This window comes from Mytilus trossulus, chromosome 6, assembly GCF_036588685.1.
Source record: "Mytilus trossulus isolate FHL-02 chromosome 6, PNRI_Mtr1.1.1.hap1, whole genome shotgun sequence".
In the NCBI taxonomy this organism is placed as follows: Eukaryota; Metazoa; Mollusca; class Bivalvia; order Mytilida; family Mytilidae; genus Mytilus; species Mytilus trossulus.
The window spans coordinates 13,125,521-13,192,766 of NC_086378.1; the positions used below are offsets into that span (position 1 = coordinate 13,125,521).

At 32.4% G+C, this 67,246-nt stretch overlaps 1 protein-coding gene across 1 annotated transcript; it reads left to right on the top strand.

Moving 5' to 3' along the window:
* Positions 1-31,748: 31,748 nt before the first annotated feature.
* On the top strand, positions 31,749-54,582 carry LOC134722327 (scavenger receptor cysteine-rich domain superfamily protein-like). The gene is made up of 8 exons (XM_063585936.1): positions 31,749-31,800; positions 32,600-32,738; positions 34,202-34,371; positions 34,711-34,734; positions 37,567-37,705; positions 40,387-40,553; positions 49,875-49,901; positions 54,440-54,582. Exons 1-8 carry the CDS (start codon positions 31,749-31,751, stop codon positions 54,580-54,582), a joined length of 861 nt encoding a protein of 286 aa, XP_063442006.1.
* Positions 54,583-67,246: the final 12,664 nt, after the last annotated feature.

The window sequence follows — 67,246 nt, forward strand, 5'->3', positions numbered from 1 at the left end:
ATGCTCTCCAACCTTTTACTTGTTTTGGCTTTTTGACTATTTTGATATGAGCGTCACTGATGAGTCTAATGTTTACGATACGCGCGTCTGGCGTATCAAATTATAAGAGTGGAATTACTTAGAAAAGAAGGACGAAAGGTACCAGAGGAACAGTCAAGTCATAAATCGAAAATAAAAATGACAAAGCCTGGCTAAAAATGAAGGAAAAGAAACAGACAAACAATTGAACACATAACACAACATAGAATACTAAAGAATAAGCAACAAAACCCCCACCAAAACTGGGGGTGATCTCAGGTGCTCTGAAAGGGTAAGCAGATCCTGATCCACATCGTCGGGTTGCTTATGTTATAGCAAAACCGGTTAATAGTCTAACTCGGTAGGTCACAATCATGAAAAGAAAGGAGATTGTAGTTACGACGTTAGGAACATATCCAATATCATTGTGAAACGGTTATTCAATAACGGTCAACCAACTACTGATGGCGTCTGTAAAATTTACGAAGGGATAATTTCAACTGCATCATTTTAAACTCTTGATTTAATAGCTTCCTTGTGAGCAGCAATCATCATAATCATGAAAGGAAATGCAAGCACGGTAATATCGTATCAATTGGGAGATATATACCCCTTATGCAGGTGCTGCTGGAATGTTGCTATATAGAAATGGAAAGTTCAGAATCAGAAGGCTGAAATTATCTCTTTTGTCGAAAAGATTTGTTTTGAACCGACCCTCAATTTCTAAATGTAAGTAAAGATATAAGGCCAACTGAACTGTATTTGTTGTATCCTTTATCTCCATTTCGACGGGGTAGATGCGTTCAACATAGTCACCAAATTTTGAATTATTTAGTGATAGAACGTCATCTATATAGCGGAAGGTAGAGAAAAGGATATTGCTAACTTCCTTTCTTTATTCTTTATTTTTAATTTTGAGAACGCTCAATTCTCCCTTAACTTGGGACGGTGGAGTAACAGCATTACATAAGAAAAAAATTATAAAATTCAATTGAAGAAGAGGTATTTATTCAGAGCGTCTGCGTAGATAATAAAAGATTCGACAAATTTTTTAGTCAAATTATATTTCTAATGTCGGCAAAGTGCAATTAGCGAACGATAAACACACTAAACGGTGATAACTTACATGTACGTCTTAAAAAGTACATAAATCATATATGGTGTTATAAACTTACATGTAGTTTTAACAGATTTGTAGATTCTGAAATAACAATAAAAAAGAAGAATTTATGTTGGACAAATTCGTTCATTACATTATTGTTGTTAACATCACCTTACCCAATTTATAGCTTGCAGTTCGTAAAAACAGTTGTTTTGTACACCACTCCTCTTTGGTCTATTTGATGTTGCTCTCTGTCTATTTTAAATTCTGCATTAACCATGTTAACTGCCAGACATTGGTAAATATTGTTATTTAGAGGCAATAAACTTATACAGAGTCAATTGAAATTTAGAACATTTGATTTTGAAGATATTATTGCAAAACATGTTTGCTCATTAAAGTTTGTATCTTTCTATTATAGTTTCGATATAATAACAAAATGTGCAAAAAGCATCTTTCAATGAAAATACTCATGAAGCGGTTTATAAACCATACGTGTTCTTTTTTTTATTTTAAAAGTATTATCGTTATTGATTTCCTTCAATTAAGACGTACAGGACTTTAAGACAGCTAGTTATTATCAGGTTGAAATTTATACATTTCTCGTTTGAATTGTTTTACAATGTCTTATCGGGGCCTTTTACAGCTGACTATATGCGGTAATGGCTTTGCTCATTGCTGAAAGCCGTACGGTGACCTATACTTGTTAATGTTTGTGTCATTTTGGTCTTTTGTGGATAGTTGTCTCATTGGCAATCATACCACATCTTCTTTTTTATATTGGTAAATTTTAACGATTTTCGATCGGTTTAAGTTCCTATAGATATATATTGCTATACATACACAAATCAACACAAAACAGTGACCAATCAGAGCCCAGTCGTCATATTCACTTAAACGTTTCTATTCGCAATACTAAATTGAACTTCTAAAACAGATATAATTACGAAAAAAAAGTATACAACAAATCCGTCTCTCAAAAAAATAGGTTCATCGTTGTAACGATATGAAAGGGAAGACGTCACTGAAAATTGAAGGGCATCTAAATACTGCTGCACGATTTTTTTTTTAATTTTCAATTTTATTTATTAATAAATGAAAGCCCCATCACTTTTTTTGGTTTGTGTGTTCCTTATTACAAATAAAAATACTACGAGTTACAGAAGGAAATTATACTTTTGTAACATTGACAAGCAGAAAGCAATATTTTATGTTTCAAATATTATATACCATCACTGTCAAAAATAAATGCAAACCTGGTTTGAAAACTCCAAGAATGGATCCAACAGAAGTACTAGAAGGTGTTCTAACCAATTCAGCTTTTACGGTAACATCACTGTTTGCATGCAAGATGTGTATGTTAATGTCAAGATTAATCCCAGGATGCAATGTCTTTGGTGTAAAAATTAGATATGAGCTGTTGATAAAAATATGTTTCACTGAATATTGTAGGATATGGTATTTAGTAAATATATTGAATGACCAACGCAAAGTGATACCCACAATTAATTAAGTAGATATAAAAAAAAAGAAATGGTGTGTAAGCCAATGAGACAACTCTCAATCCCAGTCAAAATTCGTAAAATAAAAACAGTTTTAGGTCTACAGCACGGAGCCTTGACTAGCAAGCTTTAAAAGGCCCCAGAAATGACAAGTGTTAAAAACATTTAAACGGAAAAAACCAACGGTCTAATTTATATGATAAACAAACCCCAAAACGACAAACACTTCTTCAAGATTTATTTAGAACTGCAATGTTTACATGAAATGGGAACAACAACAAACTATCATACAGAATGGCAATCATACCTTTTCTTCTTATTTTCATAAAGTGAAAAGATTATTTTTTTGACAGTGTTTTCGAGAATTTTTTTTATATTATATGTTATTCAGGTCTCAGACAGGGTATAAACCCTAAATAAACCCTAAGCCGGGAATGTCACAGTATATACCCTTTCTAAGACCTGAATTACACATATATTACGGATTACCCCTGACTTAATGTTATTTTCAAGTGCAGATATTTGTTGACAACACATATATAAGTTGAAAACCCTAACCTGATTTGTTCGGCATACGTGAATTTGCTCTGAACATAATTTTATCGTGTATGTAATAATTTATAATTACACTTTTAACATTGTATTAAAAGTGTTAATTGCGTGATTTTGTATCAAAAATGTATTTTTGACTAAAGCACGTCATTATTTCCCTCTGAGCATTTGACAGTCTGATAGCTTGTGACTACGTCACATAGTAACTGGTGTTATGATGACGTCTTTAAGGTTCCAATCGGTGATAAAAACGTCGTATATACCCCGGCAGTTTCCTGAATATATACTGACATATCCGTGTTGTTATCCAATCACAAACCTCGACACATTTGTAATCCGTAATATATCTTAATATTTTGTTATCAGTTCATCCTATCATACGCTGCTGTTAACAAAGGACAATAAGACTATTTACAGAAATAAAAATGTTTGAATGTTCATATTTTGTTGGATTTTCTTTTTTTACCTAATACCATATAAAAAAAAACCCAGACATAAACACCTTTTATAATGCCATAATTAAAAATCAAATGAGCATTATTTCCTTTAAACGAATGCAACTGATGGTATTAAGAATAGAATAATTATATAAAATGTATGTACATGTATAGATGTTTATCTCACCAAACGGCACCAAATGATGCACAAATGAAAGTAGATTCTTTATATTGAAGACTTGATCACTTTGATAGGTCACACATTAGTATAAATGCCACATGTTTAGATGGTCAGTATAATCAATTCGTTACACATTGGAATATTGACCTTATATGCTATATATGGGGTCAGTAAACTTTGAATGAGGCTTGCTCGAACCCGATATGAAATTTACTGACCGAATATACATCGCGTTATAGATCACTAGCTTACAATGTAACCAAAAAGTATTTCTCAACGTCAGACATATCATAAACCAAAGCTGTGTTCCGATAGACATTAGATAAATGTATTCAAGAGAGATATTTCATTCGTTTGATGTGTTCGAGTTTTTAATTTTGCAATTTGATAAAGGACTTTATGTTATAAAATTTCCTCGTAGATTAGTATTTTTGTGATTTTACTTTTTTTTTCTCTAGTAGGTCATCGAACGGCAGTAAATATACCCATTTAAATGTAAAAAGACAATTATGATACATTTTTTCAGGTGTTAAGTCTTAATAAATGATTAGTTACAGTCATTTGTGATCACAATTCCTACCTATTATATAGTATTCCATTTTTTGACAGAATGGATTTTTCCTTCATTATAAAATATCAAATCTGGTTAATATTTTGTTATAAGTATCCTTTCTTAACGGTGTTTTATGTCTTGTTGTTACTTTTAGAAGACTTAGATGATAATACAGCTACTCACTTGCTTGCAGCGCAATTTGACACCAGTGTGACAAAACATATACAGAACAGCATACCAGCAAAATCTTCTTGTTCTATAATGTGAAGATACAATACCAACATATACTTTAAAAAAAATGATATTTAGAATGACCCAAGAAAATTATTAACCTGAATGTTGTTGGGGGATTGTGATATTAACCTAGAATATGAACTTTTGTTATTAAAGAATATAACATCTGTATCTGTATCTGTATGTATACGTTGAAGATACCAATTCTGGCTTTTACTCAACGGGAGAGAGAGACACCTATTGGCGGTGTTGGAGAGCAGCCTTGAAGCTCTCAACTGTATCTGCGCATACAATACGATCCTCTAGTTGGTTCCAATGTAGTACACTCTTGACGAAGAAAGAGTTCTTATATGGATCGGTGTTGCTTGGAATAGTATCTAGTGCCTTAGAATTGTTCTTCACTGAATTTGTCACTATATTGGCACATACAAAATTGTCAAATGTTTTAGGTTTGATTTTCCTCTTAGGTTTACTTTTAACAAGAAAATCGTCGGGATTAATAGCTGGGACCAACCCCTCAACCACTTTGTACAGAAATACTAGCCGTTGACTTGTTCTTCTTGTTTGTAGGTTGTCTAGTTCTAACTCGGCTAGCATTTTGGTGACCGACCCCTCTTCTCTAGACCTATAGTCGCCTGTGATGAATCTAGCTGCTCTGCGTTGTATTCTTTCCAATTGATTTATATCATGTTGTGTATATGGGTCCCATATTATGGCACCATATTCCATAGTTGATCGTACTAATGATATATATGCGTTTTTTTTGCAATCTTTTGGGCAGAAGCGTAGATTTCTTCTTAGAAAGCCGAGTGTCGAATTGGCTTTCTTGGCAACATTTGAGATGTGCGTGGTCCATTTTAGGTCTTCTGATATTTGTAAGCCTAGATATGGGTTGTGTTGGACTTGTTGTAGTACATGTCCGTCTAGGCTGTACATCTTCTGGCTTTTATTCTTAATGCTAAGTATATAGCACTTCTTTGCATTGAAGCGCATGCCCCAGTTTGTGGCCCATACTTCTAGGTTTTGGAGGTCTCGTTGTAGGAGTGTGTGGTCATGTTGACTATTTATGTTCCTGTACAGGAGGCAGTCATCTGCGAAAAGTCTGACAGATGATTGAACTGAATCTGGAAGGTCGTTAATGTGGCAGAGGAAGAGAAGGGGTCCTAGTACTGTACCTTGTGGTACACCGGAGTCAACTGAAGCTTCTTCTTATTCCTCCCCATCTACGACAGCTTTCATTTTCCTTTGGGTTAGGAACATCTCCAACCATTTGTTTAGTGGTCCTCTTATACCGTATTCGTTCATTTTGTGCAGTAGTTTGTTGTGCGGCACAGTGTCAAATGCTTTGGAGAAGTCCAGTATAGCTACATCAATTTGTTTTCCTGCGTCAAAGGCTTTCATGAAGTCGTGTAGTGTGACTAGCAGTTGGGTTTCACAGGAATAGCCTGACCTGAAGCCATGGTTTAGTGATGTAAGTACTCTGTGCTTCTCTAGATGTTTAAGTATATGCCTACAGATTATATGTTCCAGTAGCTTGCATGGTACAGATGTTAAGGATACTGGTCTGTAGTTTTCTGGTGCGTGTTTGTCTCCCTTTTTGAAGACACTTGATATGTTTGCATTTAGCCAGTCTCTTGGTAATGTACCAGTGTTGATGGATTTTTGGAATATCATTGTAAGTCCAGGTGCTAGTTGTTTTGAGCATTCTTTCAATATACGGTTTGGTATGCCGTCTGGTCCTGATGCCTTGGATGTATTCAGTTTTTTCAGCAGCTTTTCGACTCCATCTGTATTTATGTATAAAGGAGGTATTGTGCTTTTTATGTGCTTTGATGTTGTTGGCAGAGTTTTGTCTTTATTTCTTGTAAATACTGAGCTGAATTGTTTGATCAGTAATTCTGCTTTCCCTTTGCTGTCATTGATTAGGTGGCCGTTGCTTTTAAGGGGTGCTATTCCTATGTTGTCCTGTTTCCTTGATTTTACATATTTCCAAAATGGTTTTGAGTTGTTGTTTTCTAGCCCTTCTAGGATTGTGGTATTAATGTAGTTATACTCAGCTTTCCTGATTTGCCGCTTACATTCTTTTTGGAAGTGCCTGTAGTTGGTCCAGTTGTTGGTTTTCTTTGCCTGTTGGTATAGCCTTGTTTTCTTTTTAAACATTTTCCTGATTTTATGATTGATCCAGGGTAGACTGGTTTTAGATCGGATGAGTTTTGATGGTATATGGTTGTCAAGGTTAGAATAAAGGTCTGTCTTGAACTTGTCCCATAATTCCTGTACTGTGGCACCTGAATGATACATTTCAATGATGTTGGTTGAAAGGATAGTCAGGTCTTTGTGTAGATCTTCCCATTTTGCTTTGGAGTATATGTAGCATTTGCGTGGCTTCTTACTCTGATAATGTGGTTTTGTGTCGCAGTCTGTTACAATCATATCGTGGTCAGATATTCCTGGAGCATTAGAGGATGTTTTGATGAGTGACGGGTTTGAAGTCAGCACTATGTCCAGTAAGTTATTGCCTCTTGTTGGTGTTTCATGTATCTGTGTTAGTGAGTGTGATATGATAACTTCCATTAGAGCTATTTGGATTTCCTTGTCTTGTGCATTTTGGTTTACTGACATGGTGTTCCAGTTTATGTCTGGGCAGTTGAAATCTCCAGTTAGCATGATGGTTTGATTTTTGTTTGAAATATGGTCTAATGATTTGTCTAATTCCTTTATGTGTTCCATGTTTCTGTGTGGCATATAGAATGAGCCTATTGTGAGATCTTTTTTGTCTTTCATTTGTATCTTTACCCATTCTATCTCACATTTTGTTACAAACTCTGGTTTTTCAATTGCAATAATGTCGTTTTGTACAAGGATGAAAACACCTCCTCCCAGTGTACCTCGATCATTTCTGTAGGCTGTGTAGTTTTCTGGAAAAACTTCGCTAGATTTAATTGCATCTTTAGTTGGGTTTTTTCCAGGATGTTCACCTTTCAGCCAAGACTCTGTGCCGCAGATGATGTCAGGTTTGATGTAGTTGACTGCAGCTGAAAATTCAGATGTCTTGTCCTTGATGCTTCTACAGTTCAGTGTAAGGATTCTTAGGTTTTGTTTCTTTGGTATGTTGAATACGTTGCTGCTGTTTGTTCTGTTTTTGCTCTTATTTCTCTTTGATGTGTTGTTATTGATTGAATTATTTCCTTTTGGACTGCTGGTTTTAAGTGGACTGAATGCATTTGACGTAATTGATTCGAATGTGCTGTTGTGGGTTAAAGGATCATAATAGTTTGAAGTGTTCAATTCGTAACTGTGGAAAGTGAAAGTAGAAACGTTGATGCTTTCACATTTACAGCATAGCCATTGTACATTAGATCTTTGCAGTAGGTCGTAGTCTGCAGAACATAGTTCTATACATGTTTTGTGATGCCAGATGTTACAGTCATCACAGCATACTCCTTCGCAGTTCCATGTGACTGGGTGTTCACAAAGTCCACATGGGTAGATACTTTGTTGTTTTGTTCTTGGTCCCGGGTTTTGCTCTATGTCCCCTGCAAGGAGGAGAATTAGTATTGCCATTGAATAGTTCTTATTTGGCTTAACAGGTAATGTCATTGGTTTACGGCCTGCTGATGACCATTTGTTGTTTAATAGATTTGTAAGTAAGTGACGATGGTCCCATGATTTTTCATTGAAGATGGATTGCCCAATGTTATATATCAGGGTCACTGCTATTATCAAAGTAAATATTTTCATCTTGTAGATTTTTCTATGAGTATCAAGCTTTTGTAAATGTTGGGTTACTGTTGAGGTCTTCAGTTTAGCTCGGAAGAGCCCGTGCTGACTGAAACAACAACAGCAATTACCAACAGTTAATTTGTGCTTGCTCAGCGATCTTCTTTAACCAGGTTTTCGCTAAAAGGTTGTCTGGGTGGATTCCGTCAGCGTATAGGTTATAGTTGTATTGTGTCCTGGTTGTTGATGTTCTGTGGTCTCCTTTTTTAAATTTAGATTTTGTCTGTAAATCGTTTGAAAATTTTGGAGAGTGGCTATTTATGTTGGTATTTAGTTCTTTGATTTTGAAGTTTAATCTGATGACTTGATCTGTAAGTATATTGTCCTGTTCTTTAAATTCTTCAGGTGTTTTGTGTTTACGATGGCAGTTCCAGCGGTAGATTGAGTATACTGGTGTTTCAAGTATTGTTATTTTGCAGCTATCGTATTGTTGGACTAATTCAATAATTTTATTGTAGTGATCTATCAGATGATCTATAGTTTCATCAGTGTAGGTGTTGATTGAAATATATTTCTTGTTATAAGATGTTAGGTCGCAAGTGCCTAGCCAGACATATATCCATATAGCTCCTAATTCTCTAGTTTTAATATTTAGGGTTGTTTGTAGCCATTTAAGTCTGTCAGCTATTTTGGCGCCACTCTTACACCACCAGATAATTTCTTTTTCTACTGAGTGTGATCTATTTACGTGGTTTTTGAGCCAATTTCCTTTACTGTCCGAAAATACTACAGGTGTATATTTCTTTTGGGTAGTTGGCTGTTCCTTGGTGTTGTTCAGGAATTTTACCTGTTTAGAGTTTGACATTTGCTAGTTGACAGTTGTTTCTTTTGTTAGTTTCTGTACAAAGCGATATATTGGGGAAGGTTTACCAGCTAATTAATTTAATGCACCATTATCACTTTTTTATGGTTCCGTGATAAATAAAAAATTTGTTTGTAAACAAAGATGGCGGATGAAAAGTTCGCTCACAGTTCAAGTTCAGGTAATATGACAATTAAATTAAATGTACACTTTTAAATTTGTATCGATGGTGAGTATCAATGTTTTGAAGTGTTTTGGTATGAAAAATGTTCAAATGCAATGTATATTCCTGATAATATCTCTATTTTTCTTCTTTCTTCGTCGCGGTTTGAAAAAATCCTGCTACTACTTTGCGCATGCGCTCTCTCTCATGTATAATGTGACAATTCAATTTGACTCATCTATGGATTGCATCCACATCCCTTTGTCATGCTAGTAATTGTTCTTTATGTCATTTATATTTTAAAAGTCGGAGAGAATAAATGTTTCATCTGGCAATTGTTAACCTTATAGAAAATTCAATGTATGCTGTGTTTCTATCGTTCAAAATTTGTTTACCCTCTGTCCTGTAAAAACAAGTTTCAATCAACATGTAGTATTTTTTACAATTGATCAGGCTTTTATGTTAGAGAATTTATCTTTGCCAAATGTTTGTTTATATGATGATCTTGTTATTTGGCAAGAGCCAGTACAAATGTATCAATCCGAAGGCATAATGAGCAGACATAACAACATTTTCGAATAGATGAAACACATAATAGTGTAACGTTTTACGCTGTGAATCGTGTAATGTCTTAATCACCAGCAATCATTTCTAGTATTTACGTGGTCGTACTGCTCAATATTTATATTTTTGTATTGTAATACAATTCTGTGTGTATATATACATTGTAAGTAACGCAATAAGTCATATATTGAATTTCCGCTTTTAAAATGGTTGCATTTCTTTTTTTGTCATATATATGACGCCCGTCAAGCAAAAACCACCCTTATCGCATTTGACGTCGTTATCGGTAGTCAACGCTAGAATGTAACGTAAAACAAACCGATAAATTGCACGTTGAAATTGAGATATTTTTTCTAAACATAGCGTTATCCATTTGAACTGAATAGTATATTCTTATATTAATGCATTTAAACACTTCTGTGAAATAATGCCGTATTTACGATTTAAAATTTAATTTTGTAATAAATTTCTATTAAAACTTTTCAAATGCTTGTTTTGACGCGCTGTATAATCTTACTGTCTTGAGATAAATGATTTATAAACAATATAATAAAATCCCACACATCAGCAAGTCTCATTATGACATACATCCAAGATATGTGATGATTTACGTATTAACCATCTACAATATATAAATAATACCAATGTTGTGTGAAAAATATTCAATATTACAATGTGAGATGCATTTGCGTACAAGTTACCTTATCTTTATATTTGTTAAATCGATGCATCAATTGAAAGAAATAATTTTACACAATTTCCAAAACGTTTGAAAGTTCTCTTAACTTCAAGATAAGAATGACCTTCGGAAATGTTATTAAAAGATAACAGGTAAAACTAAATGCCAAACCAAACATAAATCAAATCAAATAAACAATACAGTTATAATTATGCAAGGCACACTCTAGTACCGCATATAACTACTGTAATACAATATGAATTGTGTTTACCGATTCTATACAGAACAAACAATTTTTTTTGTGTACTGCAGACTTCTTTAATCTTCAGTTCCAACAGATTTGTAATAAAACTGAAATTTCAATCATTTACAGTAGATCAGTGATACATAAGGTACATGCAAAACAAATATCCGGACTAGTGGGGGCGGAAGATACCAGATGGAAATTTGAACTCTAATTACACCTTATTTAAGAATCCTGAATTTTGATTGGTTGATATTAAGTGTATTTTTCACCAATCTACTGTTTTCAAATGGATATCGTTCATTCTTGAACACCGCCGTGGTATTTGCCAAAAGGCTATGCCTTTTTTACCCTCTCTGCCGTGGTATGTGCCAAAAAATACTCCGACTGAACGCTTGTAACGTCCCGATCATCAATGCGTTTTCGAACATAAACATTCGGTGTAATTAAACAGATATAGCATGTTACTGAGAATGAATTTCCCTTGCCTTACGGCTCGTGACATTTAACATTCTCTCGACTGGTATTTCTCACAAATACCCCTCCTTAACATGATATATCTGTTTAATAAATATCAAATAAACTGACAAGACCATGTCTAAAAACGAAAAACGACAAACAGGCGAACAAAAGTACACAAAAACCAACATTAAAAATAAATAAAGACTAAGCCAGGCGAACCACATCAAAACCTGGGGTGATATCATATGCCCCTGATAAGGTTAACGTTGTGCAAGACAAAACGTGTTACATTACCTGCCATAAAGCTGGTCTTATCATATTATGTTTGCACGAAATTTTTCTCTTAAATACTGATAAAAGTTCAAGGAAATGACCTCGGATAAGAATCAACCACTTTGTACTAGCCTAGTTATATGAATTACACTAATAATATATGACCATAGTGATCAGATGATTATGTAGTAGCTACGGAAGCCCTGGAGTGCCATGAAAAAATAACAGTACAACTTGTGCGCACGAGTTACTTACTTATGTCTAAAGGTTCCATATCGTGTGCACTCAAGTTTACTACATGTTTCTTCTGCGCTAATGCCAAAAACAATAACCGCTTGATCGTACGAGTTACTTACTTATGTGCAAAGTTTATAGATCGTGTGCAATCAAGTCAATGTATGTATCTTCTGCGCTTAACATACACAAGTTGAGTTTTTATTTTTGCATATCACTTCAGGGCTTCCCTTTTATAAAACAGATACAAATTAATATATCATTTCTGTTAAAATTGTATATTGAGCTGGATTCAATGAGATAGATCGAATTGAGAAATCTGGATTAACTGCTTACAAATCTGAAATAATTCAAAAGAGAAAGCAAACGGCCATATTAAAAAAAATATAAATATACTATGCAATATTGGTAGATATGTACTGCCATTCAAAAGTACTTACACTATGTTGGTTATACAAAAAATACAAGACAAATGGTATTTTGATAATCACATAAGCAACACGACGGGTGCCACATGTGGAGCAGGATCTGCTTACCCTTCCGGAGCACCTGAGATCATCCCTAGTTTTTGGTGGGGTTCGTGTTGTTTATTCTTTAGTTTTCTATAATGTGTCATTGTGTACTATTGTTTTCTGTTTGTCTTTTTCATTTTTAGCCATGGCTTGTCAGTTTGTTTTAGATTTATGAGTTTGACTGTCCCTTTGGTATCTTTCGTCCCTCTTTTATAAAATAAGAAATAGAAATATCTATTTTATTTCTTTTAAAATGTCAAAATAAATTGTTACGCTATTGTATTTATTCTACATGCTTTTCCCAAAAAACGGACAAAAACAACATTATCAATCATCATTATCAATCCATAATATAATGGATAAAGAGTATACTGCATGAACGCAAAACCGAATTCCTGTATATTTAAAGGTAAAAATTAATATGTACTTTTAAAATATGCTATTTTGCTCACATTGTTGTTACTTTTTACATATTTTATTCGATTTTGAATTATGTTAACAATCAGTTTTGCCACCCTCATTGTTGCAATTGTAGTCTGTGCTTATAGACATGATTGTAGAGAATAGAATCAAACACCATCATACCTCACGGACAGCGAACAAGTAATCACTTTTTTTTGTTTCTGAAATAAAAATGATTCACTTACTAAGGTTGCAGTTATGGTGATCATTTTAAGTTATCTACCATGTGGCATAACACATTTTTTGTGATTTTGAATTGCTAAGTTTCTAAATCCCTCTGTTGTATTTTTTTGTAATGCTTTCGTCGTTTTTTCCATGGCTTTGTTGGTTTTGACTCGTGTTTTAATATCTTTTTGATAATTGTTGTGCTGCTCGTTTGAAGTTCGTTTACCATTTAAAATCAATTAAACAGGTATATATTCAGGTACATACAAAACTATATGCAAAAACGGTTTGGTAAGATTCGAACCTTCTGCATATTTTACTTTAAAAGCTTTCGTATAACATGACTCATATTGATGCACATGTTTATGTGACTGATGAACACTTATATGTAAACATCAGTGAAAAATACCTTTTGTATGAAAATATATAAATATCTTGAAAATTTAAGATAAGAAAATAAACCTCGTGTTAAGTTATACTTTAAGAAAAAGAACGTTACAGTTCAAAATTTGAAAATGTAAGAGAGAATTACCAAAACAATCATGACAACACCAAGACGAAACCACGATAACAGTAAAACAAACAAAAAACAGAAACAGAGCCGATAGCGAGTCAGATTCGGATAAGGATGTTTAGCAGGATATACCGCAGATTGTTATATTTGAAGAAACTTCTGTGGGAACTGCAATTTTCAAACCAGTGATTGATAATAATCTGCGGTAGGGAACTTTTAGACCGCAGATATTTTTAAATGCATTTCTTATGGGGAAATCACAAATGAAATCGGGGGAATCAATGTGGTCAACTAAAACCATATGATAAGAAATTTTCTGTTACTTTTTTAGACATTTAGATAATTAGTTTGGATTGTATTCTCCAAGAATAACAGAGATTGAAGGAAACAAAACTGTATTTATTACTATTATGTTTGCAAATCAAAGCTTACTTTTCTCTCCTTGGAATTACACCATTTACCCAGAGATATAAACTACTTAATTACTACATCGTCACCGTGTTCAACGCTTGTAAAACACAGCCAAACAAAGTAGATGATAATTAACTAGGTGAGAGAGAGCAATAAAAAAGTCACTTGTTTTTATAGGAACGTCAAAAGTGAACTATATACGAATTCAACCCTATTATCGTGAAATACTCTATTGCAAAATGAACTTTAAAAAACACTATTTATCACTAATCCATTCAGTATTTCAAAGAGTATTAAATTTAAAAAAAATTGAAGAAATCGATTTTTTTAAGTAGTCGTCATGGTCTGTAGCACAAAAAAGTGTGTCTCGTCAATTGGCACCTGTCGATTAAGATCTACAAATAAGTCACTGCTAAAAAAATGATGCTTAAATGTTATGGAGATTTTCAAATTCTTTGATTTTGAAAGATATTGTAAAATAAATGAAAATGTTCTCGATAGTTAAAGTGTATCTCAGTTACATCTCTTGGATGGTGTAAACTTCCCAAAAAAATGTTTATGTTGTAATGGTGTATGGCATATGGTGCAATGGTGTAAGGTGTATTGTGATATGGTGTATGGTGCAAAGGGAATGGTGTATGAGGAATGGTGTTATTGTGTAACGTGCGACTGGGAATGATGTAAGACATTTTAGTGGTTGAAAAGGAAAGTATTTTTTAATTCGTATGAAGCAGAATTTATTCAGAACCTTCTAAAAGACAAACAGAAAAAGCACCTGTACCAAGTCAGGAAGATGGTTATAGTTATATTATTGTTCGTTTCTCTGTGTGTTGCATTTTAACGTTGAGTCGTTTGTGTTTTCTCTTATTTTTGAGATATTGATTATACTTTATAATTGAACAATAAAGGCAACAGTAGTATACCGCTGTTCAAAACTCATAAATCTATGGACAAAAAACGAAATCGGGGTAACAAACCAAAACCGAAAGAAACGCATTAAATATAAGAAGAGAACAACGACACAACACCGAAACGCAACACACACAGAAACGGACCAAGCATCAGACAAAACACCACGAGAATAACAAATATAACTTGAAAACCAAATACATGAATTTGGGATAGACAAGTACCGTGCCACGTCTTATCTCAATATCTCAAAAATAAGAGAAAACACAAACGACTCAACGTTAAAATGCAACACACACAGAAACGAACAATAATATAACAATGGCCATCTTCCTGACTTGGTACAGGACACTTTTAAAGGGGAATAAATGTGGTGGGTTGAACCTGGTTTTATGGCATGCAAAACCTCGCACTTTAATGGCAAAGTTAAATATAACATTGAAATGACAAACTAATATTACAGGACTACAATACAAATAAATAGGAGAACATATTAGACAAAGAAAAACATGATTAATAGATAACAAAAAGCCTTAGGTTTAAAATTCAATACGCCAAAAACGCGCTTTGTCCACACAAGACTCACCAGTGACGCCCAGATATAAAAGATCGAAAGTGAAAAAAGTACAAAGTTGTACAGCACTGAAGATCAAAAGTTGAAAAGGTCTCGCCAAATACGGCATTGTTTTTATGCCCGGGATAAGAACATTCTTATTATATAGAACAATTCATGCTATTGCAAACAGTTAATTTTATCAAATGAATATGAAAGAGATATACACAAAGACACTGAAAAAAAGTATTAACTAATTACAGAAAACTAAACCTGAATACATAACGCCTAGATATAAAAGATCGAACGTGAAAAAGGTATATATATGTCCAGTTTGTTATGAATCCAACTTCAAACGTAAACAATCGTACAAAATTTAATATAATTAATAAAGAGGAGGTGATTAATTTTTCTATCCGTCACACCTAAATATATAATAAGAAGACGTCAGCACATTTGACAAAATCTGATGAGAATTACAAATATAACATTAAACATGTAAACATGTTGACGTCTTTTTATTATATTTAGGTGTTACGGATAGAAAAATTAATCACCGCCTTTATTAATTATATTTAGTTTTGTACGTTTAATTACGTTTGAAGTTGGATTCATACCAAACTGGACATATATAATGTATATTACATGCATGTAATTGGAACCCCCCTTTGTCCTGGTTTTCAAAATGGCTGGACCCGCTCCTAAATTGTTATCAATAATTTAAATGTTTTGCTCTAAATTTTGTAGAACTTAAATCACCGCCTTTATTAATTATATTTAGTTTTGTACGTTTAATTACGTTTGAAGTTGGATTCATACCAAACTGGACATATATAATGTATATTACATGCATGTAATTGGAACCCCCCTTTGTCCTGGTTTTCAAAATGGCTGGACCCGCTCCTAAATTGTTATCAATAATTTAAATGTTTTGCTCTAAATTTTGTAGAACTTAAATATATACATATATTATAACATGTTATAATCTATACATACCATTGCTTTGTCATGTATGTAGTATTATTCTACAAATTCTATTTTGAAATAAAAAAGTATTATTAAAAGAATTTGTTGAATTATTATACTACACATATGACAAATCAAATACATGTAGTTACTGTAAATTCAGAAATTATTGCTTGCATTTATTATTGCGAATTTGTCATTTTAGACTTAAATGCGATTTTAATTTTTTACGATTTTGTGAAAAATCCTGTTAAATTCATATAAAGTATCACAAAATGCGCGTTTAAACTATTGCGTTTACAACTCAGTCGCATTTTTCGCAATAATAAAAACCTCACATTAATTTCTGAATTAGAAAATAGTATTAATGCTATTGACTTATTTAATTTTATACATGTTATAGAAGTCGCATGTTATACATGTTATAGATACTTAATTCTTAATGAACATATATTTTTGTATATAAGATATCACATTGGTTTGAGCATGATTCCCACCAAGATTATGAAGGGGCATATATATCATATATACATAGGAAATATATAGTGTCACCAAATTACTCTCATACGGTACCTCAATTAGTTTAAACATATTTTATTTGCGTAAATGTGCAAAAGGGATGAGACACAAGTTAATCAAACTTATAAAGTCTTCTCCCGGTACCTCAATTTGTACCTGTAGCTGTAAATTGTGAAACGGTGGATTCATTCATAATTTTGAGTTACTTATTCTAATTGGAAATATGTTGATAAAGTTAACAGCATTATGCCATGATGTTGATGGGATGTTCTGATTGGACAAAAAGCAAACTTACAATTCATAGGAAAAAAAGTAGGAAATTGGAATAATGAAAATTCATAGTTTCAGTGATTACCTTACAATCATCATGATCATTGTCAATACTACAAGTGCATCATCATGATCATATATATCTGAATTCACCTTGGATAATTATTCATTTAAAATAAGAATTTGGATATTATAAGAATTTCTATGCCGGCGTTGCTACTGTTGGCTTCATGTACCACCAGGGAGTGTTAAACCTTTTTGACCTTTCATGAGGGTCTGGCACGGTCCGTCACTATTGGTTAGTGTCATATATGCATGATGATGGAAGTTTCACCAACCTAGACAAGCTTTACAGCCCTGGCACAGTTGTTGGTTGGACTTAGAGTCAAATGACAGCTTGCTGTATACATTTGTAGTTCAAATACCGGTCTACACGTATTTTGACAATCTTCTAAATTACTGTTCATTCTGAAACTGGGATTTTATACTTGTACATGTAGTAGTCGAACATATTAAACAATACATGTACTTCAAAGTATCATTTTATTTTGTCTCGCCTTACATGAAAGTTATGAAAGTTTGTTGTATATATGCAAGAAATGTGTATTACAGTCTTGGGGTGATGATGTAAGCTATTTTTAATAGAGCTTTACATTTACAAAAGCTAAAAGAGCTGGATGTGTGGTTCAGTGACTGAGTGTAAAATATACCGTTACATTTTATTACATGAAATTGGATACATTGTATTGTATATGAGTACCTTGCAAGGTCTACTTGTCTATCAGGTTAGGTTGACCTGACCTAATTTTATTTCATCCCAGGATAATTTAAGTGATTTAGGTTATTTCCATGCTGGTACAGGATTGGGGAAATGTTCGGTAACGTTCGGTAACGTTCGGCGAGTTCGGTAACATATCTGAAAACTACTGAATTCAGTCTGTTCGCCGAGTTCGGTAACATGTACAAACACTATTAATTGCATAATTTAGTATTATAATATTTTATCTGAACACTACTTTGTTCACCGAGTTCAGTAACTTCGGTAACCTATCCGAACACTAATGAATTTAGACTTTTCGGTAACTTCGGTAACCTATCCGAACAATACTTTGTTCGCCGAGTTCGCTAACTTCGGTAACCTATTCAAACATTTATTAGCATGCTTTATATTGTATAATAGTATTTCATCCGAACACTACCTTGTTCGCCGAGTTCGGTAACTTCGGTAACATATCCAAATACTTATGAGATTGCTTAATTTGGTATAATAGTATTTCATCCGAACACTACCTTGTTCGCCGAGTTCGGTAACTTCGGTAACCTATCCAAACACTTCTCAGTTTGCTTTATTTGGTGTAAATAGTATTTCATCCGAACACTACATGTACCTTGTTCCCCGAGTTCGGTAAACTTCGGTAGCCTATCCAAACACTTCTCAGTTTGTTTAATTTGGTGTAAAAGTAATTCATCCGAACACTACCTTGTTCGCCGAGTTCGGTAACTTCGGTAACCTATCCAAACACTTCTGAGATTGCTTAATTTGGTATAATAGTATTTCATCCGAACACTACCTTGTTCGCCGAGTTCGGTAACTTCGGTAACATATCCAAATACTTATGAGATTGCTGAAATTGGTATAATAGTATTTCATCCGAACACTACCTTGTTCGCCGAGTTCGGTAACTTCGGTAACCAATCCAAACACTTCTGAGATTGCTTAATTTGGTATAATAGTATTTCATTTGAACACTACCTTGTTCGCCGAGTTCGGTAACTTCGGTAACATATCCAAATACTTATGAGATTGCTTTATTTGGTATAATAGTATTTCATCCGAACACTACCTTGTTCGCCGAGTTCGGTTACTTGGGTAACATATCCAAATACTTATGAGATTGCTTAATTTGGTATAATAGTATTTCATCTGAACACTACCTTGTTAGCCGAGTTCGGTAACCTATCCAAACACTTCTCAGTTTGCTTTATTTGGTATAATAGTATTTCATCCGAATACTACCTTGTTCACCAAGTTCTGTAACTTCGGTAACCTATCCAAACACTTCTGAGTTTGTTTAATTTGGTGTAAAAGTAATTTATCCGAACACTACCTTGTTCGCCGAGTTCGGTAACTTCGGTAACCTATCCAAACACTTCTGAGATTGCTTAATTTGGTATAATAGTATTTCATTTGAACACTACCTTGTTCGCCGAGTTCGGTAACTTCGGTAACATATCCAAATACTTATGAGATTGCTGAATTTGGTATAATAGTATTTCATCTGAACACTACCTTGTTCGCCGAGTTCGGTAACTTCGGTAACCTATCCAAACACTTCTCAGTTTGCTTTATTTGGTATAATAGTATTTCATCCGAACACTACCTTGTTCGCCGAGTTCGGTTACTTGGGTAACATATCCAAATACTTATGAGATTGCTTAATTTGGTATAATAGTATTTCATCTGAACACTACCTTGTTAGCCGAGTTCGGTAACCTATCCAAACACTTCTCAGTTTGCTTTATTTGGTATAATAGTATTTCATCCGAATACTACCTTGTTCACCAAGTTCTGTAACTTCGGTAACCTATCCAAACACTTCTGAGTTTGTTTAATTTGGTGTAAAAGTAATTTATCCGAACACTACCTTGTTCGCCGAGTTCGGTAACTTCGGTAACCTATCCAAACACTTCTGAGATTGCTTAATTTGGTATAATAGTATTTCATTTGAACACTACCTTGTTCGCCGAGTTCTGTAACTTTGGTAAACTATGTAAACATTTTTGGTATTACTTAATTTGGTATTTTATATAAACACTACTTTGTTCGCCGAGTTCAGTACATTTTAACTTGATTAAATATGTAAACACAGACTAGTTTACAGAATTTGGTATTTTTAGTATTTTATGTTAACAATTTTAGGTCTCCAAGTATAAATTTGTATTGTAAATTAAATAAAAATGAAGCCAACACCTAATAAATTTTATATTTGTACATTTGATAAAGTGTATAAGCACCTAAAGTTGCTAAACATTAATTGCTGAATTAAAGTGTTTTTGATATGGAATCTTTCCTCAGTTATTTTTTAAAATTTAAATTAATTTTTGAAGTAAACAAAGATTATTAATTTTATGAAAAGAATTTTATAGTAATTATAAATACATTAAAATAAGACTTACCAAATAAATTCCAGTGATTACGTTATATTTACCTCTTTTATTACTGCCATGCTGTTATATATCTGAATCCTTTTTTAAATATACACTAGTGCTATTTATTAATGACTTATTTGCACTTCGTGCATATTCAAAAAAATATCAGAAAGTTAGATTTAAATTTAGAAATTTAACACTACCATGTAACATGTTGTTGATTTTTTTTATTATGACTCATCTTCCGGTTACAAATTTGGACATTTCGCCCCTATTTAAAATGTTATTATAACCTTCCTCCAGATTAAATCTAAAAAAGTTTTTTTTTTCTATTTATGTCCAACAATTCTTTGCTCATTCTTAATAATTGTATCATAAATGCTGTGTGCTTAGTGTTTGGTGAAGTAGCAAATACCTTTTATAAGTCTCTAATTATTATTATTAAAACATAAGTGACTGTCACGGAATAGAAGTTCCTTTATAATATGTGTTCCAAATGGAAACAATATTCTGGAATATTACTTCCACTGGAATAAATATTACAGTATATGTTCCTAACGGAATAAATGGTATAGAATATTTGTTCCAACAGGAAGAGGTATTATGACAATGTTTATAACAAAGTTTCCATTGGAACTTCTGTAAGGTGGAACAAATATACTTTGACATGACGAATGTTTATGAGGCGATACTGAACACGAGATACAGCTGTTTTATGGACGCTGATTGAAGTCAATCTGCAGAAACTAGTTGAAAATGATGATTAATGAAGTTTTCTTTGACTTGGTAGCTAGAAATTTAATGAAGAGTTTACATGCAAATAGGTACTGCACACTTAAGTATAATATTTTTAAAAAAGATGCCAGATTAAAAAAATAAACAAATTTCATAATATTAATATGTAAACAAACTAATTTATAAGTTTACATTTTATAAATAACCAAAGTGGCTTGTTTACTTAACTTATTTATTGGTTTACATGGTTAGTTTACCCGGAAAACTGTAACAGGTCCCTGAGTAATAACCCCAAAAATAAATTTTTAATTATGTTCTAAAAAACAACCCTGTACGACAAACCCTGTATAATTATTTCACTTATTTTTTAACATATTTAAGATTTTTGTTTTCCTTTTTGAAAACTATTTATGGGCTATTGAGTGTTTTATACTATAGCACTATTTAGTTTTTGAATAGGTTGCATTTTATCAACTTGATATTTTTCAATGAAGAAGGTAAAATATTTATTGATGTGATTGTTTTAATATTGTTTTATGTGTTTTATTAATAAAACACCAGTTAAGTTTGCAAAACCAGGGTACTGATAAGAAATGAAACCAAAGTTACCGAACTTGCCAAACTGGGGTATAGATCAGAAATCAGAAATGTTTGCATAATAAGAGTACTGATATGAAATGTTACCGAATGTTACTGAACCTACCGAACTGGGGTATAGATCAGGATCAGCAATGTTATCAAACATGCAAAACAATAGAACTGATTTTAAATGTTACCGAAGTTACCGAACCTGCCGAACTGGGGTATAGTTCAGATATCAGAAATATATGTAAAACAAGAGTACTGATAGGAAATGTTACCGAAGTTACCGAACCTGCCGAACTGGGGTATAGATCAGGATCAGCAATGTTATCAAAAATGCAAATCAAGGGTACTGATAAGAAATGTTACAGAAGTTACCGAACCTGCCGAACTTGGGTAGAGTTCAGAAATCAGAAATGTTTGCATAACAAGAGTAATATGAAATGTTACCGAAGTTACCGAACCTGCCGAACAGGGGTAGTGATCAGAAATCAGAAATGTAATGAAACATGCAGACAGGAGTACTGATAAGGAATGTTACCGAAGTTACCGAACCTGCCGAACTTGGGTATAGTTCAGAAATCAGAAATGTTTGCATAACAAGAGTACTGATATGAAATGTTACCGAAGTTACCGAACCTGCCGAACTGGGGTAGTGATCAGAAATCAGAAATGTAATGAAACATGCAGACAGGAGTACTGATAAGGAATGTTACCGAAGTTACCGAACCTGCCGAACTGGGGTAGTGATCAGAAATCAGAAATGCAATGAAACATGCAGACAGGAGTACTGATAAGGAATGTTACCGAAGTTACCGAACCTGCCGAACTGGGGTATAATTCAGAAATCAGAAATGCTTGCATAACAAGAGTACTGATAAGAAATGATACCGAAGTTACCGAACCTGCCGAACTGGGGTAGTGATTAGAAATCAGAAATGTAATGAAACATGCAGACAGGAGTACTGATAAGAAATGTTACCGAAGTTACCGAACCTGCCGAACTGGGATATAGTTCAGAAATCAGAAATGTTTGCATAACAAGAGTACTGGTATGAAATGTTACCGAAGTTACCGAACCTGCCGAACTGGGGTAGTGATCAGAAATCAGAAATGTAATGAAACATGCAGACAGGAGTACTGATAAGAAATGTTACCGAAGTTACCGAACCTGCCGAACAGGGGTAGGGATCAGAAATGTTACCGAAGTTACCGAACCAGCCGAACAAGGGTTGGGATTAGAAATGTTACCGAAGTTACCGAACCTGCCGAACAGGGGTAGGGATCAGAAATGTTACTGAAGTTACTGAACCTGCCGAACAGGGGTTGGGATCAGTAATGTTACCGAAGTTACCGAACCTGCCGAACAGGGGTAGGGATCAGAAATGTTACCGAACCTGCCGAACAGGGGTAGGGATCAGAAATGTTACCGAAGTTACCGAACCTGCCGAACAGGGGTAGGGATCAGAAATGTTACCGAAGTTACCGAACCTGCCGAACAGGGGTAGGGATCAGAAATGATAGCGAAGTTACCGAACCTGCCGAACAGGGGTAGGGATCAGAAATGTTACCGAACTCGGCGAACTTCGGCGAACGTTACCGAACTTTTCCCCAATCCTGTACCTGCCTGGTTATTTCAGTTTAATACAATGTTAACATGGTTAGGTTTGTTTCTCAGATACTTCGTAATAAAATTAGAGACTGGAAATTGGGAATGTGCCAACAAGACAACAACCCGACTACAGAGCAGACAACAGCAGAAGGTCATCAATGTTTGAATTGTTTCTAAGAAGCTGTAAGCTACATTGTACTTGTTGGAAACAAACATAATTTTTATTTTTGCCTAAGGAGATATGGTATCAGGGGTGAATCCAGCCATTTAAAAAAGGTGGGTTCCTAACCCAGGACAAAAGGGATGGTTCCAACTATATGTCCCCATTCCATGATCGTGGATATAAGAGAATATTAGTATAAAATTCAAATATATGGTATCAATAGCTATAGTAATTGTGAAATTAAATGACTTTTAAATCAGCGTGTGCCACTCGGCACGTGACCAACGGCTTAATGCAAATTCCCAATCATCACAATGAAAAGAGTGAAACAGCTTGTATGATTGGACCTTTCAAACTAAATGGTAGACCCAACCCCGAACATAGAAGGGTTCAAATTTCGAGTTGGAGCCGTTAGACTGCTCTATAATTTGATATAATTTGTATCGAAAGCAGTATAGTACACTGCAATGTGAGTATTTGTTAGATCACGCGCGATTTTATTATTTTAAGGAAAAGCTTTACGAAATAACTAAGAACAGTTTATTTGTACTCGTAATAAAAAGGAGAAAAGATAGGGCTACCTCTCTTCAATTTTGTCCAGTTACCAAAGTAAAATCAAATTTAACTTCTTCGACAATGCACATTGTGATATATTGTATATGTCATTCCAACACTTACACTTGTTCTTTTATTTGTGTGTCTATTTAATGACCATTTTAATTCAAAGCTTGGACTTGCATCCTTCATTCTCTACAAATTTTTTTTTTTGTTAAAAACTGTAATAAAGCAAAGACTGTTAGACCAGTTTCTTCAGAATTGAAATTCATTAATTCAAATTCGCCAAAAGATATTAACTACAAAATTTTTAAGAAAAACTTGGAAGTTGAGGAATATTTTAACATTTTGAACTTTAAAGACGCCGTTGTTCTTTGCCGATTTCGAACGATCAATAACAAATTGCCTATTGAAACAAGAAGATGGCAAAATGTACTGAGAGAAAACCGTGTTTGTCATCTATGTAAAAATTGACAAATTGGTGACGAATATCAAAGGGCACACATTTATCTTTCGTCTGACAGCACGTATACACCGCAGTTATCGTAAATTATATAAACATATAACAAAAATTTGCATTATTTTTTAAAGACAAAACAGAGAAAAGAACTGATAAGTGCGGGTAAGCCATGCGCCTTGCCTCCTTTATGTTTCGATCTTTTAGAAATTAATTATTCTTTTATCTATTTTAACACGTGAAAAATACACCGGTGAGTTCCATATATGTCTTTAACTTACAGCTGGTCCTGAAAATGCATGAAATATTTGCCACTGGACTTTAAACAACCAACAATCAATCACACTACAACTTATAGTATATATATTCCCGTGTCCCGCTTATACTATGCAGTTCTAATATTTTGTAATTATCCGAGTACCGCTAGACTTCATTTCCCGTTTTTCACTACACATTCATTTGACTTTCACCTGTCACGCTTGCAAAAAATCGGCAGTTCGGCGTGACGCTTATACCCAAATGCGACCCACTATTTTACTCTATTTTGACTCATATTAAGCCCATAATAAATATATTAAAAAAGTAGCGTAGATTATTTTTTATCCCTTTTTATCCCGTCTCGTTTCGTTTTTGAGCCATATATAGATGTCGTATGTGACAATGAGACAACTCTCCATCCGAGTCACAATTTATAAAAGTAGACCATTATACGTCAAAATATGGTCTTCAACATGGAGTCTTGGCTCACACCGAACAGCAAGTTATAAACGGCTCCAGTGTAAAACCATTTAAACCGGAAAACAAAGGTTCAAACTATATCAAGATGTACGTAATTAGTGGTGAAGTGTCATGGAAATGGATAAAAAAAATAAGGATAAAGATCCCTATACGCTTTATAAGAAACTAAATGGAATACATTTGAAATAAATGTTATTTCTATTGAATTTATAATAATAATAATAATCTTTATTCGAAAGCAATACAGCTTATAGAATATTCTCTTTTTCTTTCTTCTTTTCTCTATTCTTCTTTTTTTTTTTTTTTTTTTTCTTTCTCCCTTTTCTTCTTTCTTTCTTTTATGAGAGTGTTTTAAAACCAAACTTTCCCCCGTAAGTTAAATTTTATCAAACCTTTCTCTTACTTTATCTATTGTTTGAGCAAGTCGGCTAAATTTAGGCTTTACAGCTAATTTCCTAATGCATGTAAAGCAAAACTTTGGTTGGCTTGCTTGCTTTGTTTGTATAATTGTTTATATAAACTTTGTAAATAAGATTGACATTTTTAAACAATATGAATAGGCAGTTTAATCTGTATTTTTAATATTTGAATTAAATTGGGTGTTATCATAATGATTATCCACTAAAAAAAAAAGCCAGCAAATCAACTAAAGTCTTGCTCTACATGCTTAAAGAAATGAGCTGTAATAGAAAAAAAAATTAATTATAGAGTGAAAATGCACCGCATATACAATACTAATGATTCGCTCCACAGTGAAAATGAAAGAATAGTATCATTATTCGACAGTAAACATGACTAGCATTACGAAATCATCATAGTGGAATTTAGTTAAATATGAAGAAACTGAAAGACAAATAATATTCTACGTTATACAACTTTAATAATTGTATTAAAATGAATATTTTTTACTGCAACAACATCTCACCTGTTAGTTATAAAGCACCTGCACGATCTGTTCGTGAAATGTCATGAATATTCACCTATTTTGGTATATATTTCACAGCTGGATGGCTTTAGGAGCGATAAAACCCCGCTCGCATCTCTAACTTTGTTTTATTAGTATTATGTTTTTCTGAACATATACATTTTAACTAATTTTTTTCATTTTCTTCAAAAATTAAAAAAAGTTCGTCTGTTTATTTATCATTCTACATTAGACATTTATGGCATATACAGTAAAAATGATATTTTAGGATCCGCACTTTACATACACTGACAAACGGCTTCCGAACAGTTCATGTTTTTTGTTCAATTTAAAAACTTGAAAACATAAGCATGTATATTAAAAACTGACGACCAGACATCACTAATACGTGTATACACAAATTCATTAATTCTTTATAAACATTTAGCCCTACGGCACCTTTCTATTATGAATGATGATGGGAGTAATTGTAATATATATAATAGGCATGTACTTTCTTACGTTACGGATCATTGATTTTGTTAACTGTTGACCCGGTTGATTACTAGCACGTGCCATCGAACCCGACCAATTTAACTAAAACAGAATTTGTTTGAATTAACGCCATGTGTATATATATACTAAGTACAATATACCTATCATATGGATTAGAAAATAAATATTATAAGGATACATTGTTTGAATGAAAATTTCTATACGGTGATACTTTAACACCGTCCCGACAGAGACTGAATGAATGCAGAATGATGATCAGGTTTCGGGATCCGAGAAGTCTTTTTTCGAATTTCCGGATGTCGGGAATATTTTTTTCCAACTTAATTAGAGTAAATCGCACTAAAAAAAAATTAAACATGCATCCTTAACATTTTTAGGTTACGTTAAGGTTCATCATAACAAACGGACAAATATGGCTGTATTTACATGCCAAAAATTACTCTGAGAACAGACTTACCTGTAAAGTTGGAAAAGATTTAATGCCTAGCATCCACTAGATATAAAAAAGTTAAATCCATTTTGTGTTTCAGAAAGATAAAATCTCTTTTGGATTTTGATGGGCATTTTTTTTCCTTCATGCAAAAGGTGTAAAAATTGACTAAGTTGTGGAACAACTATGAGATGCTCCCTCAGGTAAAAAACCGGTTTGTATTGTTTTCATTGTCCTTAATTGACATGGACACCAGGTATCTTCACAACTATAGGTGAGTAAAAGAGTTTATCTGAGTCAGTGAGTGGACAGTATCAAAGTAATGCAGGTGTTTGTTTATTTTTGCACCTTCTGAAGAAAGGAAAAAAAATGCCCAGCAAAAACCAAGAAAGATTTTATCTTCCTTAAACACAAAATGCATTTAACTTTTATATATCTAGTGGATGCTAGGCATTAAAACTTTTCAAACAGCACAGGTAAGTCTGTACACAGAGTAGTTTTTGAGGTAAAAATACGGCCATTTTGTCCATTTGTTATGATGAACCTTAAGGATTTTCCGTTACTAATCTTCAAATACGAAAAATATTTTCACCGGTCTTCACAACATGGCATACATTCTGGTGTGTATATAATTAACATACGTCCTTGCATTTAATTACCAATATATATTTATATAAACTAACATTTATTAAAAAAATAAACAACATATATAGACGAATAATTTATTAGTTCCTCGACAAAACAAGAAAAGAAATAAAGAATCAACAGAAGATTTTTTTTTTTAATTTATCAAAATATACTTCAAACAAATCCTAATATTAAAAAACATATATACATATTAATCTAAAATGCATTATCGAGTAGAAGGGGCGCAACTCGTGTTATCAAACCGGTATACTGAACGGATCTAAACAGGGTCTGAACATTTTGAACGTAATTTTATATCCATGGTCTGTTTTGGTCTGACACGGTCTTAACGGGTCCAACCAACCCGCTAGACGATTCAGTCTTTTCCGTCTTGACATGTCTTAACGAACTGATTTACCTGATGAGGCTATCGATCTGAACGGCGACTAAACGATCTTAAATATCTTAACGAATTTTTCTAGCAGTAAATTCAGTCAATCAAGATGTGATCAGACCAAAATGACCGTTTCAGACTGAAATTGTGCTACTAGTGCAGTTAATTGCTATTAATAAGTATTGCAATATGCATTTTGTTTTAATGAATTATCAGTATTTAGTTCTAATATAATCTTAAATCAATCCTTATTCTATCTGACTATTGAATTATAGTTTTTCATATGTGACGTCATGCTGTTTCTAAATTTCATAAATTCAAACGTGGCATAACGTTTGTGCCTTTTCGCCATCGTATGTGACGTCATTTTTTTTTAATTGCGTTGACGCCTGGACTGATTCGGGTGTGTCTATGCTGTATTGAACTTAGCATCATGTATTTGGATTTAGTTTTCTGTAATAAGTTAATACGTCAGTTTCATTATGTATATATCTTTCATATTCATTTGTTAAAATTTACTGTTTGCAATAGCATGAATCGTTCTTGTGTGGACAAGGCGCGTTTTTGGCGTATTGAATTTTAAACCTGATGCTTTTTGTTATCTACTAATCATGTTTTTCTTTGTCTAATATGTTCTCCTATTTATTTATATTGTAGTCCTGTAATATTAGTTTGTCATTTCAATGTTATATTTAACTTTGCCATTTAAGTGCGAGGTTTTGCATGCAATAAAACCAGGTTCAACCCACCACTTTTATTCCCCTTTAAAAGTGTCCTGTACCAAGTCAGGAAGATGGCCATTGTTATATTATTGTTCGTTTCTGTGTGTGTTGCATTTTAACGTTGAGTCGTTTGTGTTTTCTCTTATTTTTGAGATATTGAGATAAGACGTGGCACGGTACTTGTCTATCCCAAATTCATGTATTTGCTTTTGATGTTATATTTGTTATTCTCGTGATGTTTTGTCTGATTCTTGTTCCGTTTCTGTGTGTGTTGCGTTTCTGTGTTGTGTCGTTGTTCTCCTCTTATATTTAATGCGTTTCCCTCGGTTTTAGTTTGTTACCCCGATTTTGTTTTTTGTCAATGGATTTATTAGTTTTGAACAGCGGTATACTACTGTTGCCTTTATCTAATTCATTTTTTCGGATTGTAAACACAAACAATACTAATATTCTTAATATTTGAAATGTAATTGCACTATGAGGAATATCGGAACGTGTAGATAGAATGGGGAATGGTGTATGGTGTAATGTGTAAGGTTTATAGTGTAATGGTGTATTGTGTTAGCGGGAAGTTTATACCATCCAAGGACTGTAGAAGAGAAAATGTTTGATGAATTTATTTTACTGGTTGTAAATTGAGAACATATAATTTTTTTAAACATACTTCAAACACTAAGCAATATTTGCTATAGAAAATGCCACAGCGCCATCGTAGTGCTTTACAAAGTTTAGATGTGATGTAGCACCATTAAAAATTGAAATTGGTCGATATGGAAAAAAAGTCTAGACGAAAGAGTCTGTTTTAACTGCAATATTTTAGAGGATGAAAAACATGCTCTGTTAAATTGACCGTTGTATGAAAATCTAAGACATGCTCATTTTATTGATATATTGTGTCATAATGATATGTTTTCAAACTTGTTTGATGAAGAAAAAAATATATTTATGTTTAAAAATACCAATATTTCTAACATTGTTGCCAAAACTTGCAATACTATTTTAACAAGGAAAAACAGTATCTTATATCATTAACTACTGTATTTGTAGTATTTTATAAAATGAATAAGTATTACATTTAATTAAATAGTCTCTCATAATTCTTTTAAGAATAACACATACATATATTTAATTGTTTTAACTATGTTTACTGTATAATTAATTTTATAATTGTATCTTATTTTAATCATGTTGTGTGTTATGAGGCTTTAATAAGCTATTGAATCTGAATCTGAACCTGTTATTTATTATATTACTTGACCACAAAATTTGCAAAATCAGATAAGCCCATTAATAATTTTCGTTTCATTATTTTGAAAACAAAAATGTTTAGACACGGCTTTATGATTCATATCTTTAGTGGGAACAGATAAAGCAGAATAAAGGTTGAAGGTTTCAACAGTGAGATTGTAATTGATATGTAGTATCAATTGTGAAAGAGTAACGTATTTTGAAAGACTAACGTAATTATATGTAAGTAATCTTTTATTGTGAAATCATTAATTTTGGTATGAAAATAAATATAAAACGCCAATTAATAAAACAAATGTTAATAATTGAGGTAAATTGTACCGAAAAATGAGAAATCCTTCGCTAATGGTGATATATACTTTGGAGAACGACATATTTGAATGTTAAATGTTGCCTTAATTTTTTCACTTAAAAAGGATTGAACTTATTATACTCATACAAGGATAAAGATCATCTGCCCAAACACGTGTTTTGTCTACAAACGACTCAACAGAGACGCGTTTAAGACCAAAGAAAATTAAGAAACGTAAGAGCATTGAAAATTATAATACCAAAAGTTTCTGCCAAATACAGCTAAGGAGACATTTTCCTACAATACTTGAATAATGTATATATAAACTCAGCATAGATACCAATACTTAATTTAGTATATATACGCCAGACGCGCGTTTAGTCTACAAAAGACTCATCAGTGACGCTCGTATTCAAAAAAGTTAAAAAGACCAAATAAGGTTCGAAGTTGAAGAGCATCGAGGACCAAAATTCCTAAAAGTTTTGCCAAAAAAAGCTAAGGTAATTAATCTATGCCTGAGGTAGAAAATCCTTAGTATCTAAAAAAATTCAACTTGCGTTGTTTATGGTAATGCTTTTTTTGTTTGTTAAGGAAGTCCAAATCTGAATATTTGAAGATTTTATTTTTTCTTCATACATTTGTTTACACGTGAATTACTCTTTATCATGGTTATTATCCTTAAAAAGGATATATGTGTTATTCCACTTTAATATGCAGCTCAAACAAGTATGCCAGATGTACATCACAGCTGATATCAATTAGCTGTCTAACCTTCTAAAGTAGTGTATATGCTACGTTCGCAGCCGACTGAAGCATAATAAAATCTTGGTACAGTCACATACATAATGAGGTTTGGGTAAAATTAGTCAGCAGGCTTGCTTCCCCCCTTATCTACAACATGTACAATGATGTATGACTGTGGTATAACAGTACAACATTAGAACAAATATAAAAATAATTTCAAAAGGACTTAATATAATAGATCGATACACAGACCAGACGTGACAGGCTATTTATAGATCTCGTATTTTTAATACTTTATGTGAAATTGTTAATTAGTTTCATATCATTGTTTTCTTATGTAATAACATTAACGGTACCAACTTTCCTGCACCACATGCGCATTTTGGCAATACATGTCTCTTCAGTGATGCTCGTGGCCAAAATATGTAAAATCCAAAGCTTATATAAAAGATGAAGAGCTATAATCCAAAAGTTCCAAAAAGTATAGCCAAATCCATGAAAGGAATAAGATCTTTGCATGAGGGAGATACATTCCGTAATTTATAATAATTTTTAATATTTTGTAGCAGCAAATTTAAAAACAGAAAAAAATCCGTATGCTCATGCCAGTACCGGAATAGTTGCAGTGTTTCTTTCACTTAAATGCCCATTTCGGCTTAATGTGATATGTTTTCATTTAGAGCGAAAAAGCTCAGGAATGCCTCTTAGTATCGATGATTGAAAACTTTAGCAAGTTAACGAAATTTAAAATGTTAATTAACGTACTTCATGTAGATCTGTTATATGCTTGCTCTTATCTATATTCATGCAGAGAAACAATGGTACTGATATTAATGGTTCTGTGGTTATTTACACAAGGAGATGCTACTAGTAAGTTTTCCTAATTTTATGAATTGTTTATGCTGCTGATTTTTTCTCTTAGTTTTGTTGCAAATGTTTTATACTAAGCAAATATACACAGGATCAAATTTAGCTACTCCTTACAATTTAGATATAACTATTCATTTATGTAAATAAATTAACCAATGCATAAACAGAAAACAATTCACAGTTAGTTAAAACATACTAAATTTGTGTAGTTCAAGTCATAATGATAAAAAAGAACTTGATTATTGAAAAATAAATGTCTTCTACGTGAAAGGAGAGGGAATAAGAATAAGAATAAGAATAAGATTTCGACAAAATACAATTAGTACCATTAAAAAAGACAAAAGATAAATGGACCATAGACTAGATGTTACATGATACAATCCCAAATGTATTACTGAAATACCATCATGATGACTAGAGTCATAACTAACCAACACAAAACAACTATAACTGTTTTATTCTAAACTTAAGAATTTAGAATATAACTACAACATACTTTGTTGATGAATTATTATCTGTTTTTTTGTACATAAAGTAGACCGTTATTTTTCTTTGAGTTGTTTTACATTATCGTTTCGGGGCCTTTTACAGCTAACTATGCGGTATGGAGTTTGCTCATTGTTAAATGTCGTACGGTGAACTATAAATGTTAATTTTTGTTTCATTCAAGTCTCTTGTAGACGGTTGTATCAGAAGCAATCATACCACATCTTCTCTTTTATCAAATTTTATCAATACAATTGACAATAGAACACAAGACCTGATCTTATTATATCCCATCGTTTTCAAATATTTACAGATGTTAGGCTATCTGGAGGCCGTGGTCCTTGGGAAGGAAGACTTGAAATAAACCACAATGGTAGTTGGGAAACAGTATGTTATCGTGAATTTAGATTAAATGACGCTAAAGTTGTTTGTCATATGTTAGGATATCAGAGGTATTTGAAATATCTAATATGTTTTCCGTAGTATAGGACGTAAAATGATTTGATAATGAAAAGAAAAGATTTGTTTTTACGAAATGACACAAATATTTAACAAGAGCAGTACAACACTGATATTCTTTATAAAAAGAAAGGCATAACATTCCCAATGTAAAAATAATCACGGACAATAGAAGTTACCTCTTTGAATTAAAATGATTCGGTGAATGTGCTAAATATGACTCATTGTTGAGCAAAAGATCCGTAAAATATCACAGGAGAACATATTCTTCGGTAAAATATAGAAATTTTAATTTACAGATATTTGAAAAAGGCGATTATTTTGAGAATTCAATCTGAAAAGTAACCAATTTAAGGAAAGACAAAATATGCGACAAAAATATGTGTTTATTGTGTCAGTCTCAAATACGTTTTCTATCCTGTAAATGTGTTTTTTTCTTTTTTTTTTAAACTTTGAACCACTCATATAAAGGTACTATAACAAATTTTCTCACGAATGCTTTCTTGAAAAAGCTAACAAAATCAGTCAGAGAAAGTTTACAATCTTGTATGCATGAATTGTGTTTGGCCTCCTTCGAGTTCCTATTCAAAGGAGAAACATACATTGATTACACAGAAAATCAAGTAAAAAGAAAAAAACACAAAAAAACTGAACTATAAAGAAACTATTGAATGCCGTCATAGGTACTCTTGAAAAATATACAAGACAGCTACATCTATACATTCTATATATATTGAATTAACAGAAGCGCATGTTTTGTACATTATTATACAAACTATAAATTGTCCAGACTTTTGTACAAGTTTCATTTATTATAGTTTGATACTCGCCCAACTTGAGTGCTACAAGGATTTGTTTAAAGTCAACAGGTTGATGTTTAACCGCAAGGACATCATACCTTATCCTAACACGGAGAACTGTCTCATTAGTACACCAGACTAATTTGAGAGTCATCTAGATATTTTTTTGCTTGTACAAGATAACATATCAACATCCTCTTATAATGGTCAAATTCCATTACATATTGTACACTTAACACTTACATTTATTAAGATAGAAATTTTATTAGTTTTTTGTAATGATTTCCAAACCATTTAAATCAGTTCAGAAATAGTGTAATTCGTGAATGTCAACGGTAGTCTTACATGATCTTATTTTAAGAATAATTTGTTGGTGGATTTGTTTATTCATTTGTTTTATTTTTTGCATATATCTATGACATCTTTACAATGAATCACAATATAATATCATATAATATAAGTAGAATTGGTGTTTTTGCATCCAAACCAATAAGGTTTAGAACTTTTTAATTCCACCCCTTTATGAACCTTCTGACATCTATAATACTGAGTTACGAGATGAAGTGTGTGTTGTGTATCTTCTGATTCTTACTTAACCCAACAGTCTCTTAAAATTTGACTCCGTAGTCTTAGAGATTTAAGATATTTTCTTTCAGAGTAATAGCTCTATTTAACCGAAAACGCCTTTCAAGCGGCAATAGTGGACGCATAATGTTGAATAATATAAGATGCACTGGCAATGAGAATGATATTGGTACCTGTCCTTCAAGCGAATGGTTTAAAACAAACTGTGACTATCACAGTGATGTTGGTCTTAGCTGTGTCAGTAAGTATGATGATCAAAAGATGGTTAAATATGTTAAATAAAACACTGTACAGATTGACAATATAACTATTATGCACTGAAATAAAACATAAAAGACACCTTTAAAGCTAATGCAATTAAGGTTGTTGCTGTGGGTTTTTTTAAAAGTTGTTCAAGGTCCCATAAATAAACTGTAATGACCAAGTGCACATTTATTGAAACGAATTAGTCTACAATGTTCATATGATCGATTTACGAGAACAAAAAAAAAAAGAGCATAGATCTTTGTTTTGGTTGTAATATCTTATTCTTAGGCAGAATAACCAAAAAATATGTATTCTTGTATTTCACGTTTTACAGGACATGGATTAGAACCAGTGGAAGGTAAATCCCAGGCATAGATTATCTTAGCCGTATTTGGCACAACTTTTTGGGAATTTTCGATCCTCAATGCTCTTCAACTTTGTATTTGTTTGGTTTATAACTATTTTGAGCGTCACTGATGAGTCTTATGTAGACGAAACGCGCGTATGGCATACTTAATTATAATGCTGGTACCTATAACTATTATAACATCTTCTTATTCTTATGATATGGTTCCTTTGAAATAGCTCTTAAGATCTTTTTGTTTTATCTATAAAGTATTTTTTGGTCAGTTTATAACTCTCATTTTAAAACTAAATATTTCAAGACAATGAATAAAACAATGGTTGTAAATGTCACTCATTTATGATAGAACTGTTATAATAATGAGTAATTGAAGCATTCAAGCTGAATGAAGTACACATGAAATACACTCCAAGAAGATTTCAATAAGTCCTAACTGAAAACTTAAATTTACGCCGTGTTCAAGGGAGGGACATGACAAGTTTCCCTTTCTGTGAATATTTTGATTTCATTGGTTAAGAATTAATTTCATTTACTCATATTGTATATTCATTACATTATAACTTAGGAAATTTTTTTTAGAAAAGCAGAATGTAAGAAATTAGGAGAAAAAGTCAGAAAAAGAACCACAAAACACGAGTGACGCTTTCCCTGTCTACTAATTATCATAGTCCTATTTTAAGATAATTCTCTCATGAAATGTATTTTAAGACTAAATTCACTGTGAATATTTCATTGCACCAGTAAAATTTATCCTGGTCAGTACTACCATATGTGAATTCAATTCCTTGTCTTTTAAATAATCGATTTTTGATTGGTCTTTACGAGAGGAGGACATTAAAAAAATCGTCACCTGCTCAGCTATGTGATAGATTTAATAAACACCCGTCATTCGTAAAAGATTTAAAAACTTTGATACCAATTAAATTCGATGTATGGAAGGGGGTATTTAAAATCGTGAAGTTACCATAGCAGAAAGCCTGTCGTTAAAACAGCAAACTAGCATTATTAAGGTGGTTAGTTCCTATCTAGTTTTCTCTAACATACAGACGCAGTTGATAGTTTCATAAAGGCAGCAGTAGTATACCGCTGTTCAAAACTAATAAATCCATGGACAAAAAAACAAAACCGAGGACACGCATTAAATATAAGAGGAGAACAACGACATAACACCGAAACGGACCAAGCATTAGACAAAACACCACGAGAATAACAAATATAACATGAAAACCAAATACATGAATTTGGGATAGACAAGTACCGTGCCACGTCTTATCTCAATATCTCAAAAATAAGAGAAAACACAAACGACTCAACGTTAAAATGCAACACACACATAAACGAACAATAATATAACAATGGCCATCTTCCTGACTTGGTACAGGACACTTTTAAAGGGGAATAAAAGTCGTGGGTTGAACCTGGTTTTGTGGCATGCCAAACCTCGCACTTTAATGGCAAAGTTAAATATAACATTGAGATGACAACATAATATTACAGGACTACAATACAAATAAATAGGAGAACATATTAGACAAAGAAAAACATGATTAATAGATAACAAAAAGCATCAGGTTAAAAATTCAATACGCCAAAAACGCGCCTAATCCACACAAAAATCAACAGTGACGCCCAGATATAAAAGATCGAAAGTGAAAAAGGTACAAAGTTGTACAGCACTGAAGATCAAAAGTTGAAAAGGTTTTGCCAAATACGGCATTGTTTTTATGCCCGGGATAAGAACAATCTTATTATATAGAACAATTCATGCTATTGCAAACAGTAAATTTTAACAAATGAATATGAAAGAGATATACATAATGAAACTGAAGTATTAACTAATTACAGAAAACTGAACCCGAATACATAATGCTTTTAAAGTTTAACACAGAATAGACACAACCGAATCAGTCCAGGCGTCAACGTAATTAAAAAAAAATACAATACGTTTAGTTAATTTTTATTGCTGGTAGATTATATTTAAATAATTTGAAAAAGGGTTTTGTGGACTATTTGGTTTACACGGCAATAAATCGTGGTTTATATAGACATCTGTGAATTTCTTATACTTTGAAGAGAATGTTTGTTTTTGTAACTTTGTAAATTTTAAAATCCACACCATGTGGTATTATTGAGAATTACATTGATTATCAAATATTACAAAATCGCCGTCTAATAGGATCCTGGTTATAGTTATCCCTTAGAAACGAGCACGTATATCTCAATTAAGAAAATAATAAATCGTATCAATTGCCAACAACAACGATCCGTTGTTCGCTTGGAAAACCTGCAGATTTATTTTAAGAACTGTAGTTTGCTAGGTTTTTCCCCTTTAAACTGTGTTACCTACATTGTACTCCTGATATATACGTGTTTCAAAAGGTATGTACCATGATATTTTTAATAGTACATCCATTGCATTATCAGTATACAATGATTCTAGTGGAACAGTGATATTATCATCTCACCTTTCATTAGTCTGTAATCAATATAAATGAAACATTGAAAACTATTCGAAAAAGGGGAATTCAAAAACAAGGACTATATGCACGATAGGCCTACTTGAAATGATGTTTTTCTTCTAATCATCTCATGGAATGTATTATTATTCGATTTGTCTGTTAAAAAGATAATTCTATCTGTTAAGTTTTATAAATAATACGTTATATGGCAAGACGTCATCTTAAAGGCTATCCACAGACTAAATAGTACTTTGATTTTTCACTGATTGAAATTTATCTAAGTGTCACAGTGATATGATCCACATATGTTTATGCATATTTCAAATCACCATTTTTTTATGTATTCTACATGTTTGACATTTTAAAGGAGTAAGGTTGGTTGGTGGTACAGGACCATACGAAGGGACTGTGGAGTTAAATATTAATGGAGTGTGGGGAACAATTTGTAGTAACGCTTTTGATTTAAGGGATGCAAACGTTATATGTAGAATGGCAGGATACCCAAGGTATACTAATGAATTATGTGTTTACTGTAACATTATTATATTTAAAAATATAATAGGAATATTAATAGGTAGAAGTGAAGACTTTAAATTCAGAAAAAGTGTTTACATAAAAAAGTCAACAACATGCTTTTGGAACAAACTTGATAACTTTGCTAAGATTTAGAAAAGAAAAAAATGCAAGATTTTTTTCCTATTTGTGGATTTATTTGGCTGCAGGATGTTTTTTCACGCATGCATTTTTTCCATTTTTCTTTCGGATATAGAGTATTCGTATAAAATAACAAAAAATATTTAATTCAAACACAGATGATTTGCTAGTTTAAAACATATCTTTGCCGCAAGTTTATTGTTTTCTGTTTGAAATTACATTTATATATAAAAATCCCTTTTGTTACATCTCGAAGTCAATTTATTTGGCAATCGCCAATGGCAGTCAGCATTTTGTTGTACATAAATAAGGCCGTTAGTTTTTTCGTTTGAATTGTTTTACATTGTCATTTCGGAGCCTTTTATATCTGATGATACAGTATAAGTTTTGCTCATTTTTTGAAGGCCGTACGGTGACTTTTAGTTGCATTGTTTGTGTCATTTTGGTCCTTTTTGACAGTTGTCTCATTGGCATTCATACCACGTCTCTTTTTTTTCTATATTTAAGAATAGCAGTTGTCCTACATGTTAGTAAAATGCGCTTTGATAAGATATGCTTTTTTTCATTTTTTGGTCTTTTGAAAATGTTGTTTGTGCTGAATTTAAACCCTTTACAACGAAATTTGTAAAATAACGGTCTTTATCCAACGCATTCATAGGTTTGAGCGTTGTTTTAAATTTAAATCCGTTCATCCTATTTCGACTCTTCAAAATTCATGAGTGTATTCTAAATTGAGGTAAATTATATGACATTCCAAATTCCCATTTCGATCCCTAACATAACTGAAGAGACTTTATTTGTCTAAATCCGGATCTGGTGTACAATTTTTTGCACCTCATGTTTGTGGTATAATATTCTTGCCGCAAGTTTATTGCTATCTGTTTGGTTTGGAATTTTTATATTATAAAAATCCGCTCTGTGACATCTTATGCTTAATTTTTTGGCAAACGCCAATGGCAGTCAGCAGGTTTTAAGAACATCAGTTATTCGACCTGTTAGTCCGATACGTTTTATTAAAATATACTTTTTTACTTTTTAGTCTATTTTAATGTTGTTTGTTCTATATCTCTCTTTCTATATATATATAATTATATGGCATCCAAATACCGTTTTGATCCCTAACATCACTGAAAAGACATATCAAAATGTAGATCTGGTGTACAAAAGAAATATTGATACCTTGTGTTTGTGGCATACCATCTTGGCCACACATTTATCGTTTTCTGTTTAGTATTTAATTTGTATTAAGATCCATTTTGTTACATCTCGTGATCAATTTCATTTGGCAATCGCCAATTGCAATCAGAAGGGTTTCAGAACATCAGTTGTTCGAACTGTTAGTCAAATGCGTTTTGTTTAAATATACTTTTTTACTTATTTGGTCTTATAGAAAATGTTGTTTGTGCTGTATTTAGACCCTTCTGCGACGAAATTTGCTTTACATGCACACGCATAAAAATTGTTGTTTTTCTCCAACGCAATCATAGGTTTGAACGTAGTTTTCAATTTAGACTCGTTTATATTTTTTCGTTTGAGCTTGTATCATATTTTCCCTCCGGTTTATATGATCCGTTCATCCTATATTGACTCTTAAATTTAAGAGTCTATCTAAAAATGAGGGTACTTTTTATATGGCCTTCCAAATACCGTTTCGATCCCTAATGTTTTTTCTCCAAAGCAATAATAAGTTTAAACGTAGTTTTCAATTTAGACTTGTTTTATTTTTTGTTTGGGCTTGTGTCATATTTCCCCCCCCCCCCGGTTTATATGATCCGTTCATCCTATATCGACTTTTTAAATTCAAGAGTCTATCTTGAATTTGTGTTACATGCACACCTATAACAAGAATGTGTCCATAGTACACGGATGCCCAACTTGCACTATCATTTTACATGTTCACTGGACCGTAAAATTGGGGTCAATACTTTAATTTGGCATTAAAATTAGAAAGACCATATCAGAGGTAACATGTGTACTAAGTTTCAAGTTGATTGGACTTCAACTTCATCAAAAACTACCTTGACCAAAAACTTTAACCTGAGCTTCACACTATCTTTTTCTTTGTTCAGTGGACCATGAAATTGGGGTCAATACTTTAATTTGACATTAAAATTAGAAAGATCATATCATAGGGAACATGTGTACTAATTTTCAAATTGATTGGACTTCAACTTCATCAAAAACTACCTCAACCAAAAACTTTAACCTGAAGCGGGACGAACGAACGGACGAACGGACGAACGGACGAACGGAGGCACAGACCAGAAAACATAATGCCCCTCTACTATCGTAGGTGGGGCATAATTTTTTTTTCAAAATTAAACGTGACATTTGACCATTTTATTTGTATTCAAATAATCATTCAAGTATATGGTACAAAAGAGGAACAGTATAAAGAATGTCCTCTAACACATTTATTTAGTCCATCCTTTATATATTGATTTCTTTTTAGACAGATAGAAAAGTGATTTTATGTCTGAATACACCTAGTAAATTTATCAAGATTATTTATTCATAATCCTATTATTTCTAGGGCAGTGCAGGCATTTATAGGTGCTCATTTCGGAAAGGCAGATGGTTCTGTTTTGTTAGATTACCTACATTGCACCGGTAATGAGACGAATATTGACAACTGCAACTCAGATGGGTGGTACAGAACAAATTGTTATCATTCTCAGGATGCCGGAGTTGCCTGCCTAAGTAAGCATATATCATCTCATAACTGAGAATACTAACACCAATTTTAAGTAGTAGTAAAAATATTTGTTCAGAAATAGAGAATCATTTAATCATACCATCAAAACGCATACTTAATTAATTTCAATTAACTAAAAATGTATGAGTATAGTAAGCTTTTACTACACATATCCTTGTTAAAAATGGAAAGAAAAGTTTATAGATAAAATAAAACCCGAAAACTCCACTCCATGCAAGTTATTCCGGAAGATTATAGCAAGGTGGCATACATGTATATCGATTCTTTTTTTGTGTCGGTAACGGAATTCTTAAATTAAAGCGATGTAAATTATTGAATGGACGAATCATTTTCACTTTTATTTATGCAAGCAAAAGACTACGAATCGACCAACAATTCTAATATGACGTGCTTCTTAAACTTTGCAAACAACACTGTGATAACATTATCGATACAATAAACTTAGCGTAGACTCAGAGATATACATAATAGTGGCTGTTACAATATACTTCCCACGTAAATCTACATGTTTTGGAGCCTATTTGCAGACCATTTGCCGATTTTATTGTTTTAAAAAGTGCAATTTAAATAAGACAAAATAACTTTTATTATTATTCGTATGCAAAATTAAAAGAAGTAATGTACAAGAGCTCGGGAAAATCAACAAAATAAAAAAAAAAAATTCCGCGAAAGTCTATTAATCTTTTTGGCGAATTTAAGACATTTCAAAAACATGACGTCATACAAATGAAACCGCTAAAGTTGAAAGTTTTCTGTTACATGAACCATCGGAATTCGTATGATATTGTATTAAAACTGATTTTTTGGGTAGGTTTTTTTTTATTATATATTCTATTGCATTATTCGCATCTTTACTAATTTCATCAAGTCAACATGGCGGCTCCTTAGTTACAAATATCAACTTTTGATTTGTGACGGAAGCTTACGAGAAAAACATGGCAAATGTTGGGTTTGAGAATTTAAAGAATTCAAAAGTTTTTTGCTAGCAGTTATTCACGAAATAACCAACGCAAGCTACATATTTATTAAGATATTTGAGTTTTATCTTTAACAGGGAGTAAAAAAGAACAGCCACACACACAGCATACCCACCCTCGCTTCAGTTTTTAGCTCACCGGGCCCGAAGGGCCAAGTGAGCTTTTCTCATCACTTGGCGTCCTTCGTCCGTCGTCGTCCGTCGTCGTCTGTCGTCGTCCGTCGTCGTCCGGTGTTAACTTTTACAAAAATCTTCTCCTCTGAAACTACTGGGCCCAATTAATCTAAACTTAGCCACAATCATCATTGATGTATCTAGTTTAAAGTTTGTGTTTTTTGACCCGGCCAACCATCCAAGATGGCCGCCATGGCTAAAAGTAGAACATAGGGGTAAAATGCAGTTTTTGGCTTATAACTCAAAGCATTTAGAGCAAATCTGACATGGGGTAAAATTGTTTATCAGGTCAAAATCTATCTGCCCTGAAATTTTCAGATAAATCAGACAACCCATTGTTGGGTTGCTGCCCCTAAATTTGTAATTTTAAGGAAATTTTACTGTTTTTGGTTATTATCTTGAATATTGTTATAGATGTAGATAAACTGTAAACTGCAATAATGTTCAGCAAATTAAGATTTACAAATAAGTCAACATGACCAAGATGGTCAGTTGACCCCTTTAGGAGTTATTGCCCTTTATAGTCAATTTTTAACCATTTTTGTAAATATCCATGTTCTTCTACAAAAATCTTCTCCTCTGAAACTACTGGGCCAAATTAATCCAAACTTGGCCACAATCATCATTGATGTATCTAGTTTAAAGTTTGTGTTTTTTGACCCGGCCAACCATCCAAGATGGCCGCTATGGCTAAAAATAGAACATAGGGGTAAAATGCAGTTTTTGGCTTACAACTCAAAAACCAAAGCATTTAGAGCAAATCTGACTGGATAAAATTGTTTATCAGGTCAAGATCTATCTGCCCTGAAATTTTCAGATGAATCAGACAACTCATTGTTGGGTTGCTGCCCCTAAATTGTTAATTTTAAGGAAATTTTACTGTTTTTGGTTATTATCTTGAATATTATTATAGATGGAGATAAACTGTAAACAGCAATAATGTTCAACAAAGTAAGATTTACAAATAAGTCAACATGACCAAAATGGTCAGTTAACCCCTTTAGGAGTTAATGCCCTTTATAGTCAATTTTTAACCATTTTTCGTAAATATCCATGATCTTTTACAAAAATCTTCTCCTCTGAAACTACCGGGCCAAATTTATTCAAACTTGGCCACAATCATCATTGATGTATTTAATTTAAAGTTTGTGTTTTTTTACCCGGCCAACCAACCAAGATGGCCGTCACGGCTAAAAATAGAACATGGAGGTTAAATGCAGTTTTTGATTATTACTCAAAAACCAAAGCATTTAGAGCAAAGCTGACAAGTGGTAAAATTGTTTATCTGGTCAAGATCTATCTGCCCTGAAATTTTAAGATGAATGGGACAACTCGTTGTTAGAGTGCTGCCCCTATATTGGTAATTTTAAGGAAATTTTGCTGTTTTGGGTTATTATCTTGAATATTATTATAGATAGAGATAAACTGTAAACAGCAATAATGTACAGCAATTTAAGACTCAAAAATAAGTAAAAATGAACAATTTTCCTAAAATTTGTAAATTTTTACTAACATTTTCCACTAAAACTACACGGACAAGTTCATTATAGATAAAGATAATTGTAAGCAGCAAGACTTTTCAGTAAAGTAAGATGTACAAACACATCACAATCACCTAAACACAATTTTGTCATGAACTGTCTGCTTCCTTTGTTTAATACACATCTTTACCAAGGTGAGCGACACAGGCTCTTTAGAGCCTCTAGTTTAATGACCGTTTTTGTCCTATTAGAATCGATATAATTCATGGAAGCCATAGATTGTTGGAAATTTACAAATGACCTGGGCTTTGATATTCGCTAACTTTATCCTTCGCTAACGTTCAGGATAAAATTCAAATATAACGGCCCAGGCCATGTCTAAATTTCCAACAATATTGAATTATTTCTTTAATGTTTGTCATACCAGTCTTGTAGTATTAAGGATGTTCTCTACTCTGTTAAAGCTTTTATAATGACTATTATATATTGATAGTATATAAATTATGAAATAAAAAGAGAAAAAACAAATTAGGGGTCCGTGTGCTAGTTTTCGAGATATACCATTAAAAATAGGCGGGAAATTATTCTCTCTAGAGTTTTAATATATTTAACATTGACACCTTTTGTCGTTCAAAAACGATGAAAAAAAAACAAGGATTTCATGTCTATTTAAATAAAGGGTGCGACCTACAGTCCAGTCGAAGGGGGAATTGTTTGTATCATTTACTACTACTTAGTCGCTTGGATGGACTATTGTTATTTCTATGACCACATTCGAAAAAAAATATGCGTAGTCATAATCTTTAAATTACGTTTGTGGTTATACAACAATAGATACTTTATAAAGAGCAAATCAGATATTTCTATTATTTTATTCAAATATTCAACAACATCTGCCATAACTTTTGATTTTCGTGATAAACGATCAATAGATGTTATAGATTTTTTATTTTATTTTATCTTTTTTGTTTGTTTTATACTAACTTTAAGTAGTCCATGGGTATCTCGTCATCTTGAGTTGCACAATTACAGGAAATTATCGGTCTAGTTCTTTGCCCAAATCTGCATATTTGGAGACATATTTGCAATTTATTGGTTACACTTATCATTTATATAAAGAAAACTTAGTTTTTCATTGCATTATCAAAAATGTTTAAACAGATACCAAATATTTGTGCTTTTAAAACTAATTTTTCAAATTAGTCATGTAAAGAGAGGTAACTCTTAAAGTACAAAAGTTATATTGGACATGATATTATAGAGAAATTTTCATTTGTTACTTGTAGCAAAGATAACAAGTTCTATGACACCATTTTTGGATTTTTATTTATAATAAAACCTATCTTCTCATAATTTGTTTCTTCAAAATTCTCTCTCATAGATTTCTTTCTATGCACACACATGTGTTTTTTTTTCATGAACAATTTAAGCATTGTTTTGCAATTTTGAACAACCCGTATCTTGAAAAATAGCGCGGTGACCCAATTTTTTTTCAATACCCCTAAACTACCTTAATATTTTCAAGGGGGAATGCGCTTTCTAGAGTTAGTTATATTAGAATCACAAATGAAACTAAATACACGTTTTGATTTCAATTTAAACATTTGTGTACTTTTTGTATCCATCTTACGCAGTATTTATTCCAACTCGTTCAATATCACGGGTGTCATTCGGTTTATCGAGAGAAATGATCGTGAAAGAATATCTAACGGCGGTCAAGTATTGAGAGACGATCGTGAAAGTTCTGGAAACGGATCGTGAAAGACATTTAATGTACATTCTAGTTCAGAATCTATGAAAAAATCGCTTAATTTTCAAAACACGGAACAAATCCGAACAAGAAAGTATGTCTGTCTAAATGGTTCATCTTCCTCAATATAACTGTGAAAGAAGATAAAGAAAATATGAAGCGCTTTTTGAAAAAAAGATAAAAGGCGCAATGCGTGTCTATGAAAATAATTACAAATAAGATGCTTTTTATACCTATAATGGTCATATTTCAGAATATTATGATATATCTGAAATTTAATCTTTGGTGTATCTGATAGTACAGGAAAATTAAAGTATGTTCTTCCATTAAAAGCATTAATTTGTTTATGAAAACCTTGAATTTGTTGATTTTCCATCAAAATTGATCGTGAAAGATCAGGCGACGTATTATTTCGATCGTGAAAGAAAATGCGTGACCATACTTAGTACTTGTAATCAGAAATCAGTATTTCTTTTACCATTTGATAAATCTGAAAGTGTTTGATGCCTGAAACTATTTTGATAAGGATGCACATTAAAGCTTTCATCTTTTTTTCTGTTCAACACTTTACCTCGAAAGTTAAAAAAAACCCAACTAATGACGTGTCTAAATAAGCGTGAAAGATTCAGCTCTGTGAATCGGTCTTCTGCACTTCAGGCAGACCGACACTAGTTAGCCAATAATATGGATATGCAACGTTTAAACCGAAATGTTATCCATCAAACAAAAAATCATAGCAAAAATAGTTTTGGATTGAACGATAACCAACATTTTATGCAACAGAACTTTTTAAATTCTTTATAAACAACATAAGGATTGATTTAACTATTATATAGTACATACTATAGAATACCAAAGCGCAAATGCTGTAATGTCTAATTTGCATTACTTATGATAGTATATTTGTTGAACGTCTATAATATCAAGGGTTTTACTAGAAGTGTCAATTGCTCTTAAGATTGTCAATGTTTAATAAAAAAGGTCAAGATCAGATGAACAATGCCATACAGATCTCTACAAATATCCCGTACACCAAATAAATGCCTTCCGATCCTTACAGTGCCTTAGAAACTGACATATGTAAAAGTTATGCTTGGCTAAATGATTCGGAATATAAGGCCAAAAGTATATGACCCCTAACAGATAGCCAGACATAGACATCTTGCTATCATTTAATAAATCAAACATATTGAAGTCATCATGGTCATATAAGAAACATGCAGACAGACATGTACACCATACACGTAACACCTGGTCGCTATAGCATACAGGTATATATTCAAAATAATGCATGATAACGGGTTCAATGTTAGTTGAAACCTTGCACAAGTCAAAACTATACACCTTACAATCATAACAACAGACAGTTATCCTAAAGCTTAACGAATCCTCGATACGGACTTGACCACTTAAATGAACCTTCGTCCATGAAATGAGGCAAATTCAGAGTCAACTGAATCCTGTCTGACGGAAATTTAGTTTATAGGATTCAATATACAAAATATGAGTATCCCATAGCTCATGATAAGTGAGTACTTCACGTGACAATAAAAAAAACTTCATCCTACAATCTTCCAACTATTTTACAAACAACATGTTCACAAATGCCCAAATAATAATTTTAATGTATTTGCGCGTCCGGCGTACTGAATTATAATCCTAATGCATTTGATAACTATTTACACCACTGGGTTGATTCCATTGCTGGTGGACGTTTCGTATACCAGCCCAGTATTCAACACTTCGGAGTTGACATGAATATCAATAATGTGGTCATTTGATTTTACAAAACTTTTAACTTTTCGAAAAACTAAGGATTACCATAGTCGTTCTTGGTACTTTTTGGAATTTTGGATCCTCCCTCCATACTTTTCAACAGTTTGCTTGTTGGCTTAAACCTATTGATGATGTTGACCTATTTAGCCTTTCTCAATACCACTGACAAATATCAATTATCACAAAATGGAAGAACAATTTGAACGTCTACGTAGCTTCAGATCTTTCACGATCCTTTTCAAGGTCTTCATAAATGCGGTACGTGATCTTTCACGATCCAAAAAAATCAATTTTGTGTAAATAGTTCTTTATTTACAAAGTTTTAGATTGTATTTATACAAAATAACTATGAGAATCGTTTATTTAATTCAAATTCAATGCCCTTATTCTGATAAACATAGTTAATCTAGTCGAATTTGTGAAAACATCGAGTTTGTTTACATTTTTAGCTCACCTGGCCCGAAGGGCCAAGTGAGCTTTTCTCATCACTTGGCGTCCGGCGTCCGTCGTCGTCCGTCGTCGTCCGTCGTCGTCGTCCGTCGTCGTCCGTCGTCGTTAACTTTTACAAAAATCTTCTCCTCTGAAACTACTGGGCCAAATCAAACCAAACTTGGCCACAACCATCATTGGGGTATCTAGTTTAAAAAATGTGTGGCGTGACCCGGTCAACCAACCAAGATGGCCGCCACGGCTAAAAATAGAACATAGGGGTAAAATGCAGTTTTTGGCTTATAACTCAAAAACCAAAGCATTTAGAGCAAATCTGACATGGGGTAAAAATGTTTATCAGGTCAAGATCTATCTGCCCTGAAATTTTCAGATGAATCGGTCAATCGGTTGTTGGGTTGCTGCCCCTGAATTGGTAATTTTGAAGAAATTTTGCTGTTTTTGGTTATTATCTTGAATATTATTATAGTTAGAGATAAACTGTAAACAGCAATAATGTTCAGCAAAGTAAGATCTACAAATAAGTCAACATGACCAAAATGGTCAGTTGACCCGTTTAGGAGTTATTGCCCTTTATAGTCAATTTTTAACCATTTTTCGTTAATTAAAGTAATCTTTTACAAAAATCTTCTCCTCTGAAACTACTTGGCCAAATTAATCCAAACTTGGCCACAATCATCTTTGGGGTATCTAGTTTAAAAAATGTGTGGCGTGACCTGGTCAATCAACCAAGATGGCTGCCACCGCTAAAAATAGAACATAGGGGTAAAATGCAGTTTTTGGCTTATAACTCAAAAACCAAAGCATTTTGAGGAAATCTGACATGGGATAAAAATGTTTATCAGGTCAAGAACTATCTGTCCTGAAATTTTCAGATGAATCGGTCAATCGGTTGTTGGGTTGCTGCCCCTGAATTGGTAATTTTGAGGAAATTTTGCTGTTTTTGGTTATTATCTTGAATATTATTATAGATAGAGATAAATTGTAAACAGCAATAATGTTCAGCAAAGTAAGATCTACAAATAAGTCACATGACCAAAATGGTCAGTTGACCCCTTTAGGAGTTATTGCCCTTTATAGTCAATCTTTAACCATTTTTCATAAATCTAAGTAATCTTTTACAAAATCTCCACTGAAACTACTAGGCCACAATCATCTTTGGGATATCTAGTTTGAAAAATGTGTCCGATGACCTGGCCATTCAACCAAGATGGCCGCCACGGCTAAAAATAGAACATAGGGGTAAAATGCAGTTTTTTGCTTATAATTATGAAACCAAAGCATCTAGAGCAAATCTGACAAGAAGTTAAATTGTTAATCAAGTCAATATCTATCTGCCCTGAATTTTTCAGATGAATTGGACAACTGGTTGTTGGGTTGCTGCCCTCCAATTGGTAATTTTTAAAGAAATTTTGCCGTTTTTGGTTATCTTGAATACTATTATAGATAGCGATAAACTGTAAACAGCAATAATGTTCAGCAAAGTAAGATCTACAAATAAGTCAACATGACCTAAATGGTCAATTGACCCCTTAAGGAGTTATTGCCCTTTATAGTCAATTTTTAACAATTTTCATTAATTTGGTAAATTTATGTAAATTTTTACCAAATATAGTTCTCTGTTACTAATGGGCAAAGTTCATGATAGATATAATTGTAAGAAGCAAAATCGTTCAGTAAAGTAAGAACTTCAAACACATCACCATCACCAAAATACAATTTTGTCATGAATCCATTTGTGTCCTTTGTTTAATATGCACATAGACCAAGGTGAGCGACACAGGCTCTTTAGAGCCTCTAGTTTAGTAAGTCATTGAAATGTCGAGAGGCAATCTGCCTTTTGTCGTTTTGTAATAACTATGTTCTTTTGAAAGTGGATCTTCTGACATACTGATCATAATGTTGAACCATTTTGATATACAGTTTTATTTTGTCGTAAATGTGTCTGTGTAATTAAATAAATTAGTATATTTAGTGACCTTTCATATGTCTTCTTGATTAAATGTCTTTCACGATCCGTTACCAGAACTTTTACGATCGTCTCTCAATACTCCACCGCCGTTAGATATTCTTTTACGATCATTTCTCTCGATAAACCAAATGACATCCGTGGATATGACCACCTATATGTCAGCGGTTTTTGTTGATTGCTACCTGTTATATCTGTTTTTCGTTTTTAGATTAGTCATAAATGAGTTCTTCATATATTTCTTTATTAATCATTGCGTCAGCCATTTTCTAACTGATGATACTGTTTGTGTTTTGCTAATATGATATTTTCAAGCATTTGAAAAATATTATAAATGCTTCCTTTTTTACGGAACAGTAGGGATTAAGCTCAAAACTGGTTGCATTTTAAAAACATTGTAAGAGAGTATAACATTTTGTCTTTAAAGCGACATAAATCAAGTTTTAAACACCAGTCGTATATCACTTTCTTCCCACTGGAAATTCAAAAGTCTTCCTACAAAGAATTAATCGAAATTATAGAAAGTAAACGAAAAGTCAATCGTTTAGAAAATGGATGGGATTTGTCTATAATTTGTCTGTAAAAAACATACGTAATTCTATAATACATTCCATTGCGAATTTCATGAAACGTACTTCATAACACTAATATCATGTTGTTGCTGATGTTCATTGAATTCCTCTTTAAAGTGCTTTAGTTGAGCCATCGTTAAAAGTGCGTCGTATTTTACAGGTAGTAAAAGGAGTCATACAGTGGAAGGTAGGTGTATTAGTTTGATATTTGTTTTCCAACCTGTTCTCACTTTCAATGAACTTGTAAATATATTTACACGTTAATGGTAGTATTTAGCTTGTTTGATGTTTGTTTACTTATTTACTTTATAATTGCAAAACGATCCATATCAAACATGTGCTCCGGTAAGGTAAGCAGTGTCTGCTTCATTCATTATTGTGTGTTTTGCTGGCGACAATTCAAGAGTCAATTTTGATAGTGTCCTAATTTCATAAAAAACAAAGAAAATGTGTATGTACTTTTTATTGTAACAAAATGGTCTGATATATATCGTTGAGGCCTGGACTAAGTCGGGTGTGTCTAATTTTCTGTGTTGTTCTTTGCATTATGTATTCGGGTGTTGTTTTCTGTAATTAGTTAATACTTCATTTCATTATGTATATCTTTTATATTCGTTTAATAAAATTTACTGTTAGCAATAGCATATTAAATTATTCTGAATAATAAGGATGTTCTTATCCCAAGCATAAAAACTTAGCCGTATTTGAAACAACCTTTTTCAACTTTTGATCTTCAGTGATGTACAACTTTTTTTTTCACTATCGATCTTTTAAATCTGGTCGTCACTGGTGAGTCTTGTGTAGAGGAGGCGCGTTTTTGGCATATTGAATTTTAAACCTGATGTCTTTTGTTATCTATTAATGGTCCGAGTACACAGTTATTTCGTAGTGCATTTCTTTTAGACAATAAATGAAAATTAAAAAAATACCACCTGCGCTTTCTCAATAATATTTTTACAGTGTGTTGTACTACTTTTGGGACAAATTATATCAAAATTATAGAAAACTTCATCAGCTCTAACTCCAAATATTGACAATTTTATGTTAAGGGGGTCTTGAAATCTTTTGACAGCTTCCGAAGTGCTAATTTTTGACCTTTTTCAGCTGGACCTGATCACTACTTTACATTAATATTAATGACCCAAATTTTTTTACAGTGTCATTTCACCCCCCAACTTGCTATATGAGGCATAAAACATGGAGATATAAATTTGGAAGGGGTATAACAAAAATTGTCAAGTAACACACTGTCCACACTAAGGACTATATTCGTGGACAACGAAAATCAAAGGACGATGACTGTGTACTCGGACCTAATCATGTGTTTCTTTGTCTAATACGTTCTCCTATTTATTTGTATTGTGGTCCAGTAATATTATATATCATTTCAATGTTATATTTAACATTGCCATTAAAGTGCAAGGTTTGGCATGCTGCAAAACCAGGTGCAACCCACCATTTTTTCCTTTAAAATGTCCTGTATCAAGTCATGAATATGGCCATTGTTATTATGTCGTTTCTGTATGTGTTACATTTTAAAGTTGCGTCGATTTTTTACTTTTTTTCTATTGTTAATTCACATTGCGATTAAAGACGTGTCACAATACTTGTCTGCCTAAATTCATGTATTTGGTTTTGATGTTATACTTGTTATTCTCGTTGTATTCTGTCTGATGCTCGGCCCGTTTCTGTGTGTGTTACATTTTAGTGTTATGTCGTTGTTCTCCTATTATATTTAATGCGTTTCTCTTGGTTTAAGTTTGTTAGCCCAATTTAGTTCATTGTGCATGGATTTATGAGTTTTGAACAGCAGTATACGACTGTTGCCTTTATTTATGTGTAACTAGAATGTTTATAAAAAGATAAATGAATTTATTCTGTTTTCGTTAAGATGACACTATTAGTCAAGCACCATTGTGCTTAATTTTGTCAGTGTTTAAATACCATTATAGGATATCTCATATTATCATATACTTAGCATTATAAATATGATAGCTTTTGCATATGTGTAACGAACGGAAGTACACAAGCCATAATTTCACACCCAGGCTGATAACCCATATCAGCCCGGTCTGATAACCTATATCAGGGGCGTCTCGTGCAAAAACGCATAACAGTGCTTCTCGTGCAAGTTACTTCCGGTGTTTCCGGTATCAGTTATTTACTTTTCCATTATGACGTCAGATATTTTTCATGACGACGTCAAAATTTACGTGAACTTTTGTGGGGATAGTTAAGTACTTACTAAAAAATGCCATTGGTAATTATGAATCATATTATAGTACAACAAACCTGGAGTAATAATGATCATAAAACTCTTCCAAATTTTCATTGTTTCAAAATGCCTCTATAGGAAATGTTACCATACGTATATGGAGAAAGTGATTCTGTTGTTGGACAATTATAGTATATTTGATTCATAACTTAACTTCTTTATAAAGTTTTTGACTGTTTAGTTGTTGCATTCGTTTTTTTTTGCCTTACATAAAACTATTGTCGGAAGTATAATCATTTGATACCAGACGAGTTGTCTACTATATAATTTTATCGATAATGTGTCCCATTTCCGATTTTGATATTATGAGTAAGTGTTGCCAGAAAATAATGCCTTTGATTATACGTGTATTAGCATGTAGAGGAAATTAATACTTGTTAATAATCTGATGTTAAGACTAGTATTTCAAAAGAAAATATATGAGATCAAATCAGATCAGATATGTTCACAGTATGAGAAATTCTATAGAAATCTTAAAAGTATAGTCTATTGATGGTTACGCTTCAGCTCAAGACAATTTCACCCTAGACAAAGATTTGTATTGTATAGTAAGAGAATAACCAAAAATACCAAAGGGACAGTCAAACTCGTAAATCTAAAACAAACTGACAACGCCATGGCTAAAAATGAAAAAGACAAACAGAAAAACTATAGTACACATGACACAACATAGAAAACTAAAGAATAAACAACACGAACCCCACCTAAAACTAGGGGTGATCTCAGGTGCTCCGGAAGGGTAAGCAGATCCTGCTTCACATGCGGCATCCGTCGTGTTGCTTATGTGATTACAAATCCGGTAAAAAGTATAAATCGGTAGGTCAAATTCATGAAAGGGAAGGGGATTGTAGTTACGACGTAAGGAACATATCCGATATCATTTGTGAAACGGTTATTCCATAACGGTCAACCAACTCATGATGGCGTCCGTAAAATTTACGAAGGGATGATTTCAACTTCACCATTTGGAACTCTTGGTTTAATAGCTTCCTTGTGAGCAGTTTTTTGAACAACATGGATTGCGACGAATTATCGTTATATATTAATCAGTGAAATAAAAACTAAAAATTTCACAAGTGAAATGAATGCTGTTAATTCACTCCTCTAACGCCTTACAACAATATACACATGATACTTATTTATTATCGTTGATTATCTTAACAAGGTTGATTTTCTCGCTTGAGCTGGTACGGCAAAAGTGAGAAAAGCAATCGAGTTGTGATGACCAATGATAATCTGTTTATCACTATTTTACCTATGAAGACGTTGTCAATTTTCTTAATTCCCTTAGTTTCTAGCGACAATTTTCATGTCACTCGACTCCGTTTTCATATCATTTGACTCCGCTTAGAAAGGAAATTGTCAGTCAGCCATATCAAAGGAAAAATTCGTAAAAAAGCCATAAATGGAAGGTATTGTCAAAACCTTGTCGATTACGTAGCCTCAAAACAAATAGTGATGGGAAGACAGAGATAAAGTTTCATACAATTACTACTTAAAATCCACTGATAAGCTGATTGCAATGTTAAATAAAGGATTCCAATATCAAAAATGTTCAATTTGTAACCAAACTACACTTAGGAGATAACTGTATTGTATTTTAAGCTCCGACGGCATCAATTGGGGATTTGATGGTCGCAAATTAAGTTTACTGGCGACGCGTTAGCGGAGACAGTAAACGGGTATTTGCGACCATCAAATCCAAAATTGATGCCGTCGGAGCTTCAAATGCAATATTGTTATCTCCATTCTAATGAAACTGACAGAAAACAATGTTAAAACATGTATTTAAAATCTGTCTAATGCAGTCTGCGCTTGCGTGTACGTCCCATAACATCAATTGTCAATTGATGCCATGTAAGAAAGTGACGTTATCCAATCAAAATGAACGTTACAAACGTTGTTGCATTAGAATTACAATTAGCTCGTGTGCTAAGCTAGTGTATTCGTGAGTAAATGCGTTGTTCGGTCATGCGTTGAATTTTTTTTTCTATATCGGAATTTTTCGAATAGTTTTTCTGTTTATATTAGTTAATACATGTATCCTCTTCTTCTTTATATTAAATAAGTTTTTCCATCAATCTTTTCTTCTTACTTTGTAATAGTTTGATTGATCTTATTTATTAATAGCTTCTTTAATTGTTTTTTAAATTTTTTTTCTAATTATAAAGCTATTTGATTTTCATTAATTTACTTTCGGAGACAAATTCTAAACAGAACACCCATAAACAATTAGAAACCAAAAGTTTTAAATAAAAAAAAGGCAAAATCTTAGCAATACCCTTAGCAATATTTTATCAACCGTTACGTTGTCGTGGTGTACTGTTTTGCTACTTCAGATTTATCTCACCCTTTCAAGAAGATATAGTCGAAATGCTATGTTTAAAAAAGGTAATGTTAACATGCTATTCGCTAAGCCAATATAACATACAAATTTGATTTCTTTACAGGAATAAGGTTGGCTGGTGGTATGGGACCTTTTGAAGGGACAGTTCAGTTAAATATAAATGGAGTGTGGGGATCAATTTGTGGTAACAGTTTTGATATCAATGATGCTCACGTGATATGTAAAATGGTAGGATACCCGAGGTAAAATATTTATATACTTAAATATTACCATAGTTTAAAAAAGAATCGATCTCTGTGGACATACATGTATTAATTGATGCATTGTATTAAACGATTTTATTCCACTATTAACCTGTGCATTTGCTAGATACCTTCTAGATATTGGACGTTTTTGATCCTAAAAGATATTTTTTGGTATATTATTAGAAGTAAATTAATTTAGAAAATAAAACAATCGAGGAGGTTAATTTGTTTCTTTGAGAGGAATATGGCAGTTAATATCTATTCCGTTGATGTGTTTTGGATTTTGACTTTGCCAATTGCTATTGGACTTTTCGTTAAGAAATTTGATGAGAGTTCGGTATTTTTTTCTTATTTTACTTATTTTGACACATTCCCAATTTCCATTTTCAATTTTATTTTGTATTAAAATGAATATTGGGAGGAATTGCTTTTCTATATTTCAAAAAATACCCACCAGATTAGAAGTTTAAAGGGTTCGTGTTTTTAATTCTTTTATTATCAGTAAACAAAAATTGATTGATTTTCTTTTGTTATCATTTCATAATATACCACAAATTCTGCAAGTAGTATGAAGTGCTCTAAAAGCACTATGACATACGAGTAGGTTAAAACGTAGGCATTTTCTATTTTATCTGTAAATTTAACAAATTTTCAAGTTTTTGGAACAAGAAAGAAGAATTTGTAACATACGTATAAGTTAACTGATGCTTCAAATTACATAAAATGTCTTTCTCTCTCACGTGTATGCATTAATACTTTCCGTCGGTCATGTTTTTCCGTGTAAAATAAATTACATTTATTTTCCATATTTTATTATCTAAAAGGGCAGTGCAGGCATTTAGAGGTGCTCATTTCGGAAAGGCTAATGGTTCTGTTATGATAGATTATTTACATTGCACTGGTAATGAGACGAATATTGAAAACTGCAACTCAGATGGGTGGTACAAAACTAACTGTTATCATTCTCAGGATGCCGGAGTTGCCTGTTTAGGTAAGAAGATTTTGGCTTAATTTTGCATACAGCTTAAGCTTGTTGAGCTTTAACTTGAAATCGAAAAGGAATGCATTTGTCTTTATTGATTACTGTTAGAATTTTTTTTAAATAAGTGAAATTTTGTATGGAGAGTTCATTTAATAAACAAAAAAAGTTGTTGAATTTGTCTTCAAATTATAAAAATCTTAATTTGTTTAAAAAGCAATTTTGTTATTTGAACATGTATATCAGTTTCAATATTATAAAATAATCATGGGATCACATACTCCGTTTCTACGGTCTACGTATGGTTCTAGTGGAAAATTTCCACTTAAAAATTGAACTTAGCGTAATGTCGTCGTGTTATACGCCGCATAACGTCGTTTTTTTACGTTGTCGCCACCAACTAGATAAAAATTAAAATCATAAAAAAACTGAACTCAGAGGAAAAACAAATCGGAAAGTCCCTAATCACATGTCAAAATCAAATAACAAAACACATAAAAAACGAATGACCAACAACTGTCATCTTCCTGACTTATTACAGGCATTTTAAAATGTTGAAAATAGTGGATTAAGCCTGGTTTTAAAGCATTGTACGACAGTCTCATTAAATTTTATTATATTTACAATAATGCGTGAACTAAACAGACATAAGAAATACAATAGTCAGCACTTTTTCTGTTGATTTGAATTATCATTGATTTGGTAATATTTATAAATTAACTGTTTACAGAATTTTCGAAATACTTAGTCTTTTCTACCTCAGACATAGATTACCTTAGCTGTATACTATACTTTTTAGGAACTTTGGTCTTTAATGTTCTTCAACTTCTTACTTTAATTTGTCTTTTTAACTTGTTTGGAATCGTGCGTCACTGATGAGTCGTTTGTAGACGAAACGCGCGTCTGGCGTATATACAAAATGTAGTCCTGGTATCTATGATAAGTTTATAGTCAACATATGGGAACAGCAATCATCATGACGGATTGGTAAATACCATTAGAAATAAAGTCGGTGACCCCATGAATAATTTACATCATTAAAACGATACATTGTCTTTCAACAGCATATTTGTTTTGGTATTTTATGGAGTAGAATTTTAACTTTTTAACTGAGACATCCCTCCACAAGAGACCAATTGACACAGAATTTAACTATTGTACAACGTACGGCGTTCAACAATGAGCATAGCCCATACCGCATAGTCAGCTATAAAAGGCATCGAAATGACATAGTTAAAACAATTCAAACGAGAAAAGTAAGGCCTAATTTATGTACAAAAAATAACAAAAAAACATGTAACACATCAACACATGACAACCACTGAAATACAGGCTCTTTACTTTTTACATGCACATACATACTGAATGTGGCAGGGTTAAAATGTTAGCGGGATTCCAACTCTCCTGTAACCTAGGACAGTGGTGTAATAGTAGACAGTTAGAAAGGCTTAACTCATCAAATAAATAAAAAACAAAAACAGAGCGATCATGAACGGATACTTGTATACATTAACAACAAATAGACACTAACTATTGACCTAAAAGAACTCACAGTAACTTACAGTTAGTGCATGTCCACTAACAACCAGTAAAAAATCATACATCCATGACTAAATTATCAAGCAGTATGCATCCAATAAAACATCCAATGAATTTAATGTAATTACTGTTCCTAGACCTTAAATGAATAATGAATTTAAAAACATGGCATGCGCTTATTCATAATTTCGTCATTGAAACTTAAAAAAATATTTACCCCTGCTTTGAACACATCATTATCGCGTCGTGCCATTGCAGTGTAACATTTACGCTGGTCTGGTGTACATTCATCATAAGCATACATGTAGTGCCGAACAGCATGCTTTTATACCAGTTTTATATGCAGGGTTTCGTTAACAAATGAAAGCATTTGTCTTTGTTTGGCGTATTTTATTTTAGCTACAGTATCTAATGAATTGTGGAATGAATTGCCTTTGGTCGTATCTGCTATTTATTTTGATTATAATTCGACATAACCGAAACCAATTTGTTTCTTAACTGTTCAAACAAACACCCAATAAAATTGTTAATTGATATCAAAGCCCAGAAATTTTGAAATAGCTTAAAAATGTAAATATAGTTGTTTGATTACCTTTGATTAATATTTACACCACATTGTGGTTGCCACTGCTGGTGGACGGTTCGTCCGCGATGATATCACCAGCCCAGTAGTCATCACTTCGGTGTATACATCATGGTTATCATTGTATGGTCATTTTTATAAATTTCCTGTTTACAAAAGTTAAAATTTTTCGAAAAACTAAGGATTTTCTTATCCCTGACACAGATTACCTAAATTGTATTTGTGATGTTGTACCCTTTTTGACTTGTTATATATTATATTTTGTAGTGTACAGATCAGTCGCCCTGTAAGATTTATCCTTGACTATTTATTCAGTCAGTTTATATATATATATATATATAGTTTATATATATATAGTGTCTAAAAATAGCAACAATCAACATTCAATCTATATAGGTGTGGATCAGTTTGTAAATAAACTGATGCAGTTACTAAATTGAATTATATAAGTGTCTAAGAATGTAACTTTAACACACTAATGAGTGTTATAAAATTAGGTGTTATATTTTATATATTATTCACGCAATATTTCGCTAAACAAATTAGCTTCATCGGGCGTGTGCATCTATCAAGGTGAAATCGGATGCATGACAAAAAATATCTTTGTAGCTTGAGCTACACAAAAGTTTAACATATTGATTAATGATCTGTATAAAACAATTTTTTGCCGTTTATTGTACATACACAATTTTTTCAAAAATTAAAACAAATAGTTGTTTTAGTTAAATAGAAGTAAAATTGATGAGTTATTCCTTTGCTTTCGGGTAGAACTGTTTTTCATCCCTCTCATTAAGTCCATCAGGTTCAAGAGTACGTAGCTGATGCATCCAGAACCTTTCTCTCTTTTTTCTCATTTCTGAGTCCCAATTTTGGTTTACCTCAATTATTTGAAAGGTGATATTTTCAAAAGTATGTCCTGTTCTTAAGAGGTGTCTCGTAATTGGACAGTTTATATATATATATATATATATAGTAGTTGTAAATAAGTCACCTTATTTTCTGGGAACAAAATTACCATACCTTTTCCCTTATCGGTTAAAGCTACAACATTTTTTCATCAGAGTTCCTGTTTATTTCAACCTTAAACGTGAAAAACTTAGAATAAGATGTATAAGACCTGATTATGATTGTTTTGTTACAAATGTTTTTACTTCTTTTCGATTTGTTTTCCAGGAAATGGCCCTGCAATTGGTTGAACTATCATCACTTGTTCGTGTCATTTAAATCAATATTAAATTTTGGTTGATATCAACTTTGTTTTGATAATGTTAAAACAGAAAAGGTATATAGACATACACTTTATGTAGGCAGCATCATATAAATGTAATTCAATATGATTATTTGATAATTAACAATAAAGTGCATTCAAATTTTCTAAGGGCAAGTATTATTGCAATCGTTGAAAAATGGACAAAATAGGGGTTTGATTCATGAGAATTTAGAAAACAGTGCATAGATAGTGCTATTATCAAAACTTAGTCTGAGATATAGTGAAGATGAATACAAGAGGATACTGTATATACTTCTAGCTGGTAGTAGTACTATTGATTAAAAAAGAAAAATACAACGAGAAAGTAAACTGAACCTCTGAATTGTATGACAGTACATAAAATTCCATAACATTGACAACGATGTGTGAACGAAACATACAGACATTACAGGTTAAAATGACAAACATAGGGGCGCAACAGTCAACATTTTGTTATAACATTAATCACTTTAAAAATAAACAAATATAAAACAATGAAGCACAAAAAGTCATATAGCAAAACGCCTAATTAAAAATTGAAGATAACAATACAAAACTTTACCATAGCACAATTACACAATGACGGAATGTATACGTACAGAGTCATGACATATGTATCAAAAAACACATAAAAAGACATATATACAAACCAAAAAGAAGATTTGAAAAACAAGAATATTAAAATTAGCATAGAACAATAACACAATGACGGGATGTTGAAGTTCAGTACAGAGTCACGACAAATGGTAAATTTATAAAGACAAATAAAAGAATACATATCACATTACCAAGTATTAAGTGGAAAACAATGTCAGTACCATTAATCTATACTTTACGACCATGGTTTAGTATATGTGAAGTTGATAGGGAATATTTATCAACAAAACCTTAGTTCTTTCCTATTAACTTTGTTAGAATATGGACGAGACTTTTGATGATGTGGCCTTGCTTCAGCAACTTTCTGCCCGGATACAGATGACCTTTTACAAAGTCTGAGTAAGAGCTACAAGCTCTAAAATAACGAATAAGTTGGGAAAAGTGTACCCAATATGTAGTACTAGTTTGTATATAGCTACTAATGTAGTAGGTTATTGGTAAGACATAAGAATAGGGGAAAGTTATGCACAGTTTTTTCAGTGTTATCCCTTGATTTTTAATCTAAAGTGGAAATACCAATCGCCAAAAAAACGTACCCGTATAGTGAAATTAATACAGACATAGGTAAAACCAGTCTGTATTACCAATATTATTTCAACTGATCGGGCGGAACTCACGTTTTATTTTGCATTCGGACAGTCTATTTGAAGTTGTGTGTGATCAGGATGACTCTCGTTATATTTTCAGTAATTTCTAATCACCTATCAGGGTTATCAAAGAAAATTACAAAAGAATGACTGGACACTTCATTAATGAGTTTAACCTTAAATACCTATATGTAGATGGACTGGTTTATTATGAACGAAACTGTTAACCTCAGCCCAGTCAAGTGAAATGAATTGAGTAATAACAGCGATATAGCGATATGGTCCTTTATAGCTTGTTGTTCGGTGTGAGCCAAGGCTCCGTGTTGAAGGCCGTATTTTGACCTATAATGGTTTACTTTTTAAATTGTGATTTGGATGGAGAGTTGTCTCATTGGCACTCACATCACATCTTCCTATATCTATATAATAATAAATAAAAGATTCGATCCAAAGTAATACTAATAATATACCATTTTTGACTTTTTATGAGATTCATACATATTTTTATCATCCCAAGAAATATGATATTCACCGAGGCCGACGATCGACTGTTAATGTCATATCTTTTGGTTTGATGAATCATTGTATCAACTGTTACACGATACTGTTAAACTGTTCTCTGTATATGTACTAAATATAATATGCGCTTTTGCAGTTGCTAATTATCATAAGTCGAAATTTTCAATAAAGCTGTCTAAAAATAAACACATCAAAAACAAGAAGAAGGGAAAAAGTATATCGAAAATAGTATAAACCTACGCCATTGACGTTACCTTGGAAAATCTATATTCAGATACACGGACGCTGTTAAAATCTTATATCAACCTCTCGTGATTTTTGACGTGGTGAATATAATGTTTCATCAAAAAGGATTTCCTATGCTTTTTATCAAATGAGAAAACCGATAATTTATGGTATGTAATAACATGAAATACCTTTCTTTAGATGCACGCCATTACTGAAGGAAGTCTTTTTGAAATTCTGATACAAAATCATATCATCCTATACTGTACTATTGGCGATTGTACTCCAACCTGTCGTCAATCAGCCATATTCATTATACCCCACGCAACCGTCAGTCCATCATTCCGTCAATCCTATTTCATGTCATCACAACTTCTCTCAAACCACACAACAGAATTTCATGAAACCTTTTTGGATAATAAAGCCATACTATGTAGATGTCAAATCGACAGGAAATTAATATCTTTTTCGAAGCTACGCCCCATTGAACTTATTTGTTTCCATATACTACTGCAATAGTTTGTCATCGCAACTTTTCTCAAACCACAAAACAGAATTTCGTGAAACCATTGTAGACAATAAGGACATGCTATATAGATGTGCATATCAACAGGAAATTACAAGTCAACTTTTTTTCTAGGAGTTACGTCCTCTTAAACTTATTTGCTTCAATATACTACTGCAACAGTTTGTCATCGCAACCCCTCTGAAACCAAAACACAGAATTCCATGAAACTTTGTAGATAATTAGAACATACTATGTAGATGTGCATATCGACAGGAAATTATGATTCAATTTATTTTCGTATACATTTTTTTTCTAACAGTTAATTTACCTCTACAAAGACAATGTGGGGACTTGGGGTATGTAAACGGGATATAAAAAAAAATTGCCCAGTGATAGGTTATTCGAAAAATTAAAAAAATGCCATATGTCCCAACTTGTCACTGTTGTCACTCTTGTCACTGCAGCTGATTAAAAGTACATTTCCCATGGGAATTCTGATAATTCCCATGGGAATATTAGAATTTCCCATGGGAATATTAGAATTTCCAATGGGAACTCTAAACTTCCCATGGGAAAAGTAATTTTTCCCATGGGAACTTTCAAAGTTCCCATTGGAAACATAAGTGAATTGTTTGTTCACATGAGAAGTTCTAAATTTCCCAAGGGAAACTTCAAATTTCCCAAGGGAATTTTTCTTCCCAGGGAACTCCTTTTCTACCCAAACTTTTCCCATGGGAACAATATTTTTTCCCATGGGAACAATAATTTTCCCCATGGGAACAATTATTATTCCCATGGGAACAATATTTTTTCCCATGGGAACAACAGTTTTTCCCTTGGGAACAATATGTTTTCTCATGGGAACAATAATTATTCACATGGAAAGTGATATAACTAAAAAGAAAACATAAAAAAATCCTCTCATTGCATGAGTGAAGCAATTTCACAAAACGGACTAAATTATTATGGGTACAAATATTTCTTTGTATCTTAATTGTAGAAATATATAATTGTGTGTTCTACGATTTTTGTCTTGGCATGCTAAATTGAAAGTAAATCACTATGTGTCATAGTGCAAATCGAGTTTCAAAAATTTAACTACTATAAATTCAGAAATTATTGTGAAAATAGTGACAGGGTTATAATCATAATAATATACACTTGGATATTGAAATTTTTTATGAACTAAACAGGATTATTCTAAATTTTGCACACAAAAAAATTATGAAATTGAGAAAAATCGCACTTACAATTAATAATTTCTGAATTTTCAGTATATAGTTTTGCATATATAGCTTTCACACAGTGTCTTATGTTTATCCATTGGAATGTTTTTGTGTTTTTTTCATGCAGACATTTAAATGTTGATAGGTCTTGCTCATTGTTAACGGCTGTTTAGTCACTGACTGAAAATACCTTTATCTCTGGTTTTAAGTTGTCTCATTGGCAATCACATACCATGTCCTTACTTAATTTCAACACTTCTTAATTTAAATTATGTACATTTGAGAATATCATTTTCAAAAAGACAAAACATTACAATTGGTATAACAAATAAGGCACTTGTGTTTCAATATTTCATCTTTCACTGAGATAACACCATCAAGTAAAATGTATGAAACAAAAACAGAAAATTAAACAAACAGCAATAAAATACCTTAAGCAAGTGTCAATAAACCGGCACAAATAACATGAATAATATATCTAAGGTCATAAGCAAGTGACAATAAACATACAACAATAATATATCTAAGGTCATAAGCAAGTGACAATAAACATACAGCAATAATATATCTAAGGTTATAAGCAAAAGACAATCAACATACAACAATAGTATATCTAAGGCCATGAGCATAAACATGCAGCAATAATATATCTAAGGTCATAAGCAAGTGACAACCAACATACAGCAATAATGTATCTAAGGTCATAAGCATTAACATGCAGCAATAATATATCTAAGGTCATAAGCAAGTGACAATCAACATACAGCAATAATGTATCTAATCTGATGTACAGTAGTTGTCGTTTGTTTATGTAATATATACGTGTTTCTCGTTTCTCGTTTTGTTTATATAGATTAGACCGTTGGTTTTCCCGTTTGAATGGTTTTACACTAGTAATTTTGGGGCCCTTTATAGCTTGTTGTTCGGTGTGAGCCAAGGCTCCGTGTTGAAGGCCGTACTTTAACCTATAATGGTTTAATTTTTAAATTGTTATTTGGATGGAGAGTTGTCTCATTGGCACTCACACCACATCTTCCTATATCTACTAAGGTCAAAAGTATAAACATGCAGCAATAATATATCTAATTTCATAAGCATAAACATACAGCAATAATATATCTAAGGTCATAAGCATAAATATACAGCATTAATAATATATCTTAGGTCATAAGCAAGAGACAATAAACAGGTCTTGTGTAAGAATATTAACAGTATCCGGTACAAACTTGCGGGATTCTTAAAGGTTCTTTTATTCAATATAAATTCTTCAAAATAATGTGTTTTTTTTTAATTGGTATTGTGCGGAATCTTTTATTAAGTTTCTTAATATTCTAGTGAAAATGCAATATCTTTTATAGAACTATTGATTATTTTTATTGGAAGTCTCTCGGATATGTTTTGATTGTCTATTTGAGATGTAAGGTTTCCAATGTGCTTGTACTTTCTGGACTGAGCGTACGAATTCCGTACTATGCATGACTGACACTAAAACAGGATTTATTTCTCAAGTTATCAAATCTTTTATTCATTGATTTCATTGATACTTTCAAATTTAAAATTAAAGAAAAATTAAACGATCAAATAAAACGAAGAAGTTTAAATAATTCTTGTCACATGTTTTAAATATTGTGTTGTTATGGTTAGTGTCTAAACAATGAACACACCAGATCTCCTTTAATAATAATGATTACAAATGACAATACGCTATAGCAATGCACATGTCTTTTGCCTTCCTTGTTTTTATTAATATTTTGACCTACATGTAAGTAAAAATCCAAGGAAAGTTAATGATTATTGTCAAATACATTTAAGCGCAAAAACTATTAACAACCAAAAGAATCGAACTCATCGATCATGATCCCTTTTAAATATTAAGTAAAATTTCATTTACTGAAAACGAACTTATAACTCATGAATGTGGTAAAGAAGGGGCCAATACCACGAATATCTTACAATCATTGCACACCAAAGCACCGAAACAGTTTTGAAACTATTGCTATTCACCTCATTGTCAAATAAATGCATTAACATCTGATGAGTTAAGCCTTTTGCAACTGATTTTTATAGTTTGTTCTTATTTAGTACTGTTATACCACTGTCACATGTTAGGGGAAGGGTCGAGATTCCGCTAACATGTTTAACCCCGCCACATTATTTATGTGTGTGCCTGTCCCAAGTCAGGAGCCTGTAAATTCAGTGGTTGTCGTTTGTTTATACGTTACATATTTGTTTTTTATTCATTTTTTTTACATAAATAAGGCCGTTAATTTTCTCGTTTTAATTGTTTTTTTTCTGTCTTATCGGGGCCTTTTATATCTGACTATGCGGTATGGGCCTTGCTCATTGTTGAAGGCTGTACGGTGACTTGTAGTTGTTAATGTATGTCATTTTGGCCTTTTGTGGATAGTTGTCTAATTGGTAATCATACCTTTTTCTTCTTTTTTATAATAGACACTGCACAAGACTTACTTATAACTGAGAGTTTAAGACATCACCTAACACCGGGTTAAACAAAAGTCTTCGAAACACACAATTGCGTTATAAAAAGGAACCTAACCCCACAGCAGAATATCCGTTTTAATTGACTTCAGCTTAACTTGGAACTTTAGCAATAAGCTGTTGGACATGTTGAACTTGTAGAAAGACTTCATGCATTTTTATTTACAACTGATTAAAAACAATTATGATAACATTCAGAGGTAGCTGTTTTTCATGTTTTACAACAAACATAATGAGAGGGGCAGGCATTTTTAATACCTTCAATGGCTGAGCTTTTTCAAGTATTTGAAATGCAAATGATGATACGGCAAGCAAATATATCACACATAAAAAATTGGTATTCCATAAAAAAATATTAAATACAAATAATTTCAATTTTCTTCATTACATTTTACAGTTCGATAACTTAACTTGTTAAAAAAAAGAAAGTGAATTTTGTATTTTTTTCTGCACTAATTTTTTATTTGTTTTAAAATTTCTTTTTCAGATAATAGTCCAGTAGTTGGTTGATTATAAAAATAATAAAAACATGTCAACCAGACTAGTTGTAGTATTAAAATTGTTAAATCTGAAAGGATCCGTTTAAAAAACAAATGATAGAATGTGGTAAAACAAAAATTGACATACAAAATTAAAATAAAAGAAAAATAAGTGTGAAAAAATGAAAAGGAGAAGCAGATGTATGCAAAGACAGAAATTCAACAACAAAAACCAAACCACAACATATAAAAGCCACCAATAGAATATCCCTATTTATAGTATTTCGACATGCAATATTGTGTGTGCAGGAGCATTATAATGATATCATTTTCCTTTTATGGTAAGAAGTCATTTAATATTGCCTCTGTTCATGTATATATGTTAGCAGCAATAAGTGAAATTAGGCATTAAGCTTAAATCCTAGGCAATATGATAACGCCTTGGCATTAAGTTATTGCCTGAAATTTCCAGGCATTAAGATTATTACCTGAAATTTGGTGATAATTATTCATCCTGTTGCCGAACATGATTTTAGGCAATAAGTAAAATTTTAGAATTTAGGTGTTTTTAGTGATTTTTCTTGAAATAAAGTATTTTCTTAATTATATTCCTAATATTAATATACGTTTATCTGACAAATCTTCAAATTTTAGTACTTTTCTTATTTAAACAGAATTAACTCGTACTTCTTTGAGGAAGTACAAAAAATAAAGAAAGATTTGAAAAAGTGATTGTATCCCATAAAAAAGCGGAGATTCTATATCATCCTTAAAATAATTATTTGAAAATATTTACACTTCACTGGTCAAGCTGGTTAAAAAGTCAAAATTAAGATATGATTTTTTGCTCATACCATTTTATTGGATATATTTTTCAGGATTTAAGCTTAAATCCTAGGATTTAAGACTAATGCGTTACATCATTTAGGCATTAGACTTAATGCCTAGGCGTTAGCTTATTGCCTAGGATTTAAGCTTAATGCCACTTATTGCCGCGAACATATATACTAGTCAACAGAAACGATACACGACTTGTTTTACGAGTTCAACATGCAGTTTTCAATATATACGACCAATATTGAAGATGGTAATATCGAAAGAACTCTTACTTTTAAATCCGTTTACCAAAAAAATATTTTTGCTCCAATGTCGTCATTGGGCGAATTTTTCTTTTACAAAATTTACAAAAAACGACAATTTCAAAAAACAGATTTCAAACCTCTCATTTAAAGGTAAAGACAATGTTAGCCATCAATTTGTTTTTAAAAATCATACAGGTAGTTTCTTCGGTTCGGCCCCATAAGAAATCGGTAGAATGTATACATTATCCTTTCATTTGCCTCATACAGTAAAGTGAAATTCAAATACAATACAGTAAACTGAAAACTGAAAGGTTCGCAATTTACTCTGTGGTTTTTTCATCTAAGGCATTGATTTGAGACGTCAACAAAATGTTTAAATGTTTTTTTTTTTAGATTTAAAAAAACAACAAAAAAACAATAACAGCAACCCATGTTTTACATCATGAACATAACTTGATTAGCATAATGCACATTATAAACAGCTTTTTAAATTTTGTTTAGTATTTTGTAAAAAAGGTGTTAATTCCTATCAA

What these genes read in the sequence shown, in the direction of transcription:
- LOC134722327 (XM_063585936.1), top strand. Translation starts at nt 31,749, where the DNA reads ATGGTACTGATATTAATGGTTCTGTGGTTATTTACACAAGGAGATGCT. An exon ending in TACACAAGGAGATGCTACTA is followed by an intron (nt 31,801 to 32,599) that starts GTAAGTTTTCCT and finishes AAATATTTACAG; the next exon opens with ATGTTAGGCTATCTGGAGGC. An exon ending in TGTTGGTCTTAGCTGTGTCA is followed by an intron (nt 34,372 to 34,710) that starts GTAAGTATGATG and finishes CACGTTTTACAG; the next exon opens with GACATGGATTAGAACCAGTG.